At 42.5% G+C, this 67,483-nt stretch overlaps 2 protein-coding genes across 6 annotated transcripts; both read left to right on the forward strand.

Annotated features, from left to right (window-relative positions):
- The first annotated feature begins 743 nt into the window (after positions 1–743).
- FCF1 (FCF1 rRNA-processing protein) lies at positions 744–5,353 on the forward strand. The gene is made up of 8 exons (XM_076345108.1): positions 744–793; positions 883–950; positions 1,127–1,198; positions 1,476–1,624; positions 2,061–2,133; positions 3,052–3,139; positions 3,590–3,684; positions 4,974–5,353. Exons 1-8 carry the CDS (start codon positions 791–793, stop codon positions 5,020–5,022), a joined length of 597 nt encoding a protein of 198 aa, XP_076201223.1. The 5' UTR covers positions 744–790; the 3' UTR covers positions 5,023–5,353.
- A 6,041-nt stretch (positions 5,354–11,394) lies between these two features.
- YLPM1 (YLP motif containing 1) lies at positions 11,395–51,474 on the forward strand. 5 transcript variants are annotated; one of them, XM_076345109.1, is made up of 21 exons: positions 11,395–12,471; positions 17,448–17,690; positions 18,620–18,814; positions 20,099–20,841; positions 25,723–28,143; positions 30,889–30,994; positions 32,872–33,352; positions 34,528–34,620; positions 35,026–35,200; positions 35,349–35,494; positions 35,853–36,040; positions 36,692–36,754; positions 37,045–37,164; positions 37,874–38,050; positions 38,269–38,352; positions 38,618–38,701; positions 40,185–40,271; positions 43,318–43,369; positions 48,560–48,690; positions 50,530–50,709; positions 51,074–51,474. In XM_076345109.1, exons 1-20 carry the CDS (start codon positions 11,422–11,424, stop codon positions 50,674–50,676), a joined length of 6,786 nt encoding a protein of 2,261 aa, XP_076201224.1. In that variant the 5' UTR covers positions 11,395–11,421; the 3' UTR covers positions 50,677–50,709; positions 51,074–51,474. The 5 variants fall into 5 exon arrangements, with proteins under 5 accessions (XP_076201224.1, XP_076201225.1, XP_076201228.1 ...); XM_076345110.1 differs by having other exon boundaries at positions 35,886–36,040; XM_076345113.1 differs by having other exon boundaries at positions 33,109–33,352.
- The last annotated feature ends 16,009 nt before the right edge of the window (positions 51,475–67,483 follow it).

A 67,483-nucleotide genomic window follows, 5' to 3' on the forward strand; every position in this document is an offset into this window, starting at 1 on the left:
TCCCAGCTCTGCAAAACAGAAAGGAAGTGGGGAAGGAGGGCGATCGGGGTGCTGTGGTTCCCCCTCCAGCCCGCACCGGCCGTGGCTCGGCGGGGCGGCCAAACCCCGCGGCCTTCCCACAGGCGCCAGCGCCCCCCAACCTACCGATGTGCCACCGATACACCGACAGCGCCGTGCAAACGGCACGGCTCAACCAAAAGGGAAAGCTGGAGGCCGCCGCGGAGCAGGCAGAGCCGACCCTTCCCGCTCACCGGGAGCCCCGGCCCCGCCCGCCCCCGCCGCGGCCCTCCCGGGGCGGCCACCCGCCGCCGGCAGAGCGGGGGCCCCCGCCGCGGCAGCACCGCGCCTGCCAGGGACAGCGGCGGGGCGGCCCCCAGCACGGGCGGCCCGCGCCGGCAGCGGGTCCGCCCGCGTCCCTCCCGCTGCCACCCGCGGCCGGGCCGGGCCGGGCCGGGCCACCACCCCGGAGGGACACCCGAGGACGGGGTCACGCCCGAGGACGGCGGGGCGGCCGGGCCGCAGCTCCCTCGCCCCGGGAGTCCCGCCCGAGCCCGCCCTCCCCTCCCCCCCGAGGCGCGGGAGGGGGCCGGGAGCGCCGTTACCGAAGGCTCCGGCGGCGGCCGCGGCGCCGGGGCCGCTCCTGCGCGCGACCAGCGCGGGCTCCCACTGCCCCGCGCTGGCGGCCGGAAGTGACGCTACCCTCGGACCTTCCCGGTGGGGCGGGGGCGCAGTGACGCGTCGTGGTGGCGGTGGCGGCGGCGGCAGCAGCAGCAGCAGCAGCAGCAGCAGCATGGTGAGCTGGGCGCGGGCCGGGGGGGCCGGGCCGGGCCGGGCCGGGGTCTCTCCCCAGCTCATCGCGGCTCCGTGTCCGTCTCCTTGCAGGGGAAGCAGAAGAAGGCGCGGAAGTACGCGGTCATGAAGCGCATGATCAGCCTCCGGGACCAGCGCATGTGAGTGTGGCCGCGGCTGTGCCCGGTCCCAGGCGGGGCCCCGGAGCCGGCCGCGCGGGGCTGGTCGTCCCCGTGTCCCGCTCGGGAGGGGCGGGAGGGGATCCCGGCCCAGGCCTCTCCGCCGCTGGCCGCCCTTCCCTGCCGTGCCCCCTAGGAGTGCCTTTGTTTCCTTGCAGTAACGAGAAGGACCGGGCGAAAGCCCCCGTCAAGAAGAAAGAGGACCCGAGTGCCATCAAGGAGCGGGAGGTGTAAGTGCTGCCGACGCTTTGGGGAGGGCCGGCCGGGCGGCCGGCCACGCTGCAGGCTGTAACCAAGGGCTTTTCTGAGCAAAGCTGTCAGAGTAGGAAATGGTGCCCCAAACCAAGGGAGTGGGCTTGGGAGGCAGCGGGAGGCCTGACAGGTCACCCTCCCACGCTGCCTTGTGTTGTTTCTGCTCATTACCCTTCCTTCATTCTGTGCAAGTTGTAGGATTGGATATGCTGTTAATTGCAATTCACTGATTTGAATTCTTTGTCTTTCCCGCAGCCCCCAGCATCCCTCTTGTTTGTTCTTCCAGTATAATACACAGCTGGGCCCCCCTTATCACATCCTGGTTGACACTAACTTCATCAACTTCTCCATCAAGGCCAAGCTGGACCTAGTGCAGTCAATGATGGACTGTCTCTATGCCAAGTGTGAGTGTCTGCATCACTCGCAGCTTCTTCTGGACCACGTAGTGCCACGGTGTGCTCGTGATGTGCTTTATCGGCCTCATATCAATAGCTGAGGATAACAGAAATCTTGAAAAAAAGATATGTGCTATAATCATGGAGCTCATTGTTCATGGCTGTGGTAACCCTGGAACTGTCTTTGGGTTCAGTCAAACAACGGTGTTAAATGCTCATGTCAGCAAAGGTAAAGCATTAATAACTTAAAAATCTGAAATTACCATGGCATGGTCAAACTCAGCGGCTCTACATTTCGTCACTTTGCAACCTTGTAAGTTTAAGACTGTAAGTAATATGTTATAGAGTTCCATGATAGTTAACTGTTCCTGGGCATGTGGGCAATACTGTAGGGGCCTGTAAAGAAATACTGCTTGGGTTTAATACAGGCTTTTTTTGCATGTAGGTATTCCGTGTATCACAGATTGTGTAATGGGTGAAATTGAGAAGTTAGGACAGAAGTACCGTGTGGCGTTAAGGTAGGTGCAGGGTGTTCTCCGTTTCTAGAACTTAATGTTTTAATATAAATAAATGAAAAACACTTTCTATGACTGTGCTCTTGCACTAGAGGGCGGTTAGGTTGTTGCAGAGTCCCAAACTTGGTTTTGTTTCTCTGGCCATATGAGATCGGTACAATGGCTCAAGTTTTAGGTTATTTTTTTAAAAAACTAAATGCTAGGTATGAGTGCACAATATTGATCTGTAAATCTTTGTTTCCCCCCCTAAGACTTTCAAAATAACACTTCCTCCTGTTTCTCAATATATATATAGATTTTTTTTTTTTTAATTATAGGAATTTCTAAAAATAAAGAAAGAAATATGACCAAAGTCTTATGGAACCTCATGTTATTCCTGTAGGAGTAGGTAGCACGTACTGATGATCTAGAGCCAAGTTATTGTGTGATCTGTACAAAACTAGTCCAATGTAGTTCGTGCTCTCCAGGTGTACCAGTCAGATGTATTGTTCTCTACTTTTTATTTTGGCCTGTTGCATTGTAAGGTATCCGAGTGCATCCCCTAAACAGCTTTGATGTTCCCCTTCAGAGAGGATGTGAACTATTCCTGTATGCATGGTACGAAAGATCAGATACTTGAAGAAGTTCTAGTTCTTCCCACAGATGCCTAACAAAGTCATTTGAAACAAGTTAAGAGCCTAGCATTGTGGGGATCTTGAACCCAACAAGCACTAAGAAATACTTAACCTATAATAATTAGCCAGACAAATTGCATTCTTTTTTTGCTCCTCATGTCAGTTGACTGTTGTGTACCATTCGCTCCATCCCTTCAGCCCTTGTTTTGAGAATAACATCATAGAAAGGGGCGTTCCTGTTCCTCCATACTGCGTTACTGTACACTCTGGTCTGATTGCTGTGACGCTGCCTTATATGTCCCCACAGAATTGCCAAGGACCCTCGGTTTGAACGCTTGCCATGTATGCACAAAGGAACCTACGCCGATGACTGCTTGGTACAGAGGGTCACTCAGGTATTTCTGTTTCTGAAATTTTCTATACTGTGCTAACATACTAAAAATTCCTGAACCCTTCTAGTTACTGATGACTTGAATTTCCCACAGAGTAACTGTAAAATCTCACTAAGGGGCAGTTTCAGTCCCTAGCACAACTGTCTTTGAAGCAAGGTACAGTCTTCCCTGAGCATTCTTGTTGTATAGGACAGCATCAAGGAGCACTTAGGGTGGGAAAGCTGTCAGTTGGGAAGGCTGGACAGCCTTTGGGTGTTTCCACGAGTCTATTTTGATGAGCGGAAGGATGTTACTAGTCTGCTGTGGAGTTCTGTACAAGTCCTAGTAATGCCTTGCTAAGGACTCGTAGGCCTCCTATGGTAAATGAGCTCACTGAATAGAAGCTTTTGCTCAGCTTTGTCTCCTTTCTGCGGGTTCACTGGTGTTGAATCTGACTCGCCTCTTTTTTTGCAGCACAAATGTTACATTGTGGCCACAGTGGATAAAGAGCTCAAGCGGAGAATACGAAAAATCCCAGGAGTGCCGATAATGTATATTTCCAGGCACAGGTAAGGGACCTCTGACAGGGAGGAACACTGCCTGGCGGAATCCTTGTCTGACAGGGGCTCTTACCACCGTGTACTTCTCTCCTGCATTGTCTATAGTGCAGGTTGCAGTGAAGGGCCTAGTGTTTGCACAAACGTAGAAGTACAGCTGCTGCTGGGAAGAGACTGTCCGCAGTCGTATTTCAGTCTACATGTTCACTTGCTTTTACCTGGAAAACTAGTTTCCTTGAGGCCAGTGTTTCCATAGATCAGTTTTGCTTACCAGCAGCAGCAGCGGGACTACCAGGTAAATGCATTCTACAGGTTCTTGAGGAAAAGAACCATTCTTGTTCCGTATGCTATTTGGTAGCTTTGAGTACCCTCAGCTAAGAGATTGAATTTGCTTCTTGGATAAAAACCAAACCAACTCAGAAGGATGTTAGTGCAGCAATTTCAATGCAACAGATTTTTCCAGTATCTGCTCACTTTATTGATTTATTTTTTATATGCAGTAGGACCAGTGATCTACTGTAAAAACATTTGCTTAAATTCATCTCCCGTTCCTTCCAAAGCACTCATAAAGCCTAGACTAAGAAGACTTTACTCACCTTTGTTTGTCATATCCAGTGTATTAATATTTCTTCTACATAACGTACAGCTCAGAAGATTTATCTTGCATAGAACCTATACCAAATAGTTTCACAGTGTGGTAGATATGTTTGGTAGCATGGTAAGGAGAGAAGTCAGGACGTGGAGAGAAAAGGGCCAAAGTCTTCAGATGGGATGGGAGAGATACTGGAAAGGAGGCAGTTGTGCTAGCAGTGGAGATAATAAGTCTAGTAATATGCAGAAAGAGCAGTATGTCAGAAATGAGGAGGTTGATTGCTGTAAATATGTAAAGTCTTAACTGATCTATAATTAGAACGTGGCTCAGAAGATTTTTCTCTCAAAACATCTTTGCCCCTTGTTCACTGTGGCCATGAATCGTAAGTTGAATGGCCAAAGTTTTATTCTCCATGGCGGTCTACTCTTAAATCCTAAGTCAGATCTTATAAAACCACCGGTTTTTTCCTCCTCTGGAAATAGTGAGTTTTTGAGATGCCCGATTCTGAATTTGAGGTGAAGGATAACAGCAACCTTATGAAGGCTTTTCACTTTCGGAAGTAGTATTTTTCTTCCTGGGGATCTGAGCTGCATATAGAAATGCAACAAAGCTGCTTGCTGTTCAGTCTGCCTGTAAGCCTGTTGCTTCATGGGGAGGGGAGCAATGTGGAGTAGGTTGTCTTCATAGGTTTTCCCTCTTTCTTTCTCAGGTACAATATTGAGAGGATGCCAGATGATTACGGAGCTCCTCGATTCTAACCCATCCAGCCAAGCCATCGACGCCAGGACTCTGAGCCAGGATAAGGGTCCTTCTGGTTCCAACCCTCCTGCTTTCTTTTTTGCTGGGACTCTGCTTATAGGACTGTGGGTGACATTGGACTGACTTCATAGCCTTGATCTTCTAGGAAAAAGCTACTTGGAAGAGTCTGTTTTTATTAATCCTAGTTCTGACTTAGCCTGATTACCTATAGCTGGGAGAAGCATATGGGAAAGAGAGGACGGCAGTGCCCAGAACATGCCTAACTCCCTCTTCATTGGGATGATTGGAAAAAGTGATTTCAGCATTCTGAATTAAATATTGGTGATGCAACTCTGGCTGAGAATGAAACCGCAGAAATTTTAGAAGTTTCTTATTGCTGCACCTGCAGCAGGACAAGTATTCCTCTGGGATATGCCCTCACACCTGTCCCACAAGCAAATTGGAATCTGCATTCTGGACAAAAGCTGCCAAATCTGCACCAGCTGGTGTGCCTTCTCTGGACCAGTGGTCTGGAAAATTTTAATTCAGAATTTATGGGCTTTTATTCAACTGTACAATGAATGAAGTTGGGTTAAGTGTCCTGCTCAGATTCCCATGTCTGTACTGGGTTAGCTGGCAGCTCGGTCCTTTTGCTTATATGCAGAGTGATGGCAGGAGGGCAGGGTTGGGTCGGGACAGACCTCTCCCTCTTGTTTGCTTGGCACCTGTGCACCTCAAAGCCTTACCCTTTTCGTTAGGTGTCAGGGAAGAGGAGGAAGGTGTCAGACTTCGACAGGAAGGTGCCAAACTGTGAAAGGTATTAATGTGGGCTGGGAGCAGAGTAGGTAGGGGGAATGGGAGCAATGGCTGCGGATCAAGAGAGTCTCACAGAGATCTGCAGCATTTGCTGCAGGGAAGGAAGTGGTCAGAGGAGGGACGGAAAAGAGGTGGTTAAGCCACATGGAGAAGTGCAGTGGAAAAAATATTTCAAAGCTGTAACTCTGCATTCTCATACCTTCTCCATTACTCTTTAATTTTTAGCAATATAATTTGCTCTTCTGATCTCCGCTCTGCGGTGAGGAGAATTGTCTTAAGACTGAGAGGTGAGAGACAATATGAGGGTCACCAGGGGCCATGCCGTAGTGTGCTTCCTGGCCAAAATGCTGGAGCTGGGGTATGGTAAAGGGGGAGACTGAAGATTTATGTTCTTGGTATAATTAAGAAAATTTCCAAACCTTAATAGAGTTTTAATCCTGTGGTGCCTTACACTGGTCCGGGCTGCAGAGAATAGCTGAACTCAGATGTCTGTATGCTGGGCAGCATACAGTGAAGATAATACCTCTCCTCTGCTAATCACTTCCTGTCCTTTGGAAGTGCCCTGACGTGCTAGTAACTTTCTTGCTAGCACCCTGCCTCTACAGATTCCAGGAAACTTTGGGAATACATCAGACTTACCCCTCGTACTATCTCTTTGCTTGCTGCAGGCTCACCTACTAAACTCATCCCTGAAGTAACAGCGTACTGACACTTTCAAAACATAGCCCCTTCCAAGCTATCACGATTGAAATTTATCTTCTCCACCTCTGTCATGTCCCACCTATGAGAAGGGGAGAGTGACTAAGGTCCGCAAATCCCCTCAGTGTGGATTAAGGTGAGATAACACTCAAGGTCCATACATGAACATCAACTTTAATGGAACAAACACTCTGTAAGCATCAGCCTTCTGTGTATTAATATGTCACATAAGCTAAGCAGCTTTATGAGAAGTTGAGGTAGGCCTTGTGTTACTTAGCAGCATCAAGGGCAAAGAACGAGAAGGAGGGGGGGGAGAGAGAGAGAAAGAGCTGGGAAGCAAGAGAGTGAGCGAGCGAGATCACCAATCCTGGATCCAGCGTCAAACCTGCCAACGGGAGATGTCGGTGTGGAGAGCGCCCCGAGGAGGCTCGTGTGTGCCCCTATTTATTGGCCTCAGTCCAAGGTTTCTGGAATCTTCTCTCACCCTGGTTTCAGGAGTGGTTCAGATATTAGTCAGTCAAGGAGAGTGTCACTGGGCCCCTCCCCGTGCCTGGCTTCTGGAGCTTTCTCTTGGGGCATTGCCTGTGCTCACAGCACAGTCACTTGGGCCTCGTCCCTTACAACCTCCAGCCAGGAAGAGGGTAGCCAACAACCCTGAGACTTTACACTCGGGGTATAATTGGACATTTCAAAAATAATATCCTTAGTTTTTTTCTCTCAATCTAAGTCACATTTCTTCAAGCTGAATCATAGAATCATTAAGGTTGGAAAAGACCTCAGATCATGGGGTCCAACCGTCGACCCAACACCGCCATGACCACTAAACCATGTCCCTAAGCGCCTCATCTACACGTCTTTTAAATACCTCCAGGGATGGGGACTCAACCACTTCCCTGGGCAGCCTCTTCCAATGTTTAACCACTCTTTCAGTAAAGAAATTTTTCCTCACGTCCAATCTAAACCTCCCCTGGCGCAACTTGAGGCCGTTTCCTCTCATCCTATCGCTTGTTACTTGGGAGAAGAGACCAACACCCACCTCGCTACAACCTCCTTTCAGGTAGTTGTAGAGAGCGATGAGGTCTCCCCTCAGCCTTCTTTTCTCCAGGCTAAACAACCCCAGCTCCCTCAGCCGCTCCTCAGAAGACTTGTTCTCCAGACCCCTCACCAGCCTCGTTGCCCTTCTCTGGACACGCTCCAGCACCTCAATGTCCTTCTTGTAGTGAGGGGCCCAAAACTGAACATAGTATTCGAGGTGTGGCCTTACCAGTGCCGAGTACAGGGGCACGATATTTATATTATATAATATATATTATATATATTTTATATATATATTATATATTTATAATATTTAAGTATTGTCATGAACACTTGACCATGTTTAGTCAAATGAGGACTGAGAAACAGCTGTAGGATTAGATCTGTGTAACTTGGTATTCAGAATAATTCTAGTTTTGAAAGAAGTCTTCAAGTACAGAGTTAACTAGAATTGTTCCAGTGCAAATAACTTCACTTGAATTAACCTAAATTGAAGGAGACTGGAGAAGAAAGACATGGACACTTATGGTAATATTTGATAGAAGTCTTTTCTGGCGCTGGAGAAGAGGTCAAAGGCACAGCAACATGATGAATTTGCAGAATGTCTGCCTGCCAGCAGAATGCCTATCAGAGGGACTTAACAAAAATATATGTACGTAGCATGAGCTGTGGGTAGGAATCTGTGGGTAAACGTGCCCATTTACCGAAGCCTTTTACTCCTTAAATTAATGTTCCTTGCAATCTGCCTTGCTTGTTTTAGTAACAGGAGGAGGAACCTGGAATAAGCATAAGGCAATTCCTAAATAAGTGTTAAGAGGGTTGGAGGATGAGCAGCAGGGAGAAAGTATTGGCAGTGAGCAAACCCATCGGGAAATTTTCATAAACTGAGTATAATTGGCAAGACAGAAAAACTTGGGTATTAACTCAAAGAGCCTGGTCAGAAAAGAAACACAAGACAGGAAAGGACCACCTGAGTTATCAAGTGCTTCCCTTGCAGCCCCAGGGAACCTGTGTACCAGACACTTAGTTCACAGGGAAGTATTTACGCCATGCACACCATGGCATCCCAACCTCAGATCCAACTTACAGTATGTCAAAGGAGGGAAGATCATTATCTGTATAACAGGAAAGTTTGGTAAGCGAGAATGCTTTGATGTTCCTAGGAATGCAGAACTCTGCCAGTCCAAACCAGAAGAGAAATTCCTTCCTGACCCAACTCTGGCTGTTGGTTTAAAACTGCACACGAGTTAGATATCAAACAGATGCCTGCAATGTTTCTCAGTAACTCGAGGGAATCCAGCCTCCCCCCTAACATCCTGACTTGCTGTAGCCAGTTTCCATAGCTTCAGAAGACAGAAAACAATCAGAAAAGCCGCAAAAAGAAAGTCTGAAGTTATGCGAAGAATGTGAGAAAATAATTTCTAGTCCTTTCTGGGGGCCACCAGAAGGCCCAAGATTACTGCAGTGTTGCCACCAGATGAAGCAAAGAAACTTAAGCCGCTGATCCAAGATGTGACACTGGTTAATTGAGGGATAACTGAAATGTGGTAGAATAGCATTTACAAGCAGGAAGAGCATGAGCTATTTAGAAAATTAACTAAAACCAGCACCATGACATACCACAATGTCACAGACTGTAAAAGAATAAGAGGGCATAATGTGGACTTAACAGCGTTGCTTTAGGACAAGGTAATGTTGGGTAAAGCCAACGTATCTTGGCTGGTGGGAGTCAACTCTGCTGCTGCCCACACCAGATTTGGTTATTGACAAAAGCATCTGTCAAGTTATTTGGAAGTTACACTTTGGCCTCCTTAATGTAGGCTGGAAAATAATTGCTACTGAAAATGGTTCAGCACATGTATTTCTTCATAAGGGACGTAACAGGTTTCTTCACAATATTGAGTAACGACAACAAACAGCAAGAATATTGGGAGAGACCTGCCTGCAGGAAATAACCTTGAGTAAACCATTCAAACTCAGTAAACCGAGTAAACTGACTTTGAGTGAATCGATTAGGAGGATAAATCAAAGGATATTTGCAACAGGAATTCCCTATTTTGAAAGGACAGGCTTTCAAAAGCTCAGTCAGTGAGTAAACTGGCCCAAAGAGCTTGGGGATGTAAATGTTAAGTATGTGTACGATGTGGAGGACACGAGGGCTGAGAGTATGAATGCTATCTGGAAGTCATAGTCACTGCAAGAGAAATCTTAGAGGAGCACCACACTAGACAGAAAAGGATCAATAATCACCTCTAGATGAAAAGAAAGGATACTGAAGAACAGAAAAAGACAGTTCTATGTGCGTTAGATTGCGATAGTTTTCTTAAAGATTTGCATCTCGTAACTTGAGTTCACACTCTACTTGAAGCTTTTCCTGTACATTTATGGTGTGTCACCTCTGTGGATTCCCTGGAATTTAACAACAAATGAACACAAAGTCCAGCTTTTCCAGCAGAGAGAACAAAGCTTTTTCTCTACCTAACAATCTGGTTTTCCTGACTTTTCTCCCAACTGGAAAGTCTTTGGACTTTTCCTCCAACACCTGTCTTTCTCCACTGCTCAGGGATCCTTGATTCACCAGCCATGAACTAGAGGTTGACCATCAGAAAAATTGCTCAGGTTTTCTGTATTTGGGAAGGAGGGCAAGCAGCGAGACACCACAATGCTGGTGCACTGCTGACCTAAACAGTAGCCACTAGCCTTCGCTGCTCAGCTACTGGCATTCACACGCACAAGCCCTCGTGTCTTTTCTCCGCAATGAGAGTTCAGCACTTTGCATAAATCTTTGCTAACTGGCTACAGAACACATTTGTATGTTTAACTCATACTTCAGTGTGGGAAGAGAAAAATTCTTTCCTGCTCCTCAGTGCAGTTGCTTCTGTAACGGATGAGGCAATTTCACACATCCACTGCTCCATTCTCACTTTTGCCTCTCAGGTTTACCACCAGCATATTCACTGAAAACGAAGCCAAATCGTTCACGTCATTTCTGGGGGATGGATGGCCTAGCATCGCCCCCACGCCTGTGCAGGGGGTCCGCACCGTCATTCACGAGGCCGCAGAGCCCCTTTGCATTGGTGCACCTTTCCCGAGGCCTGCCTCAGCTGGATTTGCGGCCGCGCTCATTTCACCCTTCAATCGCTAACAACAATTAATTAGCACCGCCATCGCACCTCGGGTTACCGACACCGGGTTTGCCGTGGCCCCGTGGGGCTGAAGCGGCGCGGCGACACCCGCCGTGGGCCGGAATCGTTGCCGGCGGGCGGCAGCGGCACAGCCCCCGGCGAGAGCGGCGACGAGGCGCGGAAACATGGCCACCGCCGCCGCACCGGGGTAACCGAGGTCACCGGCGCCCCCGCGCCGGTAGCACCACGGCCTGCGGGAGGCCGCCGGCGGCCGGGCCAGCCCTACAGGGGCGCTTGCGAGCCCGCGGCAGGACCCGGCGGCACACGGCCGCTCGTCTCCCCCCTACGCAAAATGGAAGCTCTTCCCCCGCCCCCGCAGGGGTCCGCTCTAGCCCCCTCCTGTTGTCTGCCTTCCCCCTTGTCCGAGCCGACGGGGGGCGGGCGGGAAGCGGGGAAGCGGCGCTCTGGACTCGCCTCCGTCCCTCTCTATGCGCCCTGCCGCTGGGTTAGCGTGCTCCCTCCCGCAGTGACGGCGGCTTCCCGCTGGGTGGCGCGCTGCCGGCGCGCTGGGTGGCGAACGCCGAACGAGGGGCGCCGCTCGACGCTCTAGCGTCCCTCTCGCGCTCTACTGCCCAGGAGGGCGGCACGCCTCCCCGCGCAGGCGCTCTGAGCCCCACGCGCCGCCGCCGCCGCGGCCTGTGGAAGCGCCGCGCTCCGCTCTGCTCTCGCCGCCGCAGCCCCGCCATGTACCCGGCCTGGGGCTTGTACGGGGCGGCGGGGCACTACCCGCCGCCGCCCACCTCCATCCCGCCTCCGCCGCTGCCCATCCCTCCCCCTAGCGTGCCGCCTCCCGCCGTCCCGCCGATGCCGCTGCCCAGCTACCCGCCGCCGGGCCCCGCGCCCCCCAGCGCCGCCGCCGCTCCGCCGCCGCCGCCCGCCGGTACCTCGGGGTTCCTGAGCCTGCAGGAGCAGCACCTGGCGCAGCTGCAGCAGCTCCAGCAGATGCACCAGAAGCAGCTGCAGTCCGTGCTGCTGGGGCCGCCGCCGCCGCCGGGGCCGCCCCCTCCGGGGCTGCCGCCGCCGCCGCTGCCCGGCTCCTTCACCGACTGGCAGCAGCCGCCGCCGCCCGTGCCGCCGCCGGTCCGCAGCTACCAGAAGCAGTTCGCCCACCGCGAGCCGCCGCCGCCAACCCGCAAGCCGCCCGCCGCCGCCCGGGAGCGCGACGGCCAGGAGCCGCCGGGCGGGCACGGCGACTGGGGCGAGCCGGTGCCCTCCTCGCCGGTGCCCATGGACATGGAGCTGTCCTCGCCGCCGCAGTCCCCGCAGCCCGCCGCCCAGGCCTACCTGCCCCCCGCCCAGGCCTACCTGCCGCCCCCCCAGGCGGAGCCGTACCTGCCCCCGGCCCAGCCGCCCCCGGCCCAGTCCCCACCGCACCAGCCCTACCTGCCCCGGGCGCAGGCCTCCCAGCCGCCCCCCTCCTTCTCCGAGCCCCCGCCTTCCTACCTGGAGCCTCCGCCGGCCACCGCCTCCCAGCCCTACCTGCCGCCTCCTGCCCAGGGCTACATGGCGCACCCCCAGCCCTACCTGCTCTCCTCCCAGGCCTCCCCTTCCCAGCCGGCTCAGCCCAGCCTGGCCCCCTCCGTCCCTCCCCCGGCCAAGCCATCGCAGGCCCATTTCCCCCCACCCCAGCCGTCCTTGCCCCTGCCCACCGCTGCCCAGCCGGAGGCCGTGCAGGGTGCTGCCAAGGAGGCCGGTGGCACCGAGCAGCCGGATCCCTCCACCATGACTCCCCAGGTAAGGCAATGCTGCCTCCGCACTCGCCCCTGCGGCCCCAGCTGACAGCAGGGAGTCGCCAGGGCAGCGATGGCGATTAACCACTGGCGGGTACCGGGTGTTGCAAAGGTCTCCGAGTAAGGGCAGTTAATAAACACGCTGTATTCGCATAATTAAGTCTTAGAGGGTTTGGACGGAACCCTTGGAAGTCCGGGAATGGCATGGCTCAAGCGAGGCTCCGTAAATGCCTCTTTATCCAGTGGTGGTTGTCAGGATGTAACAAATCATAATTTTTAAAGAACAAATGAGATGTTTAGGGAAGAGTCTAACTGCCAGCTGAATTTAATTTTCTTGGGGGAGTTTGTTGGTCTCTGGAGAACTATTTTCCAAAGTACAACATGTGGGTGACCTGCACCGAACCTCTGTTGACTTCATCCGGCCTGTTGTGAGATGCAGCAGTCTGTTTGCTTATTGGGATGAGTGCCTCTTGTCTTCAGTGATGTCTTCATTTAGTTTTATCATGGGGTCGTGTTTCAGTTGTCTGATTGGTGTAGAATTGTGACTATTTTAATCTTACCACACATAGTTAAAGCTGCAAAAGAGTTTCTGTCATAGTACATAGTTGCCCTTTACTTAGACTTACATATACATTTTGTGCTACGCGTGCTTGATCTTCCAGTATAAAATTCTATGGGGCATTGGAGGGAAATGTTCTGAAATGCTTTTGAGGTGAAAAATACTCTTATTGTTAATGCTGTGTGCATTTTATGTGTACACTAGGGCCAAAATGCCTGCAAAATGTTCATGTGCTTCACTTACTAATTGTCAGCAGTTCCAGTGAACTTGATGTGACGGTTCATATGCATTAAGTTAGGGACAATCCAGCTGCTTAAGGTTAAACGTGCACAAAGAGACACACGTGTTGAGGTCCTCAGCTATGTATACAGGTCAGTCAGATTCACTGAGGCTTTTGTGTATGGTTTTAGGGTCGGCTTGTAGAGATTCAGCTGCAAGAACAAAGCTGAAGTGCATGCTTTAAATTGACTTTGTTTAAGTTTAAAAGACATCTGTTTTTGGCAAATTGATCTTAGGATTCTGATTTGAAGCTAAGTTTGCAAAAATCCTGTTGTGTCATATTGAAGTCACTGACACTTTAGATTTGTTAATCTTTGGGACACCTTTTTAATTGTATCCATTAAAATTTCATACCAATACCTGAATATGTTTGGGAATATCATTTTTAAGTTTACACCATATAACTAATCACCGCCTAGCAAAGCGGTGCTTTCAGTTCATGAATTTAATTTGACAAAGGTTTTGGACAGTACTAGTTGATCTTTTACAGTGATAGCAATGGGACTCATTAAATTTTTTAATGGCAAAACCAAAACCTTGAAAAATCAGATGTAGAAAGTGATGTTAATTCGGTATTGAGGCTGCTTGCTGATTTCTTAAATTATTGAACTCAAGATCGAACAATAAACTGTAATTCCTCCCCCTTATGTAGCCTGAAATTTCTTTAATGTTATTTAATTGTTCCTCAACCACTCTCTCCTTTCCAGAAGAATCGCAAGTAATGCATTATTGTGGTGTACATGTAGAAGCAGCAGAATACTGCTGAAGTTTACATTGTCTGGTTTATGAGTGTTTATACAAACAACTTGTATCTTGAGTAGTTTGTTTATTCTCATGGACAATTCAGTGTTAATTCAAAAGGAGTATGGTACTCTGCTGGTCATAAAATTGCTATAAGAGATTGATACAATTTTGGCTATCTTAGGCTGTAAAATGAGACAGGATTTGGAGCAACAAGTCCTTACACAATAGGAATAGGAAAAGCAAAGCATAGTGATGCTTTCTTGCTAATGATCTTAAAAGTCGAGTAGAGAACTACTGTAATTTGTCATTTGTAGGAGCCTATTAAGCCTTTGTTTAAACTGGTAATTGAAAACAATACTTTCTGTTCTCATCCCACAGTGACAGTGGCTGCAGCCAAATAGATCAGTGTTTTTCTCTTAACATAGAAAATATTATGCAATTTGCCATGAGTTAGTGTTTTATTATTTCCTTTTCCTGTCTAAAAATAAGATACCGCTCTTTGCCTTGACAATATTGTGAGTTTAACATAGTTTCTTACATGGGTGTACAGTTGGATTAAATTGCTGGATTCTTGTGTTTCTCTACAATCAGATGCATCTTTTGTCAAGTCCTGTTAAAATACCTGTGGTACTTCATTAATGCTCCATCTGATATTTGGGTACTGTATGCTGCTATTTATTTACAGTAGTAAACAAATACATGTGGGTGCATCTGTATCCATAAATATGCATTTATCTACATCTGTTAAAGCTACCTTAGCTTTACCATGTCACCTTTTGGCAGACTGCTGCACTCTTTAAAATCCCTCCTTTGTTTTATAAAGGTTGCTAAACCATTCTTTTCCTATCTTTACCGGAAAATGACTGAGCGTCCCCCAAAATAGGCATTATGTTATGGCCTAGGGTAACCTAAATTCATTTTGAAGTAGTCTTTTGGCGTGGGCTCTGCGTTAACGTTTTTGGTGGTATGTCCTGTGGTCAGGAGCTGATAGCGCTGATTTCAGCATTCCCTGTACAATGCAACAGGTGTAGTCTCTTGGTCAGCCAAAGATGGAAAAAGGCATATGTTGATGCTGATGTGTTCGTTGGGCTTAAGGATTGTAACTGGTCTTGAAGAATGACAGTCATCGTGAGGACATAAGCACTCAAATACCTGAAATTTTCACCATCAGGAATTTTCTACGCTAGCACTTCTGTTTTGCTCAGACTAAGCTGTAGAAATCTATCTTTCCACTTTTCTCACACTTTTCAGATAGAACCTGCAATACGTGTGTCACTGACTTCATTTGCTGCAAAAAATAGGTGATGGGATATTATTATAGCTCTTTGTGTGAATCCCTGGTCATATTATGAGTTTTAGCCCTTTGTCCAATTGATAGAATGAGGAGGAAACAAAGTGGATCCATGGAGACGACAGTTTTGTGGCAGTAGAACAGGTGCTCACCAAGCATAGCATCCAGCACTGTCACGGTAAATCACCTTATAATGCCTTCTGAGAGGGATAATTGAATCAGCTTTTGTATAGCTGGGGATGTACGCTCCTCCCCAGTGTTGAAAGTTGCACTTATTACAGCATGGTTTCTGAGAGAGTCCATGCTGGAGTGTGAATGCACATCTTCTACCCAATGCACAGCTCTTCTGAGTCATATTCTTGTTGAAAGATTCTTGGTGGGAGTTATTGCAGGATCAACAGAAAGTCCAAGAAGCATAGCCTCTCCTCTCATTGACCTCATCTCCAAGTTACAGTTTTACAGAAGTATTTTTTTGAAAATACAGCTCCATGTTTGTTTGTGTCTGCTAGATTGCTACCAACAGAAAACATCGTTCCTGATTTAAGCATGAGGTAGGCTTTTGGAGGAAGCTTGCACTTCTTTTAAACCTGTTTTAAGATAGGCAGAATGGCTCAGTTTTGAGAAATCTCATCAGACAGCACCTACCCTTTTGTTGTTGTCGTCACACTTATATTTTAAAATACCTGCATGTTTTTGATTCTTTTTTGTTTCTGAATGGGCTTTATATAGGTGTCTTGTCTTAACTGTGGAAGGGAAGAACAGAGGATATGAAAGATGTAGAGCAGTCACAGATTCTCAGAGGTGGTGGAGTTGACATGAGAGCACAAGAGTGGTTGCATTAGGTCAGATCAAAAGTACAGTATTTTATCATTCTGTCTTTGACAGTAACTAAAAGCAGATGCTAAGAGAGTAACTTAAAAATCAAGTGTATAGCGATACTTCTCTAAAATATAGGAGCTGTCTTAGCTGCAACTGGTGTCTTTATTTTTAAAATCTGTAGATTTTTCTTCTATGAGCTTATGGAGCTGTGTCTTGAATCCACAAAAGTTTAGCCCTTGCAGTGGTCTCTGGCAGGGACTTTGTTAGCACAAGGCCATGTTGGGTGAAGAGCTGCCTCCCGCGTGTTTTAAATCTGTGTCTTGCTAGTCTGATGTGATGCCTGATATTTCTTGTATTGGAAGAGATACAGAACTGTCGGTTCCTATTCAGGTCTCTTGAAGATGCACCACTACTTAAGTGTTGAGATACTTATCTTTAGTCTTTTGTTCTTTATGTTGGTGGCAGCTTACAGTGCTTGGAAGCTACTGTCATCTACCGGGAGTACTCTAATTCTAGCCTGAAATATTTAAAACTGAAAGCTTGATCACTTCTTAAATGGATAATTTTTTGGGTGCAACCAAATCTATTTACCTCTTCAGCTGTTGAATGAATCAGAATTAATGAGAATTCAGATGATAAATAATCCTCACTATATGCTGGTTCTGATTGTTCTTTTTCTTTTCCACAGCCTTTATTCAAATGTCTCCACCACAATTTCTCAGCTGTCATTTTCACTCTAGGAGGTGGTGTTTGATATACTTCCTGGGTGACCTAGCACTCATGGTCTGCTGAAAAACAAGTAGCTGACTAGCTTGATGTCTGTGTTTTCTGTTCATCCTCTTTATCTTTTTTGTACATTTCCTCCTTTTTCTCTTTACTGCTCCTTTACTCATACTTGTCCTCCATTTTCCCTTCATTTTACCGAAGTCAGTCTCATAATAAGTACTTCTAGTTGTTAGGAATAAAATGCACTAAAAATTATAAGTATGGTACTTATCACATGTCTGTAGTAATTTTGGCCATCTTTCTGCTTTTCGTTATTGTTCTCTTTAGTTGTAAGCTCTATGAGGTAGGAAATAAATTCTGCTGCAGGTACTATGCCTCACATGGTGGTTTCTGAATTTTGATTCAGTCTTCTGACATCCATTGCAATACTGTTGATGATGAAGTGAGTTTTCCTTCAAAACAGATTTTAAAATTTCTAAAGTATGATTCTAGTGACTATCATGAATTAATTTTCATGGTTTTTCCCGTGAAAGCTGTCTTAGAAAATTTCTGTCTATTGTAGGAACAGCAGCAATACTGGTACCAGCAACACCTGCTTAGCCTGCAGCAAAGGGCAAAAGCCCATGCTCAGGGACAGCAGCAAATGAAAGGTCCAGTAGTGAAGGATGCACCTGAGCAGAGAGCAAAGTCTGAAGAAGGGAAAATGAGTGCTTCAGCTCAGCAGTCTGAACCTCCTCCACTTAATGAATCCCTGCCTCCAGCTTCCAAAGACGACGAGTCTTCTCTTACCTCCACTGAAACTCAGGTAGGCTTTGTAAAGTGATGCTACTCCATTTGTCGTGCTAGATGGGATAAAGAAACAGGAAAATAATGCCATTAAATTCTCGCGTATACTGTGTAACAATAACTAAATATGGTAAAGAAGTCTTAAAAGAACATTTGCTAAGGCTGCACCAATTAAAAAAAATAAAAATACATACACTCCTTGTATATAGTCACCCACACATGCACGAAGCGAGTCCAAGCTTGACTCACTTGCACCTTCCCCAACGTTGTCATCTTTGTCTATGAGAAACACTTTGTGATGCCTAAGTGCAAAATCAAGTACTCAGTAGATGAGGAATGCTATCTTTAAGACACTATTTCTTAATTCCTCTCTGGCAGTTTGTCAATTCTGACTCCCCTTCTCTGTGTGTTATAGTTTGTCTGAAAGCCAAGAACTTTGCACGGAATATTTTTGCCAGCACGCTTAATAACAGTTACTACAGAATGGATGGAGATCATGATTGATGTTTGAACAGATTACTGTAGGGTAGTAGATTACCCTGCAGCATGTGCTCCGCTTTAACTTACAGTGTGTGTGTTCCTACCAAGTGGCAAAAATAAAGCACTCGGAGTTACTTTACCTCATCATGAAAAAGCACTGTTGTCTCATTATATTTGCTGTGAGAAGCAGATAACAGATCTGCATTAATCTCTTTCCTGTAGGTAGTTTCTGTATGTATGAATACCCTAATTGCCATCAGCCTAACCTTTAGATCAGACTATTCACATTAAGAATAAATGAAATAAAAATCAGCCTTCCAGAAGCTGTGGGTGTCCAGAACACTGAAATACAGAGTGATAAAATAACGAACCCTGAGAAAGTTCCTGCAAACTGGGTAGCGACCAAGTGTGTTTTTCTTCTGACAGAAGGAGCTTTCATTTATTTACAGTATTTGCCTTTTTCTCTAGCTCAATATTGAACCTTCCGATGACCCCGAGGAAGATTTGAGATTGCAGCAATTGCAAGCAGCAGCAGCTCAATGGCAGCAGCATCCCCATCACCGCGTTGGATTTCAATATCAGAGAATAATGCAGAAGCACGCCCAGCTGCAGCAGATAGTACAGCAGTATCAACAGATCATGCAACAGCCTCCACACTTACAGGTGAAACACTAAGGAGATGGTGTTTGATATACTTCCTGGGTGACCTAGCACTCATGGTCTGCTGAAAAACAAGTAGCTGACTAATTTGTCATGGTTGGCTCATCTGTCTAGCTACTTTTTCTGCTTGGGTAGAAGTCTATATCCCCTTTTCCTACTGTCACTCAACTTCAGAATGAAAAAAGAATTGGCAGATGGTGACGAAGCTTCAGTAGGATGAGAAATACAAGACTTTACACTTGTCATAAGATTTTTCAGACGTATACCTGCGTGATACAGAGGCAAAGCTGAACACAATATTGAATTTACTCAGCTTTGAATGTTTTATTGTTGGAGAAACAGTTCAGAAGAAAGGTCAGGTAAACAGATGATTGCATGGAGTAATTTGGTAGCTGCTCTTTTTTACAACATTGTGTAGTACAAAAATAAACATGTACAATGATGAAGTAAACACAGATACCAAAAATACACAGTTAAAGTAATTAAGAAAATCACTGTCTCACATTATTTTTGATTCAAATAATCAGTGAAATAAAATAAAAAGTCTTAATAACAAGTTTGGATAATTATATCAGTGTTGCAACCTTTAAGCTCTTAAGTAGAAGTTGATTACTGTATTAGAGAGTTGAGTCAGCTTTTTCTGGGTTGGTGGAGTTTGTACATTAAGCATTTCTTTGTAGCTTGGGCTGTCTGCTTCTTTAAAAAAAATCTCTTTAAGTGTGAACCCTAAAAATCTCAGACAAGATCAAGCCATGGATATTAGCACCTGTATCTACACATAACGAAAGACAGTACCTCCTAGAAGGAAGCTTCATTGTGCAAATAAGAAGATCTGGCAAAGGTTTAGAGAAAAGTAATTGCTGACAGCTGAAGCAACTCTGAGTGGGTTAACAGCAGAAACTGAAACCTCGAGAAGTAGTCACGTACTGTGTATATTGAAAGTGTGAAGATTGATTTGGGCTTTAGCCATTGTTAGCATCCAGTAATAAGACAGCTTGGAGCCCTTTGATTATAGCTTTCTTCAGCTGTCCTGTTCAAAAAAAAAAAAAAACAAACGCAACCCCCCAAAAAAAGCCTTTTATACATAAATGTCCTCTAGTCATAAAATGTGTAAATTGTCACAATGACTTTAGACATCACAGTTGGTTTTTGCTTTTGTTTCAGTGTAGTTCTTCCTCAAGCTTCTGCCCAAGTCAGAAATTGTGATATTACGAGTGATACTGAAATACATGGCTCTGAAAATAACTAGGATGGTATTTTGAAGGTATTCTTGTCTTCTCATTGCAGACAATGTCAGTGGACATGCAGCTGCGACATTATGAGGCACAGCAAAAACAGTTCCAGCAGCTTCATAAAGATTGGGAGCGATCAATGAACCAACAGTGGCAGCATCAGCTTCAAACCTACCCTCACAAAGACCAGCTTCAAGAGTATGAGAAACAGTGGAAAGCATGGGATGAACAGATGAAGGTCACTCAGTCTCATCTGCAGGAGAAAGTGAGCTCACTCCAAAATCTGAAGAATCAGTATCCTGCAAATGTTTCGCTGCCACCTCCATTTGTTCCATATTCTCAAACCACTCAAGGTGGCATTCCTATTATGCCTCCAACTTTACCTTCAACTACACCTCCGCTGGTCCCCCCACCTCTCTCTTCTGTTTCTCAGTTATCTAATTCCTCTGTCCCTTCAGGATCCAGTTCTCAAAGCAGTCAATCTACTGAGACACCAAGGCCAGCTCTGCTTCCCACCCCTGGTACCTATGCATCAAAAATAGCTAGTTCAACTGTATATTCACCTTATCATTCTCAAGTAAGTTCATCCTTTGGCTCTTCAGACCACGGAAAGTCTCAAGTTCATCTTAGTAAACAAACTGTCTCTATTTCATCTGAGCAAGGATGTGGGGAACTGAAATCCACTTCTGCAGTGTCTTCAACACATACACCTACCGTGCAGGATAAACCAGTGAGGTCGGGTGGATTGCTTCCAGATCCTCCCAGATCAGCACGTTTTGAAGGCCCCAGAGGCCCTAGGTAAGGATGTTTTTTTTGATTTATACACGTTCCAGGCTATGAGACTTTCAGTGATATATTAAGAAATGAAACATATATCTTATTCTCAAATCTTCCTGAGGTCATGTGAAGTGTGCTTGTTTGGTGGAGGTTTTGTTTTTAATGTATGTACACCATGCTCTGTATTTATCTTACTAAAGCAAGGATAGATAGATGCCTTTCACCTGAGCATTATCTAGAGTAGAATGCTTTTTTTTTTCTGGCAAAATGCTTGGGCACACTGCACCCTTTTCATTCCCAGAGATGTAATACCCTTTTTGTGAAAATAGGAAAGCTGTTGTAAATATTTGATATGTCTTTGCTGTCCTTAGTTTGAAGATGATAACTCATACTTGAAAGAGTGATCCTATATGAAAAGGGATCTAAATTCCCAGCATTTTGTCTGCGGTACTTGGAACATAGTTTAGGAAAATCTAAAGCAAAAATCTTGAAGGATTGTTTTTAAGTGTTACTATATATGGTAGCACTTTAATGTAGGCATTCTGAAAGGGATTCAGGAAAGAATTCAGTTATATATTCAGTTGAATATACTAATGTAGCTAATTACTGGCAATTTAGATGCTATTTGTTTTTTAGAAACAATAAAAAGTACTCTTTGTTTGTAATCCAAGATTTATTGCAGAAAGACACGAAAATTCAAAGCTGTTCACCAGTACTTTAACTTCCAGTGTGAGAGAGTTCTGCAGCTATATGATTGTCCTATTCGGTACACTTTTCAAAATGGCTGTTTGATAAGAGAGGTAGTGCTTGTCTTAAGTACAAATCAATGGTTTTCTACACATGTAGCATTACTTAGCATTCAAACAATTATAAACGAGAGAAGGAAAGAAATGAAAATTTGAACCTTAGGATCGTAGCATTAGGATTCTTTGTCACTTTTTCTTTTTAATTATGTCATGATGGTCTTGGCTTTGAAGGTTGCTGTCTTTATCTTTTGGTAAGATACAGTTTTGTTCAAATTTAAATCTTCATTTTATCAGGTGGATGGCCTGCTGCCGTAATGTAAAGCCACTCTGAAAGCCAGTGTTCTGTGTCTTTTATGTGGTTTTATACCTGCTATACAGTTTAATCCAAGATCTTGGATTTGGAATGTTTTTCTTTCATACTTGACATGATATCAGGTTGCAAAAACAACATCTGTTCTGTCTGATCATTAGTTCAAGTTGTGTTGATGTGATGCCTACTGAATCAAAGAACAGTGTTGTTCTGTTAAATTGTTTCTATCCTTACATACTCTGCTAGACTTTACGATCATATCTTCATGTTTATTTCCCTTCTCTTTGCTTCCAAAGTGATCATTCATTAATAATAATTCGTTAATTGCTAGCAATGTAAATGAATTTTTTATAACTTTGAATAATTTTCTACCTCCTGATGGTTTTTAAAAAGTGTTGTTTCTGGTCCTGGGGATTTGTTGGATGTACAGTTCTGAACAGACTGTTTTCATGACTTGCTAGTGCATGTCTTTTGTGTGTGTTGGTTTAGAGCCCAGTGCTGTGCAATGATAGGCTATGGATAATCAAAAATTTCTAGAATGCACATACAGGAGCTCTGGTTTTGAGCATACTTACGCTATTTAATTAACACTGTAACCTTTGCGCATTCCTATATTGTGATTGCGTGACCATTCTAGGGTTTTATCAAAGCTTTCCCAAAAATCTGTTTACTGTTTCTTCTCAATATAGTTAGTAGAAAAGAGAGTCCTAATAAATTTTTAACTGAACGTGGGGTAAATTAAAAATGTTGTGTGTTACCTGCTGCCATCCCAGCTAAAAAGTCTCAGGTAATGACTAGACATATAAAAAGACACACACACCTTTCACCTCTTTTCAGCAATTGACTTTTCTCAAGAAACTCTAAAGAACGGGCTTAAACTAATTTTCAGAATTTTGGGGATGAAGTGTGTCTTACAGTATCCAACCTTCTTGCTATACCTTCCGTGTAAAAGTTAATCCTTCAAATCTAAGTTATCTTGCCACTGTGCTTTGTAATTTCTTCTTTTTCCTCTTTCTGTTCATCTTGACCTGCCCCTACCCCCAAAAAAGGCAGTTTACTGTGTTAACTTATCAGGATTATTAAAATTCTTTGAGGTTGTATAAATGATCTTGTTTGGTAAATTGCTCACTGAAACAGTAAATTCTGCAACAAGTCAACCGCTGTTGGTAACTAGGCAGTAATGAATTAATATCCATAGAATCATAGAATAGTTTGGGCTGGAAGGGACCTCTAAAGGTCATCTAGACCAACCCCCCCCTGCAATGAGCAGGGACATCTTCAACTAGATCAGGTTGCTCAGAGCCCTGTCCAACCAGACCTTGAATGTTTCCAGGGATGGAGCATCCACCACCTCTCTGGGCAACCTGTGCCAGGGTTTCACCACCCTCAGCGTAAAAAATTTCTTCCTTGTATCTAGTCTAAATCTACCCCCCTTTAGTTTAAAGCCATTCTCCCTTGTCCTTTCGCAACAGGCCCTGCTAAAAAGTTTGCCACCGTCTTTCTTATAAGCCCCCTTTAAGTACTGATAGGCTGCAATAAGGTCTCCCCGGAGCCTTCTCTTCTCTAGGCTGAACAACCCCAATCTCTCAGCCTTTCCTCATAGGAGAATGTTCCATCCCCCTGATCATTTTTGTGGCCCTCCTCTGGACCTGCTCCAACAGGTCCATGTCTTTCCTGTACTGAGGGCTCCAGAGCTGGATGCAGTACTCCAGGTGGGGTCTCACCAGAGCAGAGTAGAGGGACAGAATCACCTCCTTCGACCTGCTGGCCACGCTTCTTTGGATGCAGCCCAGGAAACGATTGGCCTTCTGGGCTGCGAGTGCACATTGCTGGCTCATGTCCAGCTTTTCATCCACCAGTACCCCCAAGTCCTCCACAGAGCTGCTCTCAATCCCTTCATCCCCCAGCCTGTATTGATACTGGGGGTTGCCCCGACCCAGGTGCAGGACCTTGCACTTGGCCTTGTTAAACCTCATGAGGTTCACACAGGCCCACTTCTCGAGCTTCTCCAGGTCCCTCTGGATGGCATCCCGTCCCTCTGGCATGTCGACTGCACCACTCAGCTTGGTGTCATCTGCAGGCTTGCTGAGGGTGCCCTCGATCCCACTGTCTGTGTCATTGATGAAGATATTAAACAGTACTGGTCCCAATACAGACCCCTGAGGGACATCACTTGCCACCGATCTCCATCTGGACATTGAGCCGTTGACCACTACCCTCTGGATGTGACCATCCAACCAATTCCTCACCCACCAGACAGTCCATCCATCAAATCCATACCTCTCCAATTTAGGGAGAATGATGTTGTGGGGGACCGTGTTAAAGGCCTTACAGAGGTCCAGATAGGTGACATCCATAGCTCTTCCCTTGTCCACCGATGTAGTCACTCCATGATAGAAGGCCACTAGGTTGGTCAAGCAAGACTTGCCCTTGGTGAAGCCATGTTGGCTATCCCGAATCACCTCCCTGTCCTCCATGTGCCTTAGCATAGCTTCTAGGAGGATCTGTTCCATGATCTTCCCAGGCACAGAGGTGAGGCTGACAGGTCAGTAGTTCCCAGGGTCCTCCTTTCTACCCTTTTTAAAAATGGGTGCAATGTTTCCCTTTTCCCAATCACCAGGGACTTCACCTGACTGCCATGACTTTTCAAATATCGTGGAGAGTGGCTTGGCAACTACATCAGCCCATTCCCTCAGGACTCTGGGATGCATCTTGTCATGTCCCATAGACTTATGTATGTTCAAGTTCCTCAGGTGGTCACAAACCTGATCTTCTCTTACAGTGGGAGGGACTTTGCTCCCCCAGTCCCTGTCTTGTGGTCCATCCACTCAAGAGGTGTGGGAAGAGAGGTTGCCAGTGAAGACTGAGGCAAAACAGTTGTTGAGTTCCTCAGCCTCCTCCTCATCTGTTGTTACCAGTTTGTCAGTCGTGTTCATTGGGGGGGTACACTTTCTTTGACCTTCCTTTTCTGGCTGACATACCTATAGAAGCCCTTTTTTTATTACTCTTTGCATCCTTTGCCAAGTTCAGCTCCAGCCGTGCTTTGGCCTTCCTGATCCCATCCAGTGAGACGCAACTGTGAATCCCAAACATGCAAGCAACTTGACTTCAGACATGAGTTCTCTATTTTCTGTAAAATGAATTTGATTTGTTCTAGTCTATTATGTAAATCAGTATTTGAGCATATGCCTAAAGATTGGATCTTTTACTAGATCAGCCTTGTTAAATATGATTGCATGAATTATTCTTCATTAGTTTGCCCGACCTATTTCCTCATATTCAAGCAATAGCAGTTGTAGGTGCTCTCAAAAGGAATTTAAAAAGTGATGCAATAAAAACGTATTTGCTTTAGGCATATTATCTTGCATGGAACTGGGCGATATCACAGTTTGTTGCACTTTATGAAAGGATCTGTATTTAAAGTTTTTTTTCTAGATGGCATTCATCACCATAGTTAAGTGGGCTTGTTGCATACTGTCAAAACAAAAGTTCAACGAGAGTTGTTGATTGCAACAAAACTTCCGTTAAACAAAAGTTGAAAGCTTTTTTTTTTTTAAAATGAGTTTGCCAGCTTTCTTTGTCAGTCAGGCTTCAGTCCCGAGATACTTAAGCCAAATTTCCTTTTAGGGTTACATAATCTGCAAGTGGCTTAAACTGGTCTTCAGTGAACAATATTGAATTGAAGAACATGCCTCTGTGCTTCTGCACTGGTTCAGTAGGGATTGATCATAAGGCACACTAGGATTCATCAGTTAGAAGTGACTTTGCGGGGGGATGAAACTCTCTTTTAGAGGATTTTAATTTGACATGTTCATTTGAATAAAATTGCCATTATGTCATCTATAGATTTGATGGACCTCGGGGAAGAGGATATGACAAATTTGAAGGCTCAAGACAGAGAGGGCCTCGTTTTGACTCCCAGCGCTCAGAAGGATACAGGTCACGTTTTGACCGACAGAATACAGATGGACAGTCTTCAAGTAGGTGGGGGACTATCCCACGAGGACCAGCAGCACAATTTTATACTTCGACAAACACATCACATGGACATGGTTCCCGACCTAGTGGTCCACGGTGGAGGGGGCCCAGGCCTCATTTGGGACAGCAGCAGCAGCAGTCACAGACAGACTCACAGTCAGAAAACAAAGAACCTTTTACAGACGTAGCTGGCAATCAGCAGACTGTAAGCAGAACACAACCTGCTCCCGATGCACAGAGTGCAGGTCCCATTGAGCCGAATGAGGACCTGACAAACACTCAACAGGAACCATCCAAACCTGAAGTCAAAGAAACTGTTTCAGACCCTCCTAAAAAGTGGACATGGAGTTCACATGATCCTAACCAGCAAGTAGAAGAGTCCAAAGCACCTACTCCGCCTATTCAGAACCAGAAATCAACATCCCTTTCTAGTAACCCTGTAGCTTTGCAGTCAGGTATTGCAAGAACAGGTGGTGCGGTAACACCTGTAACAGGAAATCAGGATTTGGATTCACCAGATGGCCAGTTAATTGCTTCAGATAGCACCCAGGGCCTACCTGGACCAGAAAGCAGAGGGAAAGGGCCATTTATGCATGAAGATAGAGGCAAGGGACCAGTAAGCAGAGGAAGGGGCCAGGGCAGACTGGATGATGGCTGTGGCAGAGGGCAGGGGGATGGCCGTGGCTGGGGAATGGGCCGTGGCCGAGGGATGGGACGGATGGACGGTGGCCGAGGGATGGGACGGATGGACGGTGGCCGGGGAATGGGAAGGATGGACGGTGGTTGGGGAATGGGCAGGATGGATGATGGCCATGGCCGGGGAATGGGCAGGATGGACGATGGCCGTGGCAGAGGATATGTTTACAGAGGCAGAGGGCAGGCTAGGCAGGCATCCATCCGTGGCAGGGGGATGTTCAGGAGAGCAGGCAGCAGGGAGAGGATGCCAGACAGGCGGTCAGGCAGCAGGGAGAGGATGCCAGATGGACGGTCTGGCAGCCGAGAGAGGGGACTGGGTGGACGGTCAGATAGCCACGAGAGGGTATTCTCTAGCAGAGACAGAGAGCTAGCTGGGCGGACAGGCAGCCGGGACAGGGGAAGGGCGAGTAGCCGGGAGAGAGGCCCAGTCAGGCGGGCAGGTAGCCGGGAGAGGGAACCCATGCGGCGGGCGGGTAGCCGGGAGAGGGAACCCATGCGGCGGGCAGGTAGCCGCGAGAGGGGCCCCATCAGGCGGGCAAGTAGCCGCGAGAGGGGCCCGGTCAGGCGGGCAGGTAGCCGTGAGAGGGGCCCAGTCAGGCGGGCAGGTAGCCGGGAGAGGGGTCCCATCAGGAGGGCGGGTAGCCGGGAGAGGGAAGCAGGAAGATCTGAAACAGGCAATATAGATAAACCCATTCACCTAGGAGATGACCCTGACAAATTGCCTCCATACCATCGAGATGAGACACTCAGGGGTTCTTGGGGTCATGAAGAAGATAGAATGCAGGAGGAATTTCCTTTAGATAGTCAAGATGACCCTTCTTTGGAGCATGAGCGATTGGACGATTGGGAAAGAGAACGATACTGGAGAGATCACAATTCTGATTATCAAGATGATTCTGTAGATGCATATGACAGAGATGACAGGCTGCAGTCCCACCATTCATTGCCTCCATTATCTCCCCTACCACCACTACCTCCTTTATCATCTGATCATGACAGACGAGATTCGTGGTGGGATGACTGGAAAAGGCCAAGAGAGAGGGAACTAGAGAGAGATCTAGATAGGACTGGAAGATCCTCAGACATTTATGATCAAGATTTAGACAGAGAATGGGATAGAGACTGGGACATGAGACCTATGGATGACAGAGAAATGGGGAATCGTGACCTGGATATCCCCCCTCTACCACCATTACCACCTCTTCCACCTCTGGACAGATACCGTGAAGATAGGTGGAGGGAGGATAGGAACAGAGATCATTATGACAGAGACCTCCGAGACAGGGGAGAGCTGAGGATTCGAGAGTATCCAGAGAGATACGACACATGGCGGGAGAAGCAAGACTACCTTCCTGAAAGGACCGATTGGGAGAGGGAACGGTTGTCGGATAGGTGGTATCCAGATGATGGAGATAGACTGCGGTCTTTGGATGATCATTCAGATTCATCCCTTCCTCCACCTTCACATTCCTCTGATATGCTGGGAGCAGATTCAAACCTGGACTCTGACCAGTCCTTGGGAGGAGTGATGGTCCTTAGCCAAAGACAGCATGAGATAATTCTGAAGGCTGCCCAGGAGCTCAAAATGCTTCGGTGAGTTGCCTGGTTCTGTCACTCTGGGTGGGAATCTCATTCTGCGGAGATGGTGCTCCTTTCCTAATTCATTCCTTGATTTACACAGTAATGGCTTCATTTCTTTGCACCACTGCATGATAGTAGGAGCTCATGTGGAACAAGTTATTTGGAGTACCTCCATCACAGCTTTTGTGGATAGACTTTTTTCCTTAAATAGGTGGTTGTCCCTTTCCCCATGAATATGGCATTCCCTGTTTGTTACTTTCCAGGAAGAGATCTGTCCACATCACCTGACCAATCTTTTTGTTATTCTCAAATGAGCTTGTTGATAATTGCTTTTCAATCTTTTTATTAGTGTAAGGTGAGCTCGTTGATAATGGCTTTTTAATACTTACCTGTCAAGATCTACATTAATGTGGTTCTTAATTCACACAATGGGGCCTATTTAGTTCTTGGATACTGCTTACTTTTTAATTAAAGCGTATGTGAGGTTTTTCTTTTTTCTTTTTACAATGCTCCCTCATTTGAAATCCAGCATCGTCAGTGAATAATTTTGTCAAGTTTGGTTGATCTTAATTCTGAGGATCAGCATAACAACAGTGATAACAATCAGGAGGATATGAATGCAAGAGTTCACCAAGACCACATTTTAGAAAGCAGCTACTAGAGTCCCTAAGGCTTTAATAGGTGTTTATTTCAAAATAAGTAATAGAATATCCTCTTAAACATCAGAAACATCCTAGGGCTTAGTAAATTTAGTAATATTAGAATGAATGGAGCACATACCATCTATCCAAATGCTATCTTTGTGATTTGGTGCATGGGTTTAGGTGCATTAAATGCATTAAAAAAAAAAAAAAAAACAAAAATGGAAAGATGAGTTTCTTTGACTATTTTCAGTGAATGAGATCTTTCAGAGCAGATTGTAGAGGAAAGAGGAGGCATCTTAGAGACAGAGGTTCATGTGATTCATCCTATTCATGAATTACTGAGAGATAGCTAAGGATTGGTGCCTAGTAAAGATGGGGTTTAATTTCCTAAACAAGATATTATGCTAAAATAATGGGCAATTAATATGAATGTTTGGTTATCATTATTACATTTACATTAAACCATGTTGAAAGATACAGAGACGTTTTGCACTTTTCTTGAAGCCGTTTTATTTTCAGAGTCATAGATTGCTAAGCATCTGTCCCATATGGAACGCCTTAGTTGCATGCCAAAATGCAAGAAAAATAATTTTTAAAAAGGAGGGGAGAACTTTTATTCTGAATAATTTAATCTGTCACTGCAATTAGATTAATTCATCAGGTGTTAGTAACTGTGAAATCTGTGTGATAAAGCAATATTTGCCAAAAGTTTGGAGCAACAGATCATTTTCAGCTTCCTGGCTTTCCCATTGCCTCAGGTTGCCAGGGATATGTTTTGCTGTTTAATGTGACTAGCCACAAGCCAGTAGACTTAATCTAAGGACCATAGTTTGGGAATCACTGCCTAAGTGAATAATTTATTAGGGCTGAAATATCTAAACACAGAAACTAAAACATTTTATGTAAGAAAGGAGATACATATACCTCTTTCTAAGCCAGTAAAAAGGGGAAATATAAACATGACACTATGATACTGATTTTTAATTTAATATGAGGATAATCTTAAAAATTAGTTACACTGGTACTTCTCATCAGGTTCTTACATGCAGGTGACCCCAGTCTGAACAGTAGGAACAACTTTAAAGAGACTGCTTATGATATTTTTGCTGAGCCAAGAGTATAGTGTGGTCCATAACTGCTTTCATCTCCAAAGGTAAAGCCTTCATCTGGCTTTGCTTTTATTGTGTATAAAACAGCATACTCTGAGCTGCATGCTGTTCTGTATTTGTCATCTGGTGTATTTTTCCTAAGCCAGGTGTAAAGAAAACCTTCTAAGTGCTAGCAGTTGCTCAGTTTACTCTTTGTACTAATGCAGCACTTTGGATCCCTTTCTGTGAGCCAAGTTCTCCTTGCACTGGATACTGAACAGATGGGTTGCTAGTCAGGATGGCCTCTGTTGTGCCTAGTACAGAGGGATCCCATTCTTAGTTGTTCTTTGGGCACACTTTAATACACACAATTAATATGAACAAAGAGTTATTAGCAATAAAAAACTAGATAAAAAGATGCAAACAAAAACTGGAAGGAAATTGTATTGAATAGATAGATCTTTGTAATCCAGTGGTTGTAGCATTCACTACTGGTCCTGGTCTCTGCTCCATAGACAGGATAGCATTTTGATACATAAAACAAGGAGACAAAAACTAACATCACCGCTTTGTTTTTAAATATTGGAGTGTCTGTTGTGCTTTGTGTTGGCCTCAATCCTGTTAGTGTGCAACCCAGAGCAAGTCACTGAGAGCACTTAGGCATTCATCTCCACTGGGCTTCTGGTTTGCAGAACGTGTCGTCAGAAGCTAAAATTTAGCTTTGCTCTTTACTGTCAAAGTGGAGTGGTTCTGGCCAAGCACAAAAGCATAGCGGCATGGTGCAGAGGAAATCTGTGATCAAAAAAGGAGGCAGCTAATGTATTAAATACCTCCATGGTTAGGTGAATGTGAAACAGGGATTTCTGAATCATAGCGTTGACCATGTAAAGCCTGCTGTATCCTTTTCTTCTTTGGACTAGGCCCCTAATGCTAGTGTAATACGTGGTTTTCACTGTGAGCATTGATTTCTTTAATTTTTCATTTAAGCTACAGGCTGATAACTCTTTCTTGTGATTCATGTGCAGAGAGCAAAAAGAACAGCTACAGAAGTTGAAAGAGTTTAAACCTGACATTTCCACACAAGAGTCTCCTAGATCACAGAACACGAGCACAAGGCCAGGTGCCTTTCAGGTAAATTCATCTTGTGTTAACTTAATAACATGCTGGTAGTAATTACTATTAATGTTTATGTCAGATCAGTTCTGCACTCTGGTGGTCAAACTTCTCTGTGGAATGCCTCCCCAGCAGCCCTCACAACCTCATCAATCTTCTGTTGAGGCAAAGCAACTTCATAGTTTCTTTAGATTTTCCAAAGCCTTTCTTACTCATTCAGTCCACTGTGTCTTCTGAGCATGACCCATTGGGGACAGTAGCGCTTGAGGCTCAACAGCCTAGACTGCTGTGAGATGATGTGCAAGAAACGGTGAGCTCTTCCAAAACAGGGGCCTAAGGCTCATGAGAAGACCCTCCTGTTCCCTGCCTAACTTGGTTCTGATACTGTCTTTAATTCCAGTCTTGCTCTGCTTTTTCAACTTTAAGAGCTCTTTCCTCTTTGAAGAGTTTAAAGAGAGAAATTTAAGGATTGGTCCATCAAAAACTGAGATATTTCAACGCAGAGTGGGCATTAGCTTTCTGTTTGCTGTCTTTATTAGGAATTGTCATTACCCTCTGAAATATCATAAAGTGCATGGAAGCTCACATTTGTGTACTTCCATGACTTCATCTCCTGTTGTGATGCAAGTTATTCCTCCACTGCTTAATCTCTTGGTTGGTTCTGGGAACTCTTCTCAGCTGCTTATATTTGTTTTTTTGATAATTCATACCCGGTCAGAAACCAGTTGAACTTCTGCAGTCATGTTAACTCAGGTTTATAAATCCTTCCTAGAACGAATAAACAATTTTGTTAAAGGTATGTTGGAGGAGATACCGGAGTCGATGCACAGTCTTCATTCTTCATCAGATCTTAACCCCAAAGTTACTGGTACTAATAAATTTAGCCATACTGACCTCTGAGTCTGACATTTAGCCAGACCAAGCTTTGTTTGTCCCTCCCTCCAGAGAAGTGTTATGCGGTGAATGAGGTACTGCAAGTTTTCTTTTTGCCTAGTTGACCTCTTCCTTGTTTACAGTGTCTATAAAGTAAAATAATGGAACAGATTTGCTACCAAGAACTGCAGATATGTTGATGCCTTTAGGAAGTGACTTTACTCAACTTTGTTATTTTGTATCTCGGACTACTTCACCTATCTGCCTAAAGGTATTCAAACAACTGTTGTCTTTCTTGGGATTCCTGCCTTCAGGCTTCTGCTGTGACTTTGAACTGTTATTACAAAGTTCAGCTTTGTATCTACAACCATTCTGCAAGTTTTGTTGCATGTTGTTAATAAGGTTGCCTGTAACTTGACATCTGCTGTGATGCTGAAAAAACTCTTGTGACACAGCACGTGGGGTTCCGTGGGCATGTTTGGTTCATGAAGGGGTTTTGTTTTGTTGGGTTTTTTTGACTGGGCAAGACCTCCCCATTTCTTATGTTCATCTGATGTTGATTTCATTAAGGGGTTTCCAGGTGATTCTGCTCTCTGGGAATTTTTCCCGTGACTTCCAGAAAGAAGCTGGCCTTATCAGTCCTTTTGTGCATCACCAAGCTGCCCTACTTTCAGACTTTTTCAGCCTCCTCACAGACAGCAGGAATCTTTGCAGACAGCAGGAGTCTTTAAGAATAAAACCGTAGACACTTTTGAACTGAGATAGGCCTACTGGAGCTTAAATTGGTAAGGTTATTTTGAAGGAGAAAATAAATAGTATTTAAGCCTTCACATAGTGAACAAACACCAAATTAATTCAGGCCACCAGTTCTTGAAATATTGTCCTCCCACCTGTAGCACATTGATGGAGGTACTAGAAAATGCTTATGATTTGATTACCAGTTGCCATTGTGCTTACTGACTTACAGAGGATGAGAGAAGGTTAGTTTACAGATCTACATTAAAAGTGCTTTCTGCATCTAGGTCTCTTCTCAGCTATCTTCAGAGGCACCAGTAGAAGCCCAAGCTATTAAACCTTCTCCTGCTGTTATTATAAAGCCTCCCGTGTTGTTCAGACAGCCCACCCCTGTGACAAGACCAAGTGCCCCACTGACAAGGCCTGCTACACCTATGACAAGGCCACATGCTCCAGTTTCTACTCCAACTACAACCCCAAGTCATGGTCAGTCTTTAAAACCATCACCTTCTGCTGTGGAACAGGAACGCTGGGATGAGGATTCTTTCCACGGACTCTGGGACACGAATGAGGATAAAGGAGCAAATATGGAGTACGAGTTGTGTAAACAGGAGTCAATGATGCCTCCACCTGTCTCCTCACCTGTGAAAGTACCTGCCGTTCACACCTCTGTTCCATCAGCTGTACCAGTGTCCCTTCCTCCAGTTATTCCACCGGTTCCTAAAGCACCTGTGATTCAGCAAACTGTGGATTATGGCCACGGGCGAGGTGGGTATTACAGTGTGTTTGTTTGACCTGTAACAGAGAGCTAATTAGTCCTCCTAGCTTCTTTCTAAAGGAGCGTGCCACACAAAGCATGCTGTAGATGTCCTGCAGTTGACCTGTAGGCTGCATACGTTGCGATCTAATGCTAAGCAATGCAGTTTTTAAGGAGTCTGTAACCTCCAGCCTTGAGTTTAATGTTTTCTTCAATGCTGTGATAATGAGCTATTTCATGTGAACTGAATGGTGTATAGACATGTCTGCTTCTAATAAACACCAACTGATGTGATCACATCAATGTGTTATATTTAGATTGATATGGATACTTCCCTTAATCCCTTTGTAGCTGAGTATGAAATGACTGTGGTAGAAAGTACTTTGGATTGTTACAGTTCTTAGGTATGACTTAGTAACTTAAAGCAGAATGTGACTGGTGTTTGCATTATTTATATACTGCTTAATGGGTGTGAGGTACCGTCTAGACAGGGACGGAGACAAAGTTCTAGTTCTGAAGGGCGTGTGCTCTAAACAGGCATTTAACACATAAACAGTGAAGGGCTCTGATTTTTAGTATTGAGCTTATCAAAGCTAAAATTCAACATTAGTTTTTTTTAATAGAATTCATTTCCCTCATTCTTAGTTTTTAACAGGAGTGAAATCATGTCGTAAAGAAGTTCTTAAATTGTGCATTGTCATTTAAAGAGCATTTTTTCTCTCTCTAAGGTGCCATAACATGAACTGAAGCCGTATTGATTCCATTAAGTAGATATTTTACTAAAAGCTGTTAGAAAAATTGTCACTGTTAGGAATCTGAAGTGAGCATTTCAGTTAATATGCTTGACATTACAGTAGTTCTATGAGCTATTGAAACTTTCAGAGCATTTTAATGTTTATAATCTTCTGACCGTGCGTGCTACCTGAACTCATCTGAAAAGGCAGAAGTCCCATTCTTAAGATAAAGTGGTACGCATACTTACACACACAAACCCGCTTCAGTCTTTCAAAACCATGGTGTTGTGTATTTATGTGTAGCTCTTTTTGGATTATCCATTAAAAGAAATTTTGGTAAGTTATTCCAGTCACTTTTAATACCATTGACTGATTGCTTTTCATGACAGAGGAAAGGAAATGGAAGAGGGGTATTTTAAGACCTTGATTATTTTTTGATTATTTTTAACCAGATATAACCACCAGTAAAGTGGAACAGATTCCATATGGGGAGAGGGTAACCCTGCGTCCGGAACCTCTACCGGAGAGGCAAACATTTCAAAAAGGTAGGGAGCGCTTGGCTAGCGCTCAGACAGTTAGTTAGCTCTTAAGAAAAGTTGTAAGGCACTAAAAGCGTATTTTAAACTAAGTAACTCTTGTTTAAGCTAGAACCACTTCATTTTCTTCAGAGGCCCATAAGAATAAGTTTATATTGTCAAGAGGAGTAACGCAGTCAATGACTGAGCCACTTTAAACATTCAGTTTTGTAGCTTTAAGTAGGATTTCATGGTATGGTTGCCCGTTACAGTTTGGACAAGAGATTCGGTGGCTGATTAAATCCATTCTAGCCCTCTCATCATATGTTTCTATATACTTTTCTTGCACTCGTGTTTGTTGCTTTTCCTTCAAAAATAATAAAAAATTCAGAGTATGTTGTAGTAGTTTGGATTTCCATGGGTTTCTCCTTTCAGAGCACCCCGGTCGTTACAACAGAGAAAGAGATCGTGAGCCTTATTTTGAGCGTCAGGGTAATTCCAACACAGATCATCGGGATTTCAAGAGAGAGCGGGAATTGCACAGAGACCGTGGTTCTGTGGACTACGAACGAGAGAGATTTGAAAAAGAGCGGCATCCCCGAGATGATAGGTACGTGGTTTCAGAACACTATTGAAATCAATACAATTCAGGCTGTATTGGGTATCAGGCTATCCATTTTGCCTGTAAGGTACATGTTAATTTCTCTCTGGAACCCACAGTAGAAATTCTAGAAATACGCAAAATACTCTTTTGGCAGGGTTCTTCCTACTACACCTTCAAGGACTCAGTCTTACCGTGACAAGAAAGACCATCCTTCCTCCAGGCGGGGTGGTTTTGAAAGACCACCATATGAACGAAAGACAGATCGTCCAGCATATGATCATGGGCCTTCCATGTTTGGAGGTACAGTTTCTCAATCTTGAAGCCATGCTAGAACATTATGAAAAATATGGGCTCGCAGAGGTGAAGATTAATTGGGAGAAGATTAATTGATCTGCAGTATTCCTTTGTTCAGAATATATAGTTCAGGAAAATTTATTTGGGCGGTGTCATGTAGTTTTGTTTCTCAGTGATGATGGGATCAGGAACGCAACAGTTGTATACTCTGCTAAAAAATGTCTTTGATTGCAATAGGTTCAAGATTAGAAATGTGAACTATTTTGGGGACAAATCCATGATTTTATCCTAAAATAATGAAGGTCTGTTTAAATCAGCTCAGCTGGATATGAACATCTTAATTTTTTTATTTTACTGAACTAAGAAAATTCTTCTGTCCAAACACTGGAATTTGAAGGTGATCGTAGAAATTACCCTGAGGAAAGGATTCCTATTTCTGCTCCATCAATGCCTCGTCAGCCACCACCTGCTCCACGAGTGGAAAGGAAGCCAGAATCTAAAAATGTAGATGATATTTTGAAGCCACCAGGACGGGATAGCAGGCCGGAGAGGGTGAGTACGCATTGTGAAAGCAACAATCGGTTTCTACGAGGTCTGTATTCAGATAAAGTGCTCATGAGTGTAATATTTTGGGAACAAGGCTACGTTTGAGGAAGCTCTGGAAATTCTTTTGGTTCTTTTGCAAATGCCTAGAGTGTTGTAGCATAGCTATTAGGAGTCCACAGGAGATGTAGACTTCCTGAGAATGCTAAGATGAAATTCCTATTAGTGGGTAATGTTAATGTATTTTAGACTCTTCTGAGATCTTCACTTGCGTTCTTGATGTATCAGAGGAAAGACCTGGCTTTACACAGAGTCAGAGATTTGGCAGTGCACCATATAAAATAAGAAAGAACAAGATTCAGGCTATAAAACATTTAAACAAGTTTCGTTCAGTTAATTTTATCTGAACCAGATCTATAACGTCTTATGCAGTATGAGCTGCTGAGATGATTAACATCATATACTCTTATTCTGTGGAACTACTACCATTCCTCACAACCTGGTTTGTAAAATAGGCAGTGAGGCATGGTACTGGCTTTGCTTGATGATATGCAAAAGTGTGAGCCCAGAGCACATAATTTTCTAGAAGAAAATTTTTGCAAAAGAGATTCTGTTAAATGTAGTACGGTATCCTATCTTCTTACATGATCTTTGTTTCAGATCGTAATCATAATGAGAGGGTTGCCTGGCAGTGGAAAGACACATGTAGCAAAACTCATCAGGGTATGTAAACAACCACTCACTGTGTAGTGCTGCTTGTCTTTTATGTGTGCTTCCTCTGCTGTTCTCTTTCTGTTTGTCCGGAATTTCGGCCTGTTGTTATATCATGTTCCATGTCTTCATATGGCATGTGAATTCCCTCTGCTATTAGCAAGCATGAGGGGTACTGCTCTCTTCTTGTTTTGAATATAGAGCAGGGAACTGGTGTTTGCCAGAAGTGTTTTGAAGATCCTCTGTAGCAGAATGGAATTTTTACTGCAAGAGTATATATTTTCTTTTTGCTTTCCTCCCAGGATAAGGAAGTAGAATGTGGAGGACCTGCACCAAGAGTGCTCAGCCTGGATGACTATTTTATCACTGAAGTGGAAAAAGAAGAGAGAGACCCAGATACAGGGAAAAAAGTGAAAAAGAAGGTACTTCTAATTCAGTTGCTTATCTTGACAAAGAAACAAGGCATTCTGGAATAACACAGTGGCAATCAGAATTTCAGTCTGTGGCTTTGGAAGAGTGCAGAGGTCTGTGGGCTGTTTTTCAAAACAAATCAATGTAACTTAAGGGCAGAATGGGCAAATTCTTAAAAGTTGACCTGGAAGATGGTGAGGGGTCTGGAGAACAAGTCTTATGAGGAGCAGCTGAGGGAACTGGGATTGTTTAGCCTGGAGAAAAGGAGGCTGAGGGGAGACCTTATCGCGCTCTACAACTACCTGAAAGGAGGTTGTAGCGAGGTGGGTGTTGGTCTCTTCTCCCAAGTAACAAGCGATAGGACGAGAGGAAATGGCCTCAAGTTGCGCCAGGGGAGGTTTAGATTGGACGTGAGGAAAAATTTCTTTACTGAAAGCGTGGTTAAACATTGGAACAGGCTGCCCAGGGAAGTGGTTGAGTCCCCATCCCTGGAGGTATTTAAAAGACGAGTAGATGAGGCGCTTAGGGACATGGTTTAGTGGGCATGGTGGTGTTGGGTCGATGGTTGGACTCGATCTTAGAGGTCTTTTCCAACCTTAATGATTCTATGATTCTATGTTCTTCTCATACCAGTGTACTTTGTGGTCATAACATTCAGCAGTTGAACATTAGCAATTTAATAGGTGTCCTCTTTCTTAAATGCTTTTGTCCTTGATAAAGGTGATGGAATACGAATATGAAGCTGATATGGAAGAGACCTATCGTACCAGCATGTTTAAAACTTTCAAAAAGACCTTGGATGATGGCTTCTTCCCTTTCATTATCCTTGATGCTATCAATGATAGAGTGCGACATTTTGAACAGTTTTGGAGTGCTGCAAAAACCAAGGGTTTTGAGGTAATAGAGCCTAAAAAGCATTTGAACTTGCTAGCACCCATGTGCTGGTATTTTTAAACTTTTGAATGCAAAGTCCCTCCCACATTCAGGAAAAATGCTGTGGTCTACAGTTAAAAATTTACCTTTCTTAGAATGTAGAACTGCAGAGTGTATCACCAGGTAGAAAAAGAGCTCTAAAAATTGATTTACAATATTTAATATTGTCTTTCTCTTTCTAGGTGTACTTAGCTGAAATGAGTGCAGATAACCAGACGTGTTCCAAGAGGAATATTCATGGACGCAAGCTAAAGGAAATCAGCAGGGTAACTGTATACATCGGGAGTCATAGGTTTAATGATAGGTTTCATTGTGCTTTCGGGCCTGCTGTTGTTGGAAAACTATTGACCTTTTTTAGACTACATAATGCTTACACTTTTCCTCGAAGAAGACCTGGTAGTTATTTCATGGGATTGATTGAAATTACTTTTCTTAAGTACAGATACATCTTGTTTGTGATCAGAAACCCAATTTTCCATTGAATCTGTTACATTTTTAGAGGTGCTTCATTTTTTGTTTGTTTTTTGTTAGATGTCTGATCACTGGGAGGCAGCACCACGTCACATGATGCGCCTGGACATTCGTTCTCTATTACAGGATGCTGCTATCGAAGAGGTGAGAATCTCTGTGCTTGTTAAAATTACAAATTATGTAGATGTGACTGTACTGAGAATACAAAGCAGAGAAAGGTATGATCATAGCAGGGCAGTTATGCTTGGCACTGTAGAAAGCCAGAATCACTGTGTCAGACAAGTGTATTCCATTATCCTTAGCAATTACCCAAACATGAATGTACATGTTACTTTTTATCACCATTTTGGAGCCCAGACTTAATGCATCTTTGAGGAAGAGTTGAAGCCACGTTGCTCTTCAGCAGCTGTTGAGTATCAATTAAAGAGGATCTTTGCTCTCTCAGATGAAATTCAGCACTTTTTCAGGTTACTGGATTAATTGGGTCATAATTTGAGGAAGTAGTTTGATACAATAAATAAGTAAATAAACAAATTTGAACTCTTGCTCCCTACTTTGAGAAATACAGACCTGTAGCAGAGAATGAAGAAATAAATAAATAACATGTAGCAAAAGATTACACTTGCTGTGGAAGTATGCTACCTTTTTATTCCATTTGCTGTGATGTGCATTTTTGGTGTGTCAGCTTTCTGTATTGTTGCATTCTTCTTTGGCAGATATTTCAGGAGCTCTGGGAATAAATTAGTATGTTAATCGTATGGTCATCATGAATGTACCCTAGCTGCATGTTGCTGTCAGAACAGCTCTTGCCATGGCCATAGAAACTGGTGAACTGCTGAAATAGGAAGAGAGTTTACTCTTTGCAGTTTGTCATGAGGTCAACAGGTTATTTTTGAATCTCCAAATTCTTTGTATAGGAAAACAGTAATCTTTAAGAGGACAGCAAAAGGCTCAGCTCTCAAGTAGACTTGGAGAAGGGCAGATTTGGGATTTACTCTGTGTGCATCAAGGTTTTACTAATGGCAGTGAAGAACTGTACACACTTGGAGAGTTTTAGGCATGCCACAGTATACACATGAATCCCCATTAGAAATGTGGACCCCAGAAAATATTCTGTTAGATGGGCAGGGTTAGATGTACGTCTTAAAGCATCCATTTTCTTTATTATGTTAATCTCTGTAGTTATTATTCTTCACTGTGATATTTAAATATATAAAAGATAAAGGCTTGATAGAGATGTTTTATGCAGAGAGTGCCATTCCAGTGATGTGTAAATGGCAAGTTTAAGATCTCTTTCTGAGATTTCAAGTTTTGAAATGTGATTGTGTGGGAAGCAAGAGAAGTGTCTTACTGTTACAGATATTGGTAGCACAAAGAATGCATGTGAAGGAAGAGAATAAACCTTGCTACTTTCCCACACGGTTTGCCTCTCTGTAGCTAGAAGGGAACCTGCTTCTGAGGGAAGCCAAAATGGAGCCAGTATTCATATTGCATCATCATACTTTCCAAGATGAATCCTTTCTTCCCTCTTCTATTTGAACTTGGAATCTTCTACTTACTCTGCTAAAAAGATAATACTTAGAAGTCAAGCAGTGCCTTGTAAGTCTGTGCTTGTGCTTTGGAACAGGTGGAGATGGAGGATTTTGATGCAAATATTGAAGACCAGAAAGAAGAAGTCAAGAAGGATACAGCAGAGGAGGAAGAAAGTGAACTGGTAGGAGACACATCAGCCATCTCTAACGAAATGTTTGTTAATGTGTCTGAGGGAGAATCTCAGTCTTATAAATGCCAACCCATTGCCATTCTTAGCAGTGCGATCTTAATACACACATTTCTAGTCGTTTGTTCCTTAAACATTTCTAGGAGAACTTTAATGTTAAATCATATTATTCCTAACTGAATTTTTTTAAGAATCTGTGAGTATATGCCACAAATAGCATTATCAGTGGAGCATGGCAACGTGCCTCTTACAGACATTTATAAATTGCAGTACACTATAGCGCTGTCTTCCAGATTATCTAAGAATTACACTAAGTGGAGGGATGGGAAGAATGGGCAAAGATTAATTTAGGTTATTTCCTTTCACGTGTCTAAAGAACTGTTCTTGACTGTCACAGTATATGACAACAGTTATGAAGAAGAATGCTTTCTCTGCCAAGGCTTGCTGACTTTGTTTGTCAGTAGGTGTTTTCAAGATGAGGGATTAGGTCTCTTGGATAAATGAAGGTTAGAGAATTGCCCTGAGGGCTGGCGTTTTTAGGTATGTATTTAAAAGGCTACGGAAGGCTTCCTAATGTAACTTCTTGGTATGTGTTGGAGCTGCAGCTGGTCAGTGCTTGATGAGTTGAATGTGTCTAAATCCTGGTTCCCACAATCAAGCATTTAAACTCCAATAAACAGGAAGTAACCAAAAATGTCTGAGACGAGCAAAGTCCTTTTTCTTGATGGAAATTTACTATTCCTCAGGAGTGGCAGTTTAGAAAGCAGTTGAAATACGGAATAAAAAAAATAAAGCTTAGGAAGAGTGGATTTTAATAAACATCTGGTTTTTGCAACATGACTCATTTATTCTCTTTACTAAATTATTCTTTGGCACAGAGTATGAGACTGCATGAAGTGTGGCTAGAATATTTCAAAGACGCACCCATGTTTACAAGAATATGGCTGCTAGTCTCATTTCTTGGAAGTGAGCGAAGAGAAAGTTGTCTTTAGCTTTTGAGACATCTGTGCATAAGTGTGTGTGTATGTGTGTGTTTATGGGCTCTGGGGAGTGTCTTAATGTACAGCACATATAACAGGCCTTTTCTTTATGAGACAAGGAGAAAGCTTGGTGGTAAAAACTATGCAAATTATTAATAACTAAAAGTAATCTACATATAAGAATGTTTTCTATTCAGATTCACAAGAGATGAAAATCAGCAAAGAATTATCTGCTGTATGTAATCTCTGCTATTCAGTCACATGGCTAATCTCAGAGAGAGGCATGTCAGACAGAAAGGTGGAACAGTACACTGTATTTGGTATCTGTTGCCTTCTTGAGAGCAGTTGGTAAGGGTTCTTCATTTTGCTGCATTTAATCCTGTGGAAAAAGAGAGGTCTGAAGCTCCTGCCATCTGGCAGATGTCCTTGAAATATCCAACTGTCTTGTACCAAAGGATGAAGTCTGAATCTTTTCTTATCCTATCTGAGGACCGGGATATTGTACAGATTCAGCACACAATAGGCCATTTCACACCATCAAAGTCACTCTTTGTTGCTATTATCAACTCCCATAGGGTTGTTTGTAGCATTCAGACAATTCTTACTTTTCTGTGCTTGATGGTATGAATTATTGATGCATTTAACTTAGTGTTCTCACCAGTGTATCACACATCACTTTGTTCAATACAGGCTTCTAGCTGCGGTGTAAACTTTCTGAGCAAATTTTAATGTGCAACTTGGTTTAAAAGTATAAATATACATATATATATATATATGAAGCTTATTTATTTGTTACAAGGAAATATTGCAGCACAAACTGTCTCAGTTTGTATTAATTAGAGACTTGATTTAAAAACAATAAAATACAGAGATCTGATAATCTCAAGTCACTGATATATGCTTGATAGAAAAAAGGTCTTTCAAGGATTTTGGAAGAGCAGTGCTGAACATAATGAAAAGCAGTGTAGCTCTCTGCAATAGTACACTCTGATTTAGTAACCCTTAGCATTAACAAATACACGTATATGTTTACCACAGTGGAGGCAACCTATAAATAGGGCAGGAGAGAAGTTAGTGTAATAAAACTGGTCTGTGGATTGTTTGTTTTCTTGTTGAAATCTTCTAGAGTAGTTCTGTTCCCTCTCTATTAAAAATAATTCTTAAAGTAATGAAATTCTCACAGGGGTTGCATTTCACTACATTGAGCTTTTTATGTGATTGCAGAGAAACGTAAGTAGTTTTATATGAAATCTGAACAGCTGAAATGAGTTATAAGGGGTTGCTTAGTAAGGATTTACTTGTCCAAGAGTATAAAATGAAAAGATAAGAAGAAGATATCTAAAATAAATACAATTTTGCCAGATTTAATATCATTATGCTCATTTACAAGGAATAAACTGGCTAAAGATCATTACACGTAAAACATATGATGACATTATTTGTAGGGAAAAAGTGTTTTAAAAGAATCATTGAACTAAGGGTTATTTTAAAATGAAAAATAATACTAAAATCTTAGTGATTCAGCAGATACTCTCATTTAAACAAAAAATAATTTTGTTTAGTTGTGGACTAATCACTCATACAAGAATTTAGTATATCCCTTCGAAAGGATTATTAAGTGAAGCTTATGTGTCGTAAATCTGGGAATATATTCTTAAAAGCTTATGACTACGGTAACTTTTTCATTTGTATTTGTAAAGCTTTGAATATTCTTTTTGCCTGATAAGTTGTGTTGCAATAACTTTTCCACCTGGGATAATACAATATATTAACTGTGCACACAGCACCATTGCTGTCTGTTAGACTCATTCTGGAGTTCTGTGGTTGCAGAGGGCAGCACTCTTGTAATGATTTGCAAGGGCTGCTAAAATCACTGAATGGGAAGTGGATGCAGAAGTTCTGAAATACTGAGTAATTTGTTTCCTTCATCTGATAACAGGAATTGTGCCTTACGAAAAGAAATATCTTAAGCTCCCATTATAATGCTGTTTCCAGTTCAAAAGTGATATGCATGTGTGTCTTTCTCTAATCCTCCGAGCTTCTCTCTGTGTATGATTTAGGGTTACATTCCGAAAAGCAAATGGGAGATGGACACTTCTGAGGCAAAGCTAGGTGGGTATTTATTTTTTCCTGTTTCTTATAGTTGGTATCTGATGATGTTTGCAAAACCTGAATTTTTGTTTTTACTGTGCCTCCTTACCAAAGACAAATAAATGTATTGATCTCATACACGTGTCTGAAACTGCAGAAGCATCTATACAGAAAAGGAATTTATCTTCTGCCAGAGGCAAGGGATTTATGACTTTCTAACCATCACTGTTTTATATACTCATTAATTGTTCTTCCATCTGTTCAAGGAAAGTACTTTGTCTTAAAATTTAAAAAGAGCAGTATTTCTATTCTTTATTCATCTCGTCCGTATTATAAAAAGCAAAGAGTCAACTTACATTGCACTGCATTCTTGTTCATGCTGCATACCTTTTTTTCAAGCCTAAATGTCGTCGGTAACTTCTTACTTTCTTGGAGACATGTCTAGGAGCTAAGTGTGTTGAAGATGTTTCTTGCTCTCCAAAATTGACATGTGTGAGGACAAAGTAGTGCCATGCTTTGAAGTTGGTTCTGAATGATTAGGCCTCGGTGTGTCTTTTCAACAACTTAGGTATTGAAAAGTTAAAGTTTGTTATGCTTTTCAGTTCCAGGAAAGTACTAGAATTCTTAGTAGGATGCAAAATGGACTTTCCAGGAGCACAAGGGCACTATTTTTGCTGCACTTTTTGTTCTGATTAGTGCTGCTGGTTGCGTTAGACATAAGTGCTAATATTAGGATTCTGTCAAAGTCAAAAACAACTTTCAGGCAGAAATGCGTGCACCATGGCCATGGTGGAAGGTGTACACATGGAAAGGGGTTTCTAGTCATTATGATCAGTTTTGAGATATTTTTTTTTTTTTTTTTTTTTTTACTGAACAGTAATGGTTCTAAGTGAAACTTTTACCAATGCAATCCACATAAAACTGCTACTTTGTGTCATGTCTGAGAAGTAACAAGTATCTGAATGGGATGCAGCATGTCTTAACGTTTTGAGGTTTGCTTCTGCATGTGTGGTACAGCCCTGTGTATCATTACTTTCTAGTAACCAAAATCACAATTGCACCATAGAAATAGCATTAGAAGTTCTGGCTTACATAAAGCAGCCTTTCATCTTTTGCTGTTAACTGCTTAGCTGCACCATCTCTTCTGCTGCTCTGCTCTCTTTTAAGTCATTTAAATATTTGTGAAATATATTGACATTGTGGCACCTGCAGTACAACTGGAGGAGCCTTGTACTCAATGATTGCGGCATATCACAGCTAGGCAGCTAGACAGAATTAATCCAGGATTGCTCTGCATTTTTGTTCTAAGAGTTGATTGGTTTAATATCTTAAGATTATTTCTTAAGTTTATAATGATTTTTTTTCCTAATTATGTATGAAATCATAGTACTGGAAAACTGCGTTGTTGAAGAATGCTCTGATACATTGCGTTGTATTCCAAATAACATAGACTTCTTTAAATACTGAGTAGTAGGAACAGATGCGTTGCACTGCATACGGTGAAGCTGAAGTCATCCCGTGCGTTTTACAAATATCACAGGAATCCAAAGTGTGTTCTAAAAATATTTAAGTTTTATGTGTAGTTTCTAGCAATGTGGAGACTGTGACTGCAGCAGAAATTTATAGATAGCTTTCAAACTTTGTCTCTCATGATCAATACTGCTAACAAATAGAAACAACTGTGTTGCATTTCTTTCCATATGAAAACTCCATAATATAAAACATAGGATTTTTATATGGTCTCCACTTAAATGTAAAATGGGGAGCGAGCAGCAGAGTCAATTTTATGCTAAAGTAAGTTACTTGCAAGGCTGTTGCAATAATCCTTCAACAATCAAACTCCATTAACAAACTGGATGTTAGCATGCTGCAAGACACAGATACAGGTGCTGAGAAGGTCTTTCTATGAAATCTGTATTCACGATTTTACTTTTATAACTACCCTCTAGATTCATTTTTGTAAATATATAGAACTATAGATTAAAAGTAGATTCTGACAGAACATACATTTAAAAAAAGCCAGGCATTCCTATGTAATGAATGCTGTTTCTCTGAAAAATTGCTCTGCAAGGGCGGACAACTTCTAGCTCAAGGTATGCATTATAGCACTTGCAGTCTGTGAGTAAGAATTATTATATTTAATTCACAATAAGACTTTGTGGTAGATGACCAATTAAAATTATTTCCTGAAAGGCATGTAAACTGTGATATACATTTGTTATTCCAAAGTTGAGTTATTTCCTGGCAGCTGGCCTGCCCATCAGGTTTATTGTGTTAGTCTCAGAGGGCACACATTTGCAGAAGTGATGTAAGTGCAGAATCCAAAAACAACACTGTAAGTCTTGTTTTGCTTTTTTGTTTTCGTTCTGAGTAGATGTTGTTGCAGGAAAGCACAATAAGATCTTACTGATTGTAAAAAGCCTCGGAAAAGGTCTGAAAAGTTTGAGTTCTTTAGCTGCAACGCTGACTTGTGACAGTCGCCATACCGTACGCCCCAGAGCTCTTGCTTTAGTTCAGATTTACTTTGCAGGGGTGATGCATTCCTCTGAGTATGTGTGGTGTATCATTTCCTTATGTGTTGTGAGTGCACAGTCACATTTTTATTCTAAAGTCTAATCACTGGTCTGTCTCAGTGCATAGTGCACATGGGTTCTTGTATTTAAATTCACAGAAATGGACTCACATTTTTAAAATTTGACTATATTCGAAGTGTGTAGTGCAATACTCTGTTTCAAAGTGCGGCTTAGTGGTGAGTTCTTCAAACTTTCAGGGAAGGAGAAATGAGCTCTGGCATAGCTAAAGTTTTGATACCATTGTAAAATTTGCTCTAGAACACAAATAACATTTTACATAAAACTTTGGCTTTTGTATAAGAAGGGCAAAAATTTAGCTAATTAAGTCAGATGCTTTATTATTAAAATTCTAAAGGTGAGTTTTTAAGTTCTGTGGGTTTTCAGAAATGCTGCTGCTTCATTGTTTTTAAAATTGAAATGGTAAAATGATGTTTGATAGTTTAACACTAAATAATCATCTGCCATAAATATTCACAAGCACCATTGTTACAAAATGACACCTTGTCTCATTTTCAGAAAAGAGTATTCTGAAATAATGCTTTGTGGTAGGCTTTTGACATTTCTGTAGTATATCTACTGCATGGCACATGTACCTTGAACCACGATAGTATGGATGGGAGCAGATCCCTCTGGAAAGGCAATCCAACTTCAAACATGGAAGGAGATAACATTTTAAGATAAATTCTGTGTAGCAGTAACAAAAAGGGACAGTTCATACTCTGAACGCCTCCTGAACTCCTCTGTTGATGTTTGAGTGTTACACATTTCTTGGCGATGTTTACAATTGGTCTGTGTGCAGCAGGGGGTGGTAGACTGAACTCTTTCTTCCACATTGGTAATGAGATGAGCTTGCATCGTAGCATGTTGCCTTCCAACAGGAATATGTCTGCGTACAGATACTTGCCAACAGAGAGCTCCTGAATTTTCAGTTCTTCATGTTCCTAAATGCTCCTCAATGCATTTGTTGCTCTCCTTTTCAATGTCATTTTTTTCTGAAAATCCGTATGCTACAAATGATCTATGCTGATTGATCCGAGAGTAATACTGAGGAATAGTGCAAGCACGTTATATGCTGGAGTAACAGAGGAATACTGTATAAATCAATTTTGTCTTCTAGAGGGAGTGCCGCCTTTCTGTGGAGATGGAGCTTCAAATTTGGCAGATTTAACTTAGAGCAAAAGAAGAGCTTTAACTGAATCGTGTAACAAGATATCATGTAACAGATACAAATATTCTGCAGAGTTTTCTTAAACGTTGGCTTTTTTAAAAGGCTGAGGGGGATTAAAATGTTTTCTTAGAAGAAATTCTGTATCTATTCCAGGGAAATGGAACAAAGGTGAAGTCTTTAAAAATTTTAGAGTTGTATGAGGGAGAAATTACTTCATTAGTTTATGGCATTTAAATTATTCTAGCATGTCTACATCACCATTGCCTCACATTATCTCCGTTGTTGTTCTTTTCTCTCCCATATTAAGTAAAAAAAAACTCATCTCTGAACTGAGCTTCTTTAAATACATACCTTTGAACATCCTCTCTTGCTATCCAGAAAATATGCTGCCTTGTATTTGGTTTATTTCTGAGGCCTTTTGTGGGTGAATTTAATTACATCAGTGACTTCTGAAACAATGTTACTGACATCACTGGAAACGGTTTACAGAATGTAACTGCCAAGCTTAGTATTCCTTCTGCATATACTTGAGTTGTTGGCTTATAAAATGGTAGCATACATTGACAGAAGTCCTAGGATTTCCTTTGACTTGTAAAGCCGTTTTTCATTTTCATGCTTTGTTATTCGTAATCTTACAATGAATACTTCATCTCCTTTCCAAAAGCAGTTTGACACATAATTTCAAGAAGGTGGTGTTTTTTCACTGAAAATAAGTGTCCAAAGAGGAACAAAATTTTAGAACCTAGGAATGGAATTGTTTCTCCTCATACCTTATTGGTTCAATAAGAAAAAGAAGAAAATGATGACTGTTGGACAAACCTACTGCTCAAATATTCATGACTGACCTCTTACACCATGAAACAAAAGATTCTGAGATTTTTTTTTCCAGTCCTGGAGAATTTTTTGAGTGTGTTTTCCTTGTGGGGAGAGAAAAAGAAGGGGGGGGGGAAATCAGGGTTTCCAAGGAGCTTTTTGTTTAGCAGACACAGTATCTCAAAAACTTGTCTTTGATGCATTAAATTATATGATCGTCACTTGTTCCCTGATACTGCATGTATGCCATGTTTGACACAGTATTAAACCCCAAATTTGGGAAAAATGCTACGGCTTTAGTATTGTGTTCAAATACAGAAAGGTGGACCTGTGGTTCCTAGCTGTTGGTGGCTATATTGTACCTGTAAGGACAGACTCCGTATAGTATGGACATCCAGAAGAACAAGCTTTTCTCCCTCGTACAAATAACAAGACTGAGTGTTATTGCCACACAGTTAATGTGAAAGATCAATAAAACTTGAAAATGGTGTTGTCTTCTCTAGTTTATTTCAACTCTCATCATTCCACCTGTCAAGACAAGCTGGATGTACAAGTTCTGCTGCTCATTCTTTTGAAAATTTTTCCACTCTCGTCTTGTTTTTGTGAATATTAGAAAAAAATTCTCCTTTAACTCTGAGGCTCTGTGTTTGTTCTCAGACAAGCTGGATGGTTTGCGGACTGGCACTAAAAGGAAACGTGACTGGGAAGCAATTGCCAGCAGAATGGAAGATTATCTACAGCTTCCAGATGACTATGATACACGTGCTTCTGAACCTGGAAAGAAAAGGGTAATAAATTTTCAAATGACTTTCTCTCTGTATATGGCCATTTAACGGTCTCTGTGAAAAAGAGTTGTATCAAGTCATGCAGTGTCTATCAATATGGCAATTTCACTGACTCATTTTTCATTTGGTGTCCCATTAGGTTCTGTAAGAGAATATTCTTGAGAGTAGGGTCTTCCAGAGGTAAATAAATTAGTTATAAGGAGGAGTTGTAGATAATGAAGATTAACTATGCATGGCATGGCTTTTGAGATTGAGAACGGAGTCATGTCCCATTTCTTGCTGGGGGAGATGATGCACTTTGTTTCAGAGCAACCCGTAGAGTCCTTTTCTTATGCTGTATGTTTTGTGATGAGATAGTGTGATATACAGTGCAGATTCCAAGACAAGATGATGATTTTATTAAGCTGTTTTTTTGTTAGGTTTTGTAATAAGTAGGCAGAGAAACAGTACACTGTTCTTATGTTCAAAAAGATTCAGCTGAGGAAAGTATCAGCTTTCTAGGTTTTATATCAGTTAAGTCTTGTAGACATTACCTCCTGCATATACCTTGCATAAAGCTTGGGAGATGGTGTATAAGAAGTTGGCTTCAACCACTTTATGTGTAGTTCTGTTCTGAACACAAAATGCTACATCTTCAAATACCATTGTGAAAAAAAGGGCAAAAAATCATAGAGAAAGATGAAAGAGAGGTAATAGGAAGAATTAATACTTTTTTTTTTTTTTTTTTTTGGTTTCCAAAATAGAAAGACCAGCTTTTGCCACTAAAAGTAATTTGAGTTAACTGTTGGTGTTTGGGCTTTGTTTTGTTCTGTAATGTCAAATAGAAAACATGGGTAGTACTGGACAGTATGCGTGAGAGAAATGGACATACTAAGGCATTGGCAGAGGAACTGATGGTGGAAGAAAGCAGACATTGCTTATCAGCAGGAATGTCTGGGGAAATCCAGCTAGGAAGTGGAATAGGGGGGTGCTGGCAGAAAGGTAACAAGGCTATGTTCCCAGGTAACAAATCAGCCTGAGTGGGACTAATCAGTTAGGATGTCAAGGAAGAGCTCCTTCACTAACTGTTGTGTTTTTTTTTTTTGTCCTGCAACGGTGCGTTCCAGCTGAGTTTCTGGACTGTAGCCCTTCATCATCACCTCCCTCACTCCCTCCTCCCTGTTGCACTCCCTCCCGTTGGTGTCTGGGTTTGTGGGTGAGAGAGTGACTGTATATGGTTGAACAGGATGAATGCAAGTGATCTGCATGACCATGAAGAGCCACAGAGGAGATGGCTGGAGCTGTAAAGATGGGAGATAACAAATGCTTGAAGAAGTTATTTAGTGTGACAAAATAGTGGAAAGATTTAGACAGAAATGTATCACAGAAGATAGAGAAGAAAACTGTCCCTCTCATTCATTGCTGAGTTGCTCTTTAACACTGTCTTTCTGTAGTTTCATAATCATCTTCTAGATGTTTCCATTGTGCAATTGAAAGACAGGTTGTATAGAAAATGAAGACGCTAAATGAATCTTTGATAATTCTTCCTGCAAAAAGCATTGCTTTGAACAGAGAAATAATTGTAGTAATTACACTTCAGCTCTCAGAATTCTAGCGTTGAAATGGAAAAGGCTAATCATCTGTACCTTTCTTCTACTCTGTGGAACACCTGGGTTATTCAATTAAAAATAATGTAACTGGTGTAGTTTCCATCTTTACCCGTCAGAAAACAAATTAATACTTACCTGTTCTAATGAAAATGAGTACAAATCAGAATTCTTGTGCTCTTATCTGCAGTGGAAAGCCTAGACTTGTCTAAGGATTTCTTAAGAGATTGTCCTACTGACGGTGTGTTCTCCACAGGTGCGGTGGGCAGATCTAGAAGAAAAAAAAGATGCAGACAGGAAAAGAGCCATTGGTTTTGTTGTTGGACAAACAGATTGGGAGAAGATAACAGATGAAAGTGGTCATCTTGCTGAGAGAGCCCTCAACCGCACCAAGTATATATGAAAAAGTGGTTAAATGGAATTTTGTGCCTTTAAGGTAAGTATTGAGTCTTCAGTTATAGCCTTGATGTTTTTTAGTTTTTTTAAGAGTTGAGGTTGCACTTCATGTCATTGTTAGAATTCTCCCAGACAAGATTATTTGATTTGGAGCCTTGTATAATAGGTGTCAGCTGTGCCCATGTCAACGTGCACCTTCCCATACAGCATCTAAAAATAAAAGGAGAAGGATTGTCAGCTATCAATCTCCAAACTTTATTAACAGGAAGATTATATTTTCATTAGAAGAGTAGTTTAGCTGTGTGCCTAGTCCTGTCTAGTTCAGATTTTGCTTACTATATCTTAACTCTGATCATGTTAATTGCTGTTTTACTTGGTGTAACAAACTTTTCCTTTCTTTACAGGCCATTTGCTCTGAGGAGAAGTGAACCAAGGTGTCATGAGCATCTTGCATGGGTCATGTCACTCCCACCTTCACAGTTTTTCTTTGTTACTTTAGTTTCAATAATTTTCTTGAGATATTGGCAGATAACCAGTGCCCTCAAAAAACCCAGTGAATCCCACTGCTCCTAAGTGAGAGAGACAGTTTACTTTTTAATATTTTTGGAGGGGAGGGAGGGGGAGGGCCAGTAGTTTTAGCTGCTGTTTGTGGGATAAAGTGGAAGGATTTGACAGACGTTACCTCCACTGTACTGTCACAGAATGTTTATCACCTTTGCTTTGTGGCTGTTCTCGTTTTATACTGTATGTACCTTGTAGCTTATTGTATTAGGAAGCAGAACAATAAATTTCACTATAAACTCGGTGTTCTTGGTGGACCATATAGCATGGGTTTTGTTTGACATTTTAAATGTGGTCTGTGTTCACATGTTGACAGTGCTCAGAACCGTCCTTACCTGGAAGAGGTGCTGTGCTCATATTCTGGAATGTGTCCTGTCTTCTAGGTTTATCACCTGCTCTTCTCATAGGCAGCTCCATTAAGGCCCCAGGTTTTGCTGGCCTTTAGGAGTCATACCATTCTCAGTCTTCATAGAGAGCAGGAATGATCGTTATTTTTTGGATCCTAGTTTGTCAATTACGTTAAATTTCCATTACTACATGAGTATAAATTCTGTTGGATGGCTCTGAAATACTCAAGGTAGTAATGTATGAAAAACATTTCTTTAATGCTCAACTTGAAAGCAGGTACTACGGAGTTCTCTGGAGGGCAGCCTAGAAAATTCATTTTGGTCTTACTATGTCTTTTAGTCAACACTGATCCCTATCAGGGTATTTCATTCCATCACAAGTCTACTGTCTCATAGAGAAACATCATTAAAAGAAGCAACAAAGACCAGAAGTTATACCCTTTTATTCCTTTAATAAATGTGTTTAGCTTGCTAAAAAAGGTAAACAAATAGCAGTCCACGCTATTAAAAGTGGTACAAATTCTTCATAGGTGCTGGTATATCGCTTCTGCACAGCATCAGGTTTGCTGATGAAAACTTTCTTTTGTCCTCTCAGGTTTTGAAGCAAATGCCTTGTGTTAACAATGTTGTAACCAGGCAAGGTGTTTAAATCTGAAAATAATTGCTGTGTTTTACTGGTGAATTGAATTTTTTCTCCTGATCTTTCCGAGGGAAGAAAATGAAGTCCTCAATTTCCTTCTCTGCTATTCTTTGTTGCTCTGCTGAGTGATTACATTGCGGTTTGCATCTCGGTTGGTAAATGAATTAGTTCTGGTGTGGTGGTAGTTCATGCTGTTAAAGGGGAGCCCTGGTGCTAATAGACGGGTTTGTTTGCCATTCTAATTAGTGTTTTGGTTTATTGGATGTTTCTCAGCCTTGTCTGTGGTGCATGATTGACAGCTCTTTGGTAAATGAAGGGAATAGCTGAACTTGTGTGATGCCCTGAATGTGTTTAATACAAGAAAATCAAGCTCCCTGAATGCAGCGTTTTTAAAATGGAAGGTAATAAATATGCATTTTCTGTGTACACATACTATTATGTAGCATATATACTTTCTTTTTTAAATGTTGCTAACTACTCTTTGAATTCTGACTGAGAATTGTTGACAAAGGGAAACTAATAGTTAACAAGAAATCAGTACTGTGTATTGCTGTGGAAATCAGGCACAGTTCACTTCGGAGAAGTTACTCTTTCAGGTACGTGTAAAATGGGTTTCAGTCTATCCTCAGTTGTCCATAACAAAACTGGGCTTCTTGTGGCACGCCATTGTTATGAGTTGATGCTGTTTCTTGACTTTTAAGAACTGATAATGGTTTTGTCTGTATTTTTGGTAATACCGCTGAATCAGATCCTTTTCTAACATTTTCCTTTCTAGGCTAAATAATAGTTCTGGAGCATGCAAATGGATAGCATGTGACAGAACTGATCATATTGTTTACTCTTTTTAACAATTTTGAAAATTATTTTAGCAGATAACACCCAGAGGGGTCACACTGTTTATTCTGTGGTGCATGTAGAATTAAAGAGAGATGAGTGGAGAATACACATAAACTTATACTTTACTCTGATGAGAACAGAGAGAAAATGTGTCAATCTTCAAGTTTAGGGCAAAATTTCAGTTATGAAAACATACTGTTGCAGACTGTTTGTCAGACTGTTTGATCAGAACAGGCTGAAGGACTTGGGTTTGGTTGTTGTTGTTTTCCTGGTTCCCTAAAGTTCAGAACTTTTCCATTTCTGTAGTACAGCAATATCATTCCATAATCTTTGCCATTTGTTTCAGTTGGTTTGAATGTTTAGCAGGTCAGCCTTCATCTGCTTGATGGGAGGTGGCTCTCAGGGAAAATAACTTATGCCAGATTAACCTGTAACAGATTCTACATTCTCTAGTCCTTCAGTGAATGAAGAGATCAAGCAAAAATGAAAAATTCATCATTGCTGCTGACAGAACTGAGAATAGCTAGGTAGTCCTGTGTTTGGCTCATAGTCAGAGGTTGGTGATTATTGATTTCACTTTTGTCTGGAAAATCCTTCACTACAGAATCCAGTAAGTTTTGATCCTGATTTAGTTCTTACTCATCATCTGCTCACTGATATTGGCAGTAGAATCTTTCACAGCACTTAACAGAAAGAATACCCACTTTCGTTGATCGCTATTTAGGAAAACATGCATCCAGCGCTCTCGGATAATGATCCATCTTTGACCATGCCATGCAGTTGTGCTAACTCTAAGTTGGACTGTTTCTGTGCAGTACATCACATTTAAAAATACAACTCTCAAAAAAATCATCAGCTGCTGCAGAACGGAGTTGCTACCTCTTGAGCAAAGTTGACTGTTAAAACAGTATTTTCTGTGAATTACAGTCTCTTATGGCACTTCAGTTTTTCTCAAGACCGTCTGCTTTTTTAAGAATATTGAAACTACCTGTCGCATGGTAGAAGTACATGTGCTTTTTGCAAGGGAATGTGCAACCTAAGACATGCTGCTGCTATGTGAATAGAGCTTAGTTGTCATCTTCAGTCACCTTGTGTTTTACTGTAGGATTGCTCATTAAGCATGATGGTCTGACAATGGTACGAAAGAGTGAAAATATAGCATAGAATATTGTCTCAGTTCTGGAAATGTCATGGTTTTCTTTTTCTTAAATGTTTACATCAACATAGGTAAACAACTTACCTTGTATTATTAGTTCCCAGTCTTTAGAAGGGAAGAATTGGTGTTGGTACAAGTTAGAGTTTCACTTTTCACCCATCAGGTTGGGTTTGGTATTTTTTGGACTTTGCTTCAGCCATCTTTGCAAACCCTGTCCATTAATTGTTCCTTGCCTGTCGGTTGGTAAACAAAATACATCGCTGTTACTGTCTGTTTGTAAGGTGGTGTTTTTTAACTATTTTCTGAAGCCTTTTAATCTCTGAACAACCATTTTAGATACCATGGAGATCCTGAGTAGGATTTCAGTAGTGGCTTTTATGAAAGGATTGAATTTGAAAAGTAGAGTTGTAATATTACACTGAAACAAATATATTAACCTGTCCCCCAAAAGCCCACATCTAATCCAGTTGAATAGTTAAAAATTGTGAAGAATCATGATTTGCAAGTCACATTAGAAAGTATGCTTCCGGCAGAAGAATAGTCTGTCATTAGCGTGCTTTTAAATGAGAGAGAAGAACATGACCTTGCCAGCCAAAATCAGTTTTTCCCAATTTGAGATTTCAACATCATTGGAATACTCTGAGAATCATTTTCAAAGGAATGAAGTAATTCAGCCTGTGGGACAGCTTGTTGCCATCTAGACAAATTTATTGTTACCAGAAGAAAAAATATTCTTTGTCCATTTATTTAATGCAGCTGTCATGGTGAACCGTTTCATGCCCTTCAGACACAATTTCCCTTAGCAGATTGTGCCATTTTATTATTAATATCTCTGCCACGAAATTTTGGAAACCCACACAATATTGGACAGACCTTGGGACTTGAAGAAAATGTGGTTGATCTGAGTTGGAGGCAAATTGTGCTTTTTGCTGTGAAGTTCCTAATGTCTCTGCCAGCGTGCAGCTAGCTAACTGTGAGTTGACTGAACAGAAACCCAGGAACTTTCTTGGAGTATTGTAACTCGGCGTACGTGGACTGGAAAGGGGAAGCAGTACTGAGAGTTTTCTTTGCCTGTGGAACGTTCACATGGTCTGCGTCCTCAGGAAGCCAAATACTGATGGGTATATGGTTCCTTCTTATTACGCCTCTCTTCGTTATTTAATGTTTCCCAGATTACTTCTGGGAAATGAGGTCTCAACACCGAACTTGAGGTCCACTGACAATTTGGGATCAAACTGCACCAGGACAACCTGCATACTATGAGATAATATATTTGCGGAGCAGAGGTGGCCATCTCAGTTGAGATCTGCACGTTTGCAGCATGAACTATAAGTGAGTAAAAAGAAATTCAAGTTCTTACAACGCGGTGGTGTAAGGCTGATTATACTTAGTTTTCTTATCATAGTAGAAATGAGAAGAGAGAGAACAGAAATTTCCTAGAATTTAAAATATGAATGGCACAATTCTCTTTCTATTTTGCGTCTCTAGGGCAATCATCTTTGTTCTCTCATAAAACTTGAATCAAAAGTTGTTTTCGCTTCTCCTGCTCATCCATTCCTACAGGTGCAAGTCAGAATCCTCCAACCAACTAAAGGAGCACTGAGTAACTCTTCTGATTTCTGCTCAAGATTAATCACTTTCTTCATGGTGAAACTTTTGTTTCATTCGTACCAGTGGACTGTTCCAGCAATTGCGATGTCTCTTTCTACCACTTCCAGATTTGCACGGTACTGGATCTGCAGCCTGGAGCCTTAAATCTTCCTCACGCATGTAGGTTGGAAAATTGGTAATGACAATATTTCATTCAGGTGGATTATCACTTTCTAGCTGATTAATACTGTTTGGAAGCAGAATGTGCTCTTTTATTCATGGTTTTGCTTAAACCAGGTAAGCGCAAGTACTGTTACCAAACAAAAAGCGCAGCAAGTTACTGGAAATGGAGAGACGCAAGTGTTTTGAAGTCACTTATGTTCTCCATTCTGTGTTAGGTTTCTAGTCAGGAGGCTCTGGTCTCTTTGAATTGTAGGATTTAAGATTTGAATATGCAAAACCTTAAAGCTGCCTGGGTGGAAACGGCACAGTTTCATTTTTTTCTAATATTTTTTCTGACTTGTGGAACTGTCAGATGGAATCTCTTTGGGAGGGGAGGCCTTTCCCTAGGGCTTGTGCTCTGGAGTGTCAGTCGTTCAAATATTTCTCCATACTGCTTCCCTTGTATGTGTGTACAGGGGCAAAGTTTGTTTCCTTAACTGGTCAAGATACACATGTATGAATGGATGTTCAGCTTCACACAAGAAATTTCTGATGTTTTTTATTTGGATGACATCTGAACTGTCTGCTGTGACCAGTATATTCATATATGAAGTTGCTGTGTTTGAACAGTTAGTACTCTCAGGGGAATACATGAAGACTGCAAGGTTCTTATCACTTCACTAGTTCCTGTGATGTTGCTGTCTTTGGAGAGAAATTATAACTGCAGTGCTCCTTGCAGGGGGGGAAAAAAACCTGAGAAGTGAAAACTTTCCATCTCAATGAAGAAAAAACAAAACCCAAAAAAAAAAGAAAAATGGGAATTCAGTTAGTTTTACTCTAATTATCTGAGCTGGAATCTGTCTTGTGTGGTTAGAGTGTGCTCGCAACTCCACTGTCTGAGGTGTCTGCTTTAGCAACTGGCTGCATATATATTTGTGGAGGAGAATCTGAAATTAATCCCTACCATTTTTTGTCTTCAGGTCAAAAGTATAGTTGAGCAAGCTGATTTAGAAAGCAGTTCATCTTGAAAAAGCCTGTTAAGGGTGATTTGAAAGTACTTTTTAATTCTCTTTAAAAGCACAAGTCATTAACAGATTACATGTAAACTGAACCCCCCCAAAAAAATAGAAGCATCTTTCAAAAACTAAGATTTCTTCTGTTTAAATCTTGTAGGATGTTCCTTTTCCTCTCTGGGGATTAGCACAGAGAGGGAACAGAGCTGCAGTCCTTCCCTGCTTCAGAGTGTAAATGGCCTTAAAACGCAAAAAACTAAATCTTTGTTTTGACAGGTAGGTAATACAGACAATGACTTTAATTTGGCACTACACCATATGTGGATGACAAGGTATCTTAAGCAGCATTTAAAAATTATCTTTTTATTCTGTTTTGGTAAGTCTGATGCAAATAGTAATAAAAGTTTTGTTTGACCACTGTTGCTGATCCAGGTACTAGCCTTTGTACATGTAGCTTCTGGTTTTTGAAAATACTATATTACTGTTTGAAGCACAGAAAACACAGCTTTACCACCAAACACCTCCCTGTTTCAACTTACTCATCTGTGGATGCTCAGAACTCTTGTGCAAGAGATGAGTCTTTACTGCTGTTCTTTGAGGTTTTTGTTTTTCCATTTCCTTTGAACTGAAGTTGCCAAATTCTTTTCTTTGAAGAAGATGTGGACAGATTAACTTGTCTGGTAGCAGATCTCACTGTACTTTTCAATTAGAGTCACACAGAAATCAAGATTTTTTCAGGTAATGGCAACCAGATGGCACTAAAGCTTTGATTTCATGTTAGGATTAAATTGGAGAAAAAACAAAAGCTTGAAATTGTTTCCACTATAACTAAATTTTTGTGGTTTCATATTGTCCCGTGCAGTTTTAAACCATTAACTTCTACTTCATGAAAGAAAAAGTCACCACTTTTCTATGGAAAAAATTTCAGTGGATTAACATTGTACTGTTGTGTGGAGTATCACTTGCAGTCCACAGTCAAGATTTTGCACTCCGTTAAACCTATGTGCTGCATAAATATGGAACAAGATCTTTCTTCGGCCTTAAGGAGAGGCATCAAAATTAAATGGTCTTTTTATATCCTGCTGAAAAGCTTGACAACTGCTGACATCTAATGGAAATCAGGATTTAACTTGCTAATAGCTGCCTTTGGATTGTAGGGGCTTTAAATACATTGTAGCAAGAAATAATTCCTCTGAAGCCTTCCAAGGTTTCTTATTGGTTCTTTTGCTTTTTTCCTCTTGGAATGAAGAAAAATAAGGATAAATATCCAAACCAAAGCACTAAAGATACTTGTGACAGAATAACCCACTACCTTCACTCTGGCTAAGAAGTCTCAGAACTTCAGCTTGGTCAGAGATGCTACCGAGATCTCACAAAGAAACACACTTGAAGCTCTAATGTGAACAGTTCAAACAGGTTTGCGTGATGTATGATGTGATCGCTGCACATTTTGCAGTAGGTACTTTATAGTTAAGGAGGAATGTGAATGCCCTTTTCCAAGGAGTTTGCAATCTACATATTCCTTTACTAGGAATATAATGATTTGTATCTCCTTTCCCTTCTCCCAGCAGGCAGAGAGAATCTGCTGTAAGGTTGAAGGGATGGCCCTAAAGTAAACTTCAGTATAAACTTCCTCATTTTTACTTAAAAGTCTGTCTGTTATAGCCTCATTGCAGTATATATATTTCAGATGTAGCTTGAGAAGAGTATTCAGATACCCTTTAAGCAATTTATCTACAAATCTGGTGGGGAGAGCCACTAACATGGTGAGTATGCTGCGTTGCTAGTTGTATGCTAACAGTGTACGTCTGTATCTCCTACTTGAAGATGAACTTGGAGAAGAATAAAAATCTGACTAAAAATCTACCTCAGTAAAACCAGAAGTGACTGATTGGCTTCGGGTCAGTTTGGGGAACTGATGAAACCTGTGACCTTCAGTGAATATTCCTCCATCACCTCCTTTGTCAGTTGTGTCCGGTACTGGCTTGTGGAAGATTGTCTCAGGCCTGTGGATTTCCATCCTTCTCTTGTTCCTAAGCTAGACTTACGATGTGCTATGTTGAAGGAAAGGACTGTCTAGAAGTTAAGACTGGCACAATTTATGTTTTGCTAAATGCAAAAATGCCGACCATAATCGTGTTGTCACTTTGCGCTCTGCTTTGATAGTTTCTTGGATTCTGCATCTAAATCATAGTCTTGAATTTCATTTGAAAAGCCACAGTTGTCCAGAGAATTTCTCTCTCAAAGGCTGTTCTCCACTACGTACTCGGATGCAGCAGCATCCAGTGGAGTCAGAGTTTTGGAGACGAGTTCCTCAACAGTGTCTGTTACAGCTGAGCGATCTCGTGGAGATTGTCTTTCTCAAGGAGTACTGCAAAATTTCTCTCTTCATTCAGACGTTTCTTCTCAGCGTCTGACCTTTTTGGTGCTAAGTTCTGTAAACAGAAAATACGGGTGCTGTGTTCTCGTTCATGGGCAGTTGTTTACCATTCCTAGTGAAAGAGAACTTCAGAAATACACATTACTTAGAAATCTGCGCAACTGGTGTGAGGTCCAGGGTTGGTGATGAGGTGACTACATTTTTGCAGGCGTGTAATTTATGTATGTTCTTCATCTGGGTGTGTTTATTCAGAGGGATTGATTTCAAATGTCATTGCCTTGGCAAATACTCTTTCTGCAGCAGTTCCATATCAGTCTCTTATTTAGATGAATGCTTTAGGTTGAGACTTTGGTATGTTAGTTCTTCTAGTTTAGGAGATTTACCTTTCTAAGATAAAGATGTGTAGCTTATCTTTTGTAGTACGCATTGATTTTCCTTTTCTGGGCTATTGTGGCATTTCCTTTTATCTGAATTTGTCCTTGGCTACATGCATCAAGATGAGGGAAATCTGTTTTCAACAGTGGAAGCTACTTGTTAGCCTCGATGTACAGGAGAGACAAATAACGTACTTCTCTCCTTGTGATAATTAACCTAATTGGGCATCTTTTTTTCTGCGTTTCCTTGCACAGGTCATAAACAGGTGTGTAATGTAACCTCATATGTGTATTACATAACACTTAAATGTGTGGTGCTGAAATCAGTTTCCTTTACATTCAGTTCTCCAGCTGGATTAGTCCAGTCCAGCAGGGATTTAAGACCTGTATGTGGCCTCCAGAGCCTTCTGCACTGCTATTTTTCAGGTTTCAGTCTTTGCTGTGGTTATTTTTTTTTTTCCCCTCTGTGTTTGTGTCGAGTTGTGTGTATAGACCTGGTGAGTACAGAGTTCAGCGTAGCTGAATGTACAGATGGAGTCTGTGTATTGTAGAAACATTGTTAACTTTCTGCAATATGTAGGTCGCTTTTTGGTTTTTTTTAATATTACTGTTTTCATTGTTCCCTACCTTTGATACGCCAGTTGTGGAGAAGGAAGACCTCTGGAAATCATGGCGCTAAAATGGCATTGAGTTTAAAGTCACTAACTTTATGAAGAAATTTTACAAATGCACACCTGGTTGTCATCTTCCCTGGCAAAGAGGATGTAAATTAGCAGCAAAATCAAGACTGCACAGTATTCTAGGGAATTTTGGAAAGTACAAAAGGGTAGAAATACATTGTGAAAATGTAAGAACTGGAATTCAGCATTCTGTGTCAAATTCCTTTTTTTCGCTGACTTTCTAACTGTGATAAAAGACAAAGGTTTTGAAAATAGGATCATATGTAAAATACTGCTTTTTGTGATCTTGGGGAGAAGAATACTCAGTAGCAATTAGGCACCTTTTTTTTGACTTACACTGTTAGCAACTGGGATTTTTTTGGTTGGCTGGGATTTTTTTGCTGATGTCATTGTCACGGAGTTTGGTTTATTTTAAGAGCAGTTTTGCCTTTGGAAGCAGCACCCTACCTCCAGCAGCGTCACTGACATGTTGCCCTTGAACCCTATGCACACAGGGATTCCGTCCTGCACCCGGGATGCGTCTGAGCCAAGCTCTGAACAGTTAATGTGGAGCAGATAAGCCCTGTTACCAGAGAGGGAATGGCACAAAGATGCATGTCTTCAGTGATGCTTCTCAGAAATCACCTTGTAACTTCTCACAGACTAATTAACTTGATTTTTGTCTAGGGGTTTACCCTCATCAGTCGGTCCTCTTCCATTTTGCAGATGGGCTGGGGGGGATGCTACATCTTAATGTGGGATGGTGGATTAATCACATGTAATTTTGAACTGTCTATGGTGTGGGTTCATGTGCTGGGGTACACTGAATGTCCGAAGCTACGCTACAGTCATATGTATCGATAACATACCTGTGTGCTAAATCTTAACGTCTCAGCAGAACTGAGTTGTCATGGCAGGGGATTTTCCCAACGCTACAGTTCTGTTTAAATGTCTTATAGGGAAAACAGACATTGGAGAGGCATCTGCACAGAACCTTCCTCCCCATTAATCTCAGTGCTCCTTTATTTCTACCAGGATTTAGGGCTATTGTATGTGGATCTTTCACATGTAGGGCCTGATTTTTTTTTTTTTTTGGTAACACCTTATTTACCTTGTCATTACTCCATTACTTTTATGGTTTTCTGTTTTACACCTGCATGATATCAGTTACATCTACAATACTTGCATTTATCTATCCTCTCCACCTTCCTCTCCCCCAGCTCACTTTATTATTATTTTGTATGTCTGAGAATCCTTTCTCAACTTTAGCTTCCAGCGTGCATTGTTGTGTTTTGGGCGTGGGGCTGTTAACTCTATGGTTTATTTCCAACGGAAAAAGCCACTGAATGCTTGCAAACACATGACCATTCAATAATATACTGAATAAAGACAATTGAACTGGCACCAGAAGGCTTATAGGAGAAGCTTTGTGAGATGGTGAACTGAGTTTTGCAAACTGCTCAACTAGCAAGATCCTTGGATCACTGAAGCATGTTGTAGGGACTGTGTCAGGGTGTCCGAAACCAGGACACAGGGCCAGTAAATTTTCAGAAAAGACTTTTGGGACATTTCACACTGCTTTCGGGTGATGTCAGTGCCGTGCTCGTGAGGAGCACCTTCCACACTGATTCCAGCATCGTTTGCAAAGAGAGGAGCTGCTCTGCACAAAATTGCTACTGCCACTAGTTGCCGAAGAACAACTCCTGCGGAAAGAACAGCTGGGTGGCTCCGAGGCTGATGGTGGGCTGTGGTTGACATAAGAGGCCATACAGTAATGTTAAGAGAGGTAAGATCTTCTGATGGTAACTGCCAGTCTACTCACTGTCTGAGGCCTTCATACTCACCGTTTGTTAAGAAACAGATCTTGAGAATTGTAGTAAGGCTATTCCCACATAAATGTTGGCCTGTGATTCATGATGCAGTCAAAGGCTAAACTTGTTTTTGCTCAACCAGTAAATTTGGGGGCAAATGGTCACAGACGGGGTGTGGTGATCTGAGTAAATCAATGCCATCGAGAGATGGTGGGCTTGACTATGAGTGTATCGATGCAGACAGACCACAGGCTGTTAGCAGGGAGTAGGGTGGCCACTGAGTGTGTAAAGGAAAGAAATTGCCATCTTTCTGTTTGAATTGCACAGCACAGTTATATGGAAACAAGCTTACAACAACTCAGGAAGAAGAGGATTCTGCAGTGTTGTCTCAGTTATTGGAGAGTTCACACAGCAACAATGTCTTCGGCACCAGACAGATGCTTGGTGCTGTTGCAGCCTTCCTCACAGTAGCTGCTCAAGAAACACTGGTCCAAAGGTAATTCCTTCCAGCGTGAGGTGGCCTCTTCTAAAAAATGAAATGTCATCATCCTTATGAGTAAACCTGGTATCTGCAAGGATTTTGTTTCCCGATTGGTGTGACTGTTCAAATGCAGGAAGCATTCCCACCAGCGTCCTGGTTACAGTGCAGGTACGGAAGATGCTTACACAAGCAAATCGTATCGTGTTAATGGACACGTCTCCAGTTAAGTGCTAACATATGGGTGAGTATAGTATTGTCACTCCTTTACATTTCAATACATAATCAAAGCTCCATGAAGTTCCTGAAAGAGAACATTTGCCACCAGATCAAACACTCCTGCCTTGGCTTTGCTTGTTACCGCCTTGGGAAGCCAAGATCCCATACCATGAATAGAGACTTCCACTGACTGGACCGCTACTGAGATGGTGTTTCCAACTTCCAGATGCTGCCAGTTCCTGCAAAGAGATTGCTCTGGTATTTAGATAACATTGCTCATTAAAAGTTTAGTCAGAAACGGAGGTGAGATTCCTGTCAAGCTCAGGGGTTAGAAATCGCTGCAGAATAAATGGTCTGTTTGTAGTCGCGGTGTGATGAAGAAAAACGCAGTGAAGGGCTCTACCTGAGCTCTGACATCAGCGGTGACTCGGGGTGCTGCTGCACGGGGGCTTGTGCTCTACCCAGAGGTTGAAGCATCCACTGCCGAGTAAAAAGCCTCTGGTGTTCTGTGCTCGCTTGGAAATGCCGTGCTATGGGCATGGCCTTCCACAAAAGAAACAACAAACCGAGAAATCTTCGGGTCAGCAGCTGTCAGAGCTGAGAAGATACGGCTTTGCTGCTGCTCGGCATAATGCTGACAGCTGCAGCCCGGGACATTTCTAAGCATGAATAGATGATATTCTGCTTTATAAAGATTGCCCAAGAGAGGAGAGCACTGTGGCTTTTGAAAATACAGTTTCTACAGCATTATCTTTTTGTAACTGTAGCTACTATTCCTAAAGTGTTTTATTTAAAAACGGCCTTTGTAATCGTTTTTATTTGAACACAGGTTGCACTGCCAGTCATGGGAACTTGGTAGATGCAGGGATGGGTAGGGCTGGCCTCGCTTCCCTTGGGCATGAATTCATGGTGTTTTCAAAAGTTGTCCTATTTCTACTGTCTCTTACTCACAGACCTGGAAATCAGAAATGGAAAACAATTACTAAAGCTGTTGAATATTCTGTGCTCGCTTGCTGAGAACCAAATGAGGACGAGTTTTATATAGAGACATAGATATGTATATACACATATATGTTATCAGGTATTTCGCTTAGTTTTTTAAAATAATACAAAGTATTTTTTTATAATTTCTGTTCTTTGTGTAAAACTATGGATGACATATGTGTGCTTTGGGAAATCCAGTAAAATATTTTCCTTGAAGTTTCAGGTTTTTTCCTCTGTCTTGTATTTTTCATACTCCCAGCTTTTCACTTCACCGCTTGCTTTAGCTGCTTCTTTTCCATGATTGCGATAAGACAAAAAGATTTATCCTGTCGGGTACAGGCTGGCGCTTTTAAGAATGATCCTTGTTAATCTAGTAGAACAACTAGTGAGAAAACAATAAAAGCCTGAGCAATAAATACCAGCAGGGAAGCTGCCGTGTTTGGCTCATGCCAACTGGGCTTAATGCTGTGTCATGAAGAGTTGCTTAGCAGGCAATGGGAAATAGCCACAGAAAGTTTCTATAGTGCCTGTTTTATTGGAATAGCAAAACCAAGAACGGTGTTTGACCCTAATACACAAAAGGAAAATTACCCTATGAACTTTTAATCAAAAGCCTAGTGCTAAAAAACAAATTACTAAATTTGGGAAGCCTATAGAAATACTGCAGAGGCTGACGGTAGGTGTGATTGCTTACTGTAAATATGCTGAAAGTCATCTCAAAAGGAGAAAGTGGGAAAATTCTCAAATTTTAGGTCTTTGTAATGTTTGTATGTTACCAAAAAAAAAGAAAAAAAAGTCGATCATGACATGGGACTTCACCTGCCACTTGGCAGCCTGTACAGTTAGCTGAGAAGGAATTAGTATATAAATATGGACTGTATCCTCACAAGTGTTGAGCGTTGACCTAAATCGGCTTTTCCTTGAGGTCCGTGGCACAGCTCTCACTGGCTTTACTTGAATAGCCGTTCTCAAGCATTCTAGATCAGGCCCGCTTTTAAAAATGGATTTACTAGTTTGGTATTTATCTATGCATGAACACATGTGCTTGTTCTCTGGAGCCTGCCTCCCACCTTCTCCCACCCCAGCTGCCTCCCCTCCAAGACAAGCATTACCCTCAGCCAACCTGCTGGCTTTGGGTGGTGGAGGCGAGTCTGCACTCAGCTTCCAGCAGAGGCTGACTATCCTCTCAGTCCTTTGTGCACCCTTGCTCAGAGTAAATACCTCCCTTGAAAGCCCCTGGGCTACACAGTGGCCTTCCTGTCCCGGTGCCTGCCCGCCTGGCAGAGCTCTCTGTGAGATGTCTCCCTTCTCCACCCTGCTCACCTCTGCACCCAGGCTTTAGCGCTTGCACCCAAGCTGCTGCAGGCAGGCTGGTGAGCCGGGGCTCCCCAGAAGGGAGAGTGCAGCCCTGTCTGTGTGGCTCCATTGCCACTGTCTCATCAAAACGGGGCTTTTCATTGCCTAAGTCAAGGGAGAACAGCTCAACGAGCTGCTGCTGTGAAGCTGGCACCTGGCTAGCTCCACTCCCCAGTTCCCATCCCCTGGTCCATGGCTCACACTAATACGATATTTCTTGGTGTGCAAAAAGAAAAAGCTTTTGCTACCAGCTAGAGATGCCAGACTGTCCTGGGGGACCCCACAGGGTGTTTTATCCTTGAGACTGATCTCCACAGTCTCTCTGTGCATCGCTTCACCTTCCCCTGGAGTGGCGCTCGGACTGCAGCACAGGGCAGCTCTGTGCACCAGAGGCAGAGAAAGGGGTATCTTCTCCAGCTGAAAAGTGATGTTGGATCTCTCAAGCATGGTATTTGTACAATCCGTCCTTCTAATGCATATAATGGGACAGCAAATGTTGCTGAGATTCATGAGCATGGGCCACTGGCTCCCCAGGGGATGCTTACCTGGAGAGAGCTGCTCTGATGCCAAATATGTATCTGAGATGTGTATTTGAGGGAAGGTCCCTCTCAAGAACATCTGCTTGAGCTGCGAATCTCTAGGGCTGATTGGACCTCACTGCAGACAGGACCGAGTGATTAGCATAAGTAAAGAAAAAACAGAGATGTTTCATTGCTTGTCAGTTTCCCCCCAAGCTATTTTGGCACCTCGGATGAACATTCACTAGGAACTTCTTCAAGCTCTAATTAGCTGTACATGAGTAATAAGGGTTCTTATGGTGAGTAATAACATAGATGAGTACGTAAGGGCTCTCGGGGCCTCGCCAGCTTAGTCAGTGTGGTCACATCTCCCTCTTTCTGCTGCTACAGGACACCAGCAGCCTGGAGGCAGGAAACGGCGATTTTTAGCCCTTGGCAGTCGTTGCTGCTGTTTAGCAGTGTGGACTGGGTGCATTGCCGTGGGTGGGTTATGAACGCAATTGGAAATGTAAAAGGATAGCCCCGAGGAATTGTTCCCAGAGGAGACAGTTACAGGTGGCTGTGGGCTTTTTGCATATACCACAGAAATTCGGAGAGAGGGAAGGAAAGGATTTTTTTTTTCTTTTTTAAAGGTGAAACCGAGTCAGCAGTAGGTGAGTGCACCACCCCCATTGCTTCCTTGGGTAATTAGCGGGAAATGGTGAAGCAAGAGCCCACCGAAGCCTGAAGGTCACAACCGTAGTCACTGTGTGGGCAGTGGCTCTCCCTTCTCCCCCCAGCCCTCCAAGCAGACCCATTTTGTCAGTAGAAATCTCCCTGTGACAGGCACCCATTACTTGTTGTTTGAAAACTAGCTGCTATATCTTGGGCACCACTAGAATGTAAATGAAATTACACACCATACCCTGCACAGCACAACCAGTGAACCCCAAATTTCTTAAGAATTCACACCCTATTTCCCTTATGCTTCAGGCTCCATCGCCCCTAGAGTAACCCCAGCTCTCCCTGCGTCCCAGCAGATGTGCTGCCTTCTCCATATCCCGTGCTCCTATGACCTAGATGGAGGGAAGGCAGCGTGAGTCCCCCCTTCCTTCTCTGCCGGCCAGCTGCTGCTTTCCAAGGCTCTCGCAGGAGCACGGGGCTGTGATTCAGCTCACCCCACTTCAGCGTTGCGCAGCAGAGCTGTGCCTGCCTGGGTGCCACCCCCTTGCTCCGGGCAGATGAGCACCCCTGGAGGAGGCAGCTGCACCCCAGGCTCCCCAGACAGGAACTCTGCTTGCAGACAGAGCGTGGAGTGACCAAAAGGTGGGTAGATGCTCCCTCTGCATCCCTGACACCTCTGTGTTCTCTGCCACACTTGGCTGAAGGTGGGCAGGGAGTTGAAAAGCTGCTGGGGAAGATGCCAGCCAGACAAGTGCCCTGTGGTCTCGTGTCCTTCGCAGAGTCTCTCTAGCCCTGCTTTTTTTTTCCTGTTTCTGTTGGATGGAAAAATCTGCCCGAGCAGAATTCAACCCGTGGATACAAGTGGCGAGGCCTCATCACAGGCAAGGGATAACCGATGTGAGATGCTGTTTGTTGTGGTCATGCTGGTCCATGTTTCACAAAAGCCAGTGTAAAACACAGCTCCGTAGTTCCCACTTCCTTGCAGTTACATGGCAAACACTGGAGCAAAAATACTGCTCCAAATACTGGGTCCAATCCTGTTCAACATCTTCGTTAATGATCGGGT

This window comes from Aptenodytes patagonicus, chromosome 7 (genome assembly GCF_965638725.1).
Source record: "Aptenodytes patagonicus chromosome 7, bAptPat1.pri.cur, whole genome shotgun sequence".
Taxonomy (NCBI): Eukaryota; Metazoa; Chordata; class Aves; order Sphenisciformes; family Spheniscidae; genus Aptenodytes; species Aptenodytes patagonicus.

Coding starts and splice junctions, on each gene's coding strand:
- FCF1 (XM_076345108.1), top strand. Junction 2,134..3,051: donor AAGTACCGTGTGGCGTTAAG/GTAGGTGCAGGG, acceptor ATGTCCCCACAG/AATTGCCAAGGACCCTCGGT. Junction 3,685..4,973: donor ATGTATATTTCCAGGCACAG/GTAAGGGACCTC, acceptor TTTCTTTCTCAG/GTACAATATTGAGAGGATGC.
- YLPM1 (XM_076345109.1), top strand. CDS start 11,422: ATGTACCCGGCCTGGGGCTTGTACGGGGCGGCGGGGCACTACCCGCCG. Junction 20,842..25,722: donor GAAGGCCCCAGAGGCCCTAG/GTAAGGATGTTT, acceptor TGTCATCTATAG/ATTTGATGGACCTCGGGGAA. Junction 35,495..35,852: donor TGGGCCTTCCATGTTTGGAG/GTACAGTTTCTC, acceptor TACTGAACTAAG/AAAATTCTTCTGTCCAAACA.